This window comes from Bolinopsis microptera, chromosome 11, assembly GCF_026151205.1.
Source record: "Bolinopsis microptera isolate Bmic1 chromosome 11, MBARI_Bmic_1.0, whole genome shotgun sequence".
Classification (NCBI taxonomy): domain Eukaryota; kingdom Metazoa; phylum Ctenophora; class Tentaculata; order Lobata; family Bolinopsidae; genus Bolinopsis; species Bolinopsis microptera.
This window is the reverse complement of record NC_087082.1, coordinates 129,176-190,123: the sequence shown is the minus strand read 5'-3', so window position 1 is coordinate 190,123 and position 60,948 is coordinate 129,176. Positions and strand designations below refer to the sequence as shown.

The window sequence follows — 60,948 nt, the reverse complement described above, 5'->3', positions numbered from 1 at the left end:
TCAGTAGCTCACTGATTTATCAGTAGCTCACTGATTTATCAGTAGCTCACTGATTTATCAGTAGCTCACTGATTTATCAGTAGCTCACTGATTTATCAGTAGCTCACTGATTTATCAGTAGCTCACTGATTTATCAGTAGCCCACTGATTTATCAGTAGCTCACTGATTTATCAGTAGCCCACTGATTTATCAGTGGCTCACTGATTTATCAGTAGCTCACTGATTTATCAGTAGCCCACTGATTTATCAGTAGCTCACTGATTTATCAGTAGCTCACTGATTTATCAGTAGCTCACTGATTTATCAGTAGCTCACTGATTTATCAGTAGCCCACTGATTTATCAGTAGCTCACTGATTTATCAGTAGCCCACTGATTTATCAGTGGCTCACTGATTTATCAGTAGCTCACTGATTTATCAGTAGCCCACTGATTTATCAGTAGCTCACTGATTTATCAGTAGCCCACTGATTTATCAGTAGCTCACTGATTTATCAGTAGCTCACTGATTTATCAGTAGCTCACTGATTTATCAGTAGCTCACTGATTTATCAGTAGCTCACTGATTTATCAGTAGCTCACTGATTTATCAGTAGCTCACTGATTTATCAGTAGCTCACTGATTTATCAGTAGCTCACTGATTTATCAGTAGCTCACTGATTTATCTTATTAACGATCCATTGTTTGGTGACTATCCTGCCGAGCTTGTCCGGTATAACTTTAGATAACACAATCACATCAGCTAACTCCTTATTAGTGACCGCCTCCCCGCCGTACGCCACCACATACCGAGATAACACCTCTTTAGCCGCTATTTTAGAGGAAACAAATATTTTGTCTCCTTTGAAGATATTTGGTAGCGGACCAAACTTGGATGAGGAACATTTTGAATGCGAAGAATTTTCATGTAATGAAGAAATGTTAGCATTGCTTCCTGGCTTTAACTTCTTCTTGGGTGACTCCTCTTTGAAGGATGTAGCAACGAGAGCCCCTCTTTTCTGAGTTACTCTAGTTTCTTTGGGTGACTCCAATAATTTGGGAACTGAAAGTTTTCCCTCTTTTATCATAAGCTGCTGGATGGCCATATCAGCCTTGTCCTGACTGGTGCGCATGAGCTGCTGGAGGCGGGGCAGGTTGGTGGCCGTGCTCCAGTCCTTGTCATCCCGGATCTTGGTTATGCGGGGGAACCTGATGCTTATCCCTGCCGCTGTGTGAACCGTGCTTTGACTGAACTCGGCTCCTGAGACAAATATAATGGAGTCAGAGATTTAGAGATTCTGAAGTTTATCTAAAAAACTACCAATAATCTATTAAATCAGCTTTAATAGAATATTACCAGTAATTATCAAGAATAATAGAATATTACCAGTAATCTATTAAATCAGCTTGTTGATAGAATATTACCAGTAATCTATTAAATCAGCTTGTTAATAGAATATTACCAGTAATCTATTAAATCAGCTTGTTAATAGAATATTACCAGTAATCTCCCAGACATCAGAGTGTTTGGGGTCCGTAACTAAAAAGTCGGGCACAATTCCTTTGTTGACATGTAGCCAGGTGGGTATAGCACTGTAGTCCCCTTTTATCTTTCTACCAGTGCGTTTCATCTTGTTGCTGTATTTCTCTAACGTGGCGTCGTCATGACTACAAAAAAAGTGTTAGAACTTTAAAGAGGACACATTTTCCCTACCTTTGCTAAACTCTTGTAGGGAACAAAAAATATATAGTAGGTAACGTTTAGTGAACATGGCGAGGAAGCTACATCGTAACTGGGCTCTTGGTGTTCATGTTGTCAAAATACATATTACGTACCGTAGATAATAATATTTCGATTTGCTATTTCTAAATGAAACAAGATTTGCGCATGATCCCCCCCCCCCCGCTCGTTACGCCATAGGCTGATAGACGGGCTCTAGATTTCCATCCACTGCCTTTTCAAGTTCCAGATATCCGATGTATTAAATATTAAAGTCACTATTGCTAACAAGCTATCACAATTTATCACAGCTTAATTTACAGTACAGTACAATATACGTCCAATCTGGCTAGGACCCGTTAGTTGACTTGGTCATTTGATTTAATGTAATATTATGTGAGTAGACCCCACCAGAAGACACTGCAACTTGCAGATTGACCAGCTTGAATCAAAAAAAGTGTTCGAAAAAAACGGCGTTATTTTGCTGAAATTTGGGCTCAGCGTCGGACTGTTTTCAAAAGCTCATGATAAATTGTATTAAAATGATGCAATCATGGAAACTTCTGGCTGCGTTGATATATAATATATATATTATATATGTATTTTTGTATTTTAAAATAATCGAAATAAAGTTACAAAAACAAGGGGAAAATTTTTAAAAACCATAAAATCCCAAAAAAAGCCAACCCAACTGACCCGTTGCCTACAACCCAACTGACCCGTTGCCTACTTTACAGACAGTTTTCCAGGAGTTAGAAGCAGGCGAGAAGCAGCCCATGAGGAATATAGAGCACATGCCGCCCTTGTTACCAGTACCTAGATATCCTCCTAGCACCACCAAGTCTGCACTGTCAGCCATAGCTCCGCCTGGACACAGTTATCACATTGAGTCACAGGTCATCTGGTCCTGGTCACAGGTCACAGGTCACAGGTCATCTGGTTACTTATATACTGGACACAGTTATCACATTGAGTCACAGGTCATCTGGTCCTGGTCACTACTCACAGTTATCACATTGAGTCACAGGTCATCTGGTCCTGGTCATCTGGTCCTGGTCATCTAGTCACTCATATACAGGGTCAGTAATCATTGGTCACAGGTCACTACTCACTTATATATACAGGGTCAGTAATCATTGGTCACAGGTCACTACTCACTTATATATACAGGGTCAGTAATCATTGGTCACAGGTCACTACTCACTTATATACAGGGTCAGTCATCATTGGTAACAGGTCACTACTCACTTATATACAGGGTCAGTAATCAGGTCACTACTCACTTATATACAGGGTCAGTAATCATCTGGTCCTGGTCATCTAGTCACTCATATACAGGGTCAGTAATCATTGGTCACAGGTCACTACTCACTTATATATACAGGGTCAGTAATCATTGGTCACAGGTCACTACTCACTTATATACAGGGTCAGTCATTTTTTTTTTTGTTGGGGACCGGCCCGAAGTACCAGCCAATGTTTACTCAAAAAATAATATATATAATAAGTGTTATCAATTCAAACTCAAAACTCATACAAGATTAGATCTCATTAAAACGATTAAAATGTATATAATAGAGCTTGTCGAACAAAACATAGCTGAGCACATTTAAAGTTGCCTTTAGTTGAAATTATCATATTAATATGCTTTTAGAGTTGTTAGAGTGGAAACAGGCGCATAGCTACTGCTAGCTAGCTATTCCAAAATTTAAAAAAAAAAAAAAAAAAAAAAAAAAAAAAAAAAAAAAAATTTAACGACTGTTATCAGTCGCATAGCGTCATGCCGTTTTTGCTGGCGAATTGATGGCAGTGTAACTGAGATGGTATGCAGTGAAATTGATTCTGTGATGGCGTGCTTATGGGACAGAGTTATTATTAGCATTACGGTTGATGTTGCGCTCTGATTTCCTTAGTCCCGTAATATTGTATAACATAAAGTTAGGCCATTCGTCTGCAATGCCCTCGTTTTGTTGATCAATGAGCATGTTTTTTATGCACCTTTTGTAGATGTTAAGGTTGAATAGACTTGGCAAGGAAGTTGCTGCGACACTATATCTGTTTATTGCTAATAGTGGACCTTTGTAGAATACTGAATTATTGTAAGGGTGTTTACCGTATTCATCTGACCATAAAGTTGTAAGACTCGAATCCGGATCGGCGACGTTAAATATTGGTGCACTGTTAGGTATTGTTTTCTTTATAGAGGGAGGCACTAGACTTGGGAAGTTTTTTAGCTTATGTATAAAAACTAATGCGTTCTTCACGATGATACTTTGAACTGTCAATATTTTGTGTACATAGAAACCAGACTTGGTACTTGCTGGTGGTGTACCATCTTTGTACCAGTAATTAACAAAACCTGGTAGTATTGCTCTAAGACCCATTTTCTGTTTAACAAATAGTGTTTCTATATGGGATTTGGCAGCAAAACCCCAGACGAGGGAGCAGTAATTAAGGTGAGACTGCACAAAGCTGTGATATATTTGTAAACGTGCTTCCAGAGGCAAATATTTTTTAAGTTTGTACATGACTCCAATGTATCTGGCCATTTTCATTTTCATGGCAGAAATATGTTGCGACCAGTTCAGTTTGTTATCTATTATAACACCTAAGAAACGGGCTTCTGTTTTTCTTTCGATTGTGACACCAGAAATTACTACATCGCGATAAATGAGGTTTCTTTGTCGAGAAAAGATCATATAATTCGTTTTTTTAAGATTTAGAGCTAATCCGTTGCTATCTACCCATTTAACTAAGACATCGCTAAGAATTTTGAGCTTATCATAAACCTCGTTTATATTTTCTCCTGTTAAGAAAATGTTTGCATCATCTGCGTACATGATGAAATTAGCTATTTCTGATATTTGAGGAAGATCGTTTATGTAGATTATAAAAAGGAGAGGTCCCAAAATTGAACCTTGGGGTACACCGTAAATAATTGGATTGGCTGGGGATTCAGAGGATCCAATTGATACAAACTGGTTTCTGTTCATAAGATATGATTTAAACCAGTTTAAAGCTAGACCTCTTATGCCATAGTGCTCGAGCTTATTCAGGAGTATGGAGTGATCCACAAGGTCAAAGGCTTTGCTAAAGTCAATCAAAAGGAGCAAAGTAACTTGCTTTTTAGACATTGAATTGAGGATTCTGTCTTTAGCATTAAGAAGTGCATGTTCACAAGACCTACCTGGGCGGAAGCCGTATTGATTTTCACAAAGAATATTGTAGGTATCCAAGAAATTTATGACTCTATTGTGCATAAGCTTTTCGTAGACTTTTGAGAAAGTGGCAAGTAGAGATATCGGTCTGTAATTTTTGATGTCAGTTTTAGATCCACCTTTATGTACAGGAACTACTTTTGCCGTTTTCAAGGCTTGAGGAAAGACCCCTTGTTCGAACGAGCTGTTAACAACGTGGGCCAATACAGTGGTAAAATTATGACAGCTGTTGGCAATTTTGAGTGGTTGGATTTTGGTGTCAAGAGTAGCTTTATTCTTAAATAGGTTAATAACGTCTTGAACTTCGGTAGTTGTGACTGGTTTTATGTAGATACTATTTGGAGAAGGGTTACGTAGTGTCCCCTGGGCCCCACCAGGATCGAAAGTGGTCCTACTACTAATTTCAGATTTAATTTTTGGAGCGATGTTTGAGAAGTGATCATTAAATTTTTCTGCTACTGCTGCCGGAGTGCTGACTTGTCCGTTTTCGTCCGACAGTTTTATCGATGTAGGTTTGGCTGGTTTCCTATTCAGAAGTCCGTTAATCATCTGCCACTGCTTCTTAGAATTATCTTTGTGTTGTTCAAAGAATTTTTTGTAGTGTATGTTTTTGGCTTTGTCAACGTGTTTGGTGCAAAACTTTTTCAAACGGTCATATTTTCATTGGTAACAGGTCACTACTCACTTATATACAGGGTCAGTAATCATTGGTAACAGGTCACTACTCACTTATATACAGGGTAATTAATCATTGGTCACAGGTCACTACTCATTGGTCACAGGTCACTACTCACTCATTGGTCACAGGTCACTACTCACTTATATATACAGGATCAGTAATCATTGGTCACAGGTCACTACTCACTTATATACAGGGTCAGTAATCATTGGTCACAGGTCACTACTCACTTATATACAGGGTCAGTAATCATCTGGTCCTGGTCACTACTCACTCATATACAGGGTCAGTAATCATTGGTCACAGGTCACTACTCACTTATATACAGGGTCAGTAATCATTGGTCACAGGTCACTACTCACTTATATACAGGGTCAGTAATTATTGGTCACAGGTCACTACTCACTTATATACAGGGTCAGTAATCATTGGTCACAGGTCACTACTCACTTATATATACAGGGTCAGTAATCATTGGTCACAGGTCACTACTCACTTATATACAGGGTCAGTAATCATTGGTCACAGGTCACTACTCAATTATATATACAGGGTCAGTAATCATTGGTCACAGGTCACTACTCACTTATATACAGGGTCAGTAATCATTGGTCACAGGTCACTACTCACTTATATACAGGGTCAGTAATCATTGGTCACAGGTCACTACTCACTTATATACAGGGTCAGTAATCATTGGTCACAGGTCACTACTCAATTATATATACAGGGTCAGTAATCATTGGTCACAGGTCACTACTCACTTATATACAGGGTCAGTAATTATTGGTCACAGGTCACTACTTACTTATATATACAGGATCAGTAATCATTGGTCACAGGTCACTACTCACTTATATACAGGGTCAGTAATTATTGGTCACAGGTCACTACTTACTTATATATACAGGATCAGTAATCATTGGTCACAGGTCACTACTCACTTATATACAGGGTCAGTAATCATTGGTCACAGGTCACTACTCACTTATATACAGGGTCAGTAATTATTGGTCACAGGTCACTACTTACTTATATATACAGGATCAGTAATCATTGGTCACAGGTCACTACTCACTTATAAACAGGATCTGTAATCATTGGTCACAGGTCACTACTTACTTATATACAGGGTCAGTAATCATTGGTCACAGGTCACTACTTACTTAACATTATTTGAAATTTTGATCAAAATATCATATCAAATTTATGTTGAATGAATGAACAATACTCATTACCCTAGATGATTATAAAGCTGAACCTTGTAGGTAGTCCTTCTTGACTTTGAGCCAGTGCCGCGCCCCAGGCTTGTAAGTGGTGTTAATACCTTTCAGAACCAGACCTTCCAGTCCCTCTCTTAACACGTGTGATATCATCCCTGCCAGCTCACTTGCCGTCTTTATCAACTGCATCTCACTGAGCATCACTCTATTGGGTATCTCTGTGATACTCTCCCTCAGAATTTCTCTTCTTTTCTTTATAGGCTCGTTCACTAAACTCTTCCCGTTAAGCAGTAAGATATCGAATACAAACAAGCACACGCTCGCTGCTTTAAACGCACTTTTCTTGTGAATACCAAGCGTTCCAAACGGCAGTGGTTTTCCTGTTATTGTATCGTTTCAGATGAATTTTGAGGGAAATTAAATGTTCATTATGTGTATTATAATATATAATTTAAAACTCTGGAGTCTGGATTTATGACACAATTACGGAGTTCCAAATATATGGTGAGTAGTATAATAGTGTGACATACTCCAAAGTAAGTGGAGCTTACTTTGAACAAAAATCCAAGCTCATATTCTATAAGTAAACATAATACTACTATATTTTACACAATACTACTATATTTTACTAACTAGTAGTGTACTTTATTATATTATGTGTATTTTACTAACTAGTAGTGTACTCTATTATATTATGTGTATTTTACTTACCAGTAATATTATCAACTAGTAGCACCTCACAATCCAGAATGATATCCTGACCTGTAGGGAAGGCTTTAGGAACAGACTCTGTCAGATCTGCTACCTGCGGGGTTAACTTGTTAATAAACTAATTAATAAGTTATTCATTATTTAATAAGTTATGAACTTATTCATTATTTAATAAATTATGAACTAATTCATAATTCAATAAATTTTGAACTATTTTTATTTATTGGGGGACTGGTTTATTAATATTAACCAGCCAATGTTTATTCGAATACAGTATCTTTATTATATAATAATTATCTATATTATAATTCAAAAGATTATGTCTGTCTGTCTGTACGACCACCCTCGTGCAAATTTGATGAGAAATATGAAGTTGCACAGTAATTATGGTAACGGTGGTGAACGTGCACGTGCAAAGATTTGTGAGCCGGTGGAAGCTAGAAAGTGCAGCATTCAGAGGTTGCTAAAAAGAGCCACAATTATCACGTGCTAGTACAGTGGCAGCTGGGAAGAGCCGGCACGGAGGCAGCTAGAAGCAGGCACGGAGGCAGCTAGAAGCAGGCACGGAGGCAGCTAGAAGCCGGCACGGAGGCAGCTAGAAGCAGGCACGGAGGCAGCTAGGAGCAGGCACGGAGGCAGCTAGAAGCAGGCACGGAGGCAGCTAGAAGCAGGCATGGAGGCAGCTAGAAGCAGGCACGGAGGCAGCTAGGAGCAGGCACGGAGGCAGCTAGAAGCCGGCACGGAGGCAGCTAGAAGCAGGCACGGAGGCAGCTAGAAGCAGGCACGGAGGCAGCTAGGAGAAGGCACGGAGGCAGCTAGAAGCAGGCACGGAGGCAGCTAGAAGCAGGCACGAAGGCAGCTAGAAGCAGGCACGGAGGCAGCTAGAAGCAGGCACGGAGGCAGCTAGAAGCAGGCACGGAGGCAGCTAGAAGCAGGCACGGAGGCAGCTAGAAGCAGGCACGGAGGCAGCTAGAAGCAGGCACGGAGGCAGCTAGAAGCAGGCACGGAGGCCTGCTTACCTTGTGAAGTTGTACCTTGTGAGCCATGACGGGTTTAAGACTGCGTGAGTAGAACTGGAACTGGGACCCTTGTTTGTGAAGCTGTACCTTGTGAGCCATGACGGGTTTAAGACTGCGTGAGTAGAACTGGAACTGGGACCCTTGTTTGTGAAGCTGTACCTTGTGAGCCATGACGGGTTTAAGACTGCGTGAGTAGAACTGGAGCTGGGACCCTTGTTTGTGAAGCTGTACCTTGTGAGCCATGACGGGTTTAAGACTGCGTGAGTAGAACTGGAACTGGGACCCTTGTTTGTGAAGCTGTACCTTGTGAGCCATGACGGGTTTAAGACTGCGTGAGTAGAACTGGAGCTGAGACCCTTGTTTGTGAAGCTGTACCTTGTGAGCCATGACGGGTTTAAGACTGCGTGAGTAGAACTGGAACTGGGACCCTTGTTTGTGAAGCTGTACCTTGTGAGCCATGACGGGTTGAAGACTGCGTGAGTAGAACTGGAACTGGGACCCTTGTTTGTGAAGCTGTACCTTGTGAGCCATGACGGGTTTAAGACTGCGTGAGTAGAACTGGAACTGGGACCCTTGTTTGTGAAGCTGTACCTTGTGAGCCATGACGGGTTTAAGACTGCGTGAGTAGAACTGGAACTGGGACCCTTGTTTGTGAAGCTGTACCTTGTGAGCCATGACGGGTTTAAGACTGCGTGAGTAGAACTGGAGCTGAGACCCTTGTTTGTGAAGCTGTACCTTGTGAGCCATGACGGGTTTAAGACTGCGTGAGTAGAACTGGAACTGGGACCCTTGTTTGTGAAGCTGTACCTTGTGAGCCATGACGGGTTTAAGACTGCGTGAGTAGAACTGGAACTGGGACCCTTGTTTGTGAAGCTGTACCTTGTGAGCCATGACGGGTTTAAGACTGCGTGAGTAGAACTGGAACTGGGACCCTTGTTTGTGAAGCTGTACCTTGTGAGCCATGACGGGTTTAAGACTGCGTGAGTAGAACTGGAACTGGGAGCCTTGTTTGTGAAGCTGTACCTTGTGAGCCATGACGGGTTTAAGACTGCGTGAGTAGAACTGGAACTGGGACCCTTGTTTGTGAAGCTGTACCTTGTGAGCCATGACGGGTTTAAGACTGCGTGAGTAGAACTGGAACTGGGACCCTTGTTTGTGAAGCTGTACCTTGTGAGCCATGACGGGTTTAAGACTGCGTGAGTAGAACTGGAACTGGGACCCTTGTTTGTGAAGCTGTACCTTGTGAGCCATGACGGGTTTAAGACTGCGTGAGTAGAACTGGAACTGGGACCCTTGTTTGTGAAGCTGTACCTTGTGAGCCATGACGGGTTTAAGACTGCGTGAGTAGAACTGGAACTGGGACCCTTGTTTGTGAAGCTGTACCTTGTGAGCCATGACGGGTTTAAGACTGCGTGAGTAGAACTGGAACTGGGACCCTTGTTTGTGAAGCTGTACCTTGTGAGCCATGACGGGTTTAAGACTGCGTGAGTAGAACTGGAACTGGGACCCTTGTTTGTGAAGCTGTACCTTGTGAGCCATGACGGGTTTAAGACTGCGTGAGTAGAACTGGAACTGGGACCCTTGTTTGTGAAGCTGTACCTTGTGAGCCATGACGGGTTTAAGACTGCGTGAGTAGAACTGGAACTGGGACCCTTGTTTGTGAAGCTGTACCTTGTGAGCCATGACGGGTTTAAGACTGCGTGAGTAGAACTGGAACTGGGACCCTTGTTTGTGAAGCTGTACCTTGTGAGCCATGACGGGTTTAAGACTGCGTGAGTAGAACTGGAACTGGGACCCTTGTTTGTGAAGCTGTACCCGCTCTCCGTCGTACTTTATCTCACTGTACATTCCCTGGGGGTTGCTCATTAATTGGTCAGTTAAATTAACCAATCAACATACAAAATTACATAAAATTTAATGTTATCTGCACTTTAAAATGTTGTCAAAGCATGTATATGATTCATGGGCCATGGCACTTGAATTTGGGAAAATTTTTGGGGTTGCTTTGATTTCTTTTTGGAAATATTATCATAGTGAATATTATATTTTGCAATTGTGCAATAATCGTTTAACAATAGTTAAACGATTATTATTATTACCTCAGGACATTTGCCAAGAGCTTGAGCGATTGATCTGCAAGCTTCAGCCAGCATGGGTCTGATCGGGGTCATTAGTTGTAATCCAACCCCACTGGTGTCTCCTGATTTCACCGAGCTCCCTGGATTTTGTTTGCAATTTAAACTCTAACAAGATACTCTTCATGTAGTTAGTTACGTAGGAATATAGACTTGTAGTTAGCTACGAAGGAATATAGACTTGTAGTTAGCTACGTAGGAATATAGACTTGTAGTTAGCTACGTAGGAATATAGACTTGTAGTTAGCTACGTAGGAATATAGACTTGTAGTTAGCTACGTAGGAATATAGACTTGTAGTTAGCTACGTAGGAATATAGACTTGTAGTTAGCTACGTAGGAATATAGACTTGTAGTTAGCTACGTAGGAATATAGACTTGTAGTTAGCTACGTAGGAATATAGACTTGTAGTTAGCTACGTAGGAATATAGACTTGTAGTTAGCTACGAAGGAATATAGACTTGTAGTTAGCTACGTAGGAATATAGACTTGTAGTTAGCTACGTAGGAATATAGACTTGTAGTTAGCTACGTAGGAATATAGACTTGTAGTTAGCTACGTAGGAATATAGACTTGTAGTTAGCTACGTAGGAATATAGACTTGTAGTTAGCTACGTAGGAATATAGACTTGTAGTTAGCTACGTAGGAATATAGACTTGTAGTTAGCTACGTAGGAATATAGACTTGTAGTTAGCTACGTAGGAATATAGACTTGTAGTTAGCTACGTAGGAATATAGACTTGTAGTTAGCTACGTAGGAATATAGACTTGTAGTTAGCTACGTAGGAATATAGACTTGTAGTTAGCTACGTAGGAATATAGACTTGTAGTTAGCTACGAAGGAATATAGACTTGTAGTTAGCTACGTAGGAATACAGACTTGTAGTTAGCTACGTAGGAATATAGACTTGTAGTTAGCTACGTAGGAATATAGACTTGTACACACAGCGCACCATCGGAGTGTTAATTCGGTTTACAAACCTTTATATAATATCCGTTTAACTAACCTCAAGCTCAAATAATATATAATAATAGCAAATATAATATTAAGAATGATAATAAAACCTGCTGAGCCGTATCTGTTAACCACGTCTCTGAGATCATGTGACATCTGGAAAGCTTTGTACGCTACAGGGTGTAAACCCTCTAGTATATGCTTTTCCCGGGCGTTTATTCGCAGATCTTTCTTTATTAGATACAGCAAGTACTTTAGATCTTGCGGAGTGAGGTGTTTCAGAATACTCTTGAAGTGTAGACGTTGTTCTTCCTCCTTTGTAATTGTAGCTAACTTCTCTAGAAACACATCCACCTGGGTATACGGAGTATACAGAGTAGCTATAATACTATATATATACTATTACTAGGGTATACGGAGTATACTACACATTGAGGTTTAATCAGACTGCACCTGTCTCATAGTAACACAGCTAGATTGAGGTTTAATCAGACTGCACCTGGCCTGTCTCATAGTAACACAGCTAGATTGAGGTTTAATCAGACTGCACCTGTCTCATAGTAACACAGCTAGATTGAGGTTTAATCAGACTGCACCTGTCTCATAGTAACACAGCTAGATTGAGGTTTAATCAGACTGCACCTGTCTCATAGTAACACAGCTAGATTGAGGTTTAATCAGACTGCACCTGTCTCATAGTAACACAGCTAGATTGAGGTTTAATCAGACTGCACCTGTCTCATAGTAACACAGCTAGATTGAGGTTTAATCAGACTGCACCTGTCTCATAGTAACACAGCTAGATTGAGGTTTAATCAGACTGCTCCTGATGTGGAAGACTCGTCCCGTTTCTGCAACGTCTCCTTTCTCAAGATGCTCTGACATGTCGTCCAGTGAGGAGGAGAATACAGAGGAAAGGACTTTTATCAACTGAGATGAGGCGGGGAAAGTAATGATCTACTGTGCGAAAATGGGTCGTCCAGTATGTTCGCAAAGAACAATACAAGCAATTTTTAAATGTACGTTTTCTGCAAAGTTACCATACTCAGATTGAGGGGTCGGGGGATATGATTATGAGTGTATATATTATATAGAGCGACCCCCTACAAATGAACGACTATCAGTTTCACCTGCTTGTCTTTGACATTGAAAACTCGTTTATCAACTGACGGTATCATCTGTTTCAACATCAGATATGTTTCGTCAGGGGAGCTTGGATTCTGCTTGAAGTATGATCGCACTATCTCACTCTTAGCAAGATAACTTGGCTCTGCTCTTAACTTCTCACAAAGTTTCTGTACAACCTGAAACCAATGATTTAAATCAAATATAAAAATTAATTGGATTAATTGAGCTTTACAACTTGAATCAGGTATTCTTGTCAGAATACGCCCAAGCATCATTGTCAAAACTATCGGTGTAGGAAAGTGGTACGCTGGATAGTGGATAGGACTGCTGGATTGCTTACCCGAGGAACTGACTGAAAAGAGCTTACCCGAGGAATTAAACAGGAATTAAACATGAAATGACCAAGGAGAACACTGAGTGGTGAACACTGAACTTGAGAATGATATGTGCTAGAGTGGTGAACACTGAACTTGAGAATGACATCTGCTAGAGTGGTGAACACTGAACTTGAGAATGACATGTGCTAGAGTGGTGAACACTGAACTTGAGAATGGCATGTGCTAGAGTGGTGAACACTGAACTTGAGAATGGCATGTGCTAGAGTGGTGAACACTGAACTTGAGAATGACATGTGCTAGAGTGGTGAACACTGAACTTGAGAATGACATTTGCTAGAGTGGTGAACACTGAACTTGAGAATGACATGTGCTAGAGTGGTGAACACTGAACTTGAGAATGACATGTGCTAGAGTGGTGAACACTGAACTTGAAAATGACATGTGCTAGAGTGGTGAACACTGAACTTGAGAATGACATGTGCTAGAGTGGTGAACACTGAACTTGAGAATGACATGTGCTAGAGTGGTGAACACTGAACTTGAGAATTACATTTGCTAGAGTGGTGAACACTGAACTTGAGAATGACATGTGCTAGAGTGGTGAACACTGAACTTGAGAATGATATGTGCTAGAGTGGTGAACACTGAACTTGAGAATGAAATGTGCTAGAGAGCTAGAGTGGTGAACACTGAACTTGAGAATGACATGTGCTAGAGTGGTGAACACTGAACTTGAGAATGACATGTGCTAGAGTGGTGAACACTGAACTTGAGAATTACATTTGCTAGAGTGGTGAACACTGAACTTGAGAATGACATGTGCTAGAGTGGTGAACACTGAACTTGAGAATGACATGTGCTAGAGTGGTGAACACTGAACTTGAGAATGACATGTGCTAGAGTGGTGAACACTGAACTTGAAAATGACATGTGCTAGAGTGGTGAACACTGAACTTGAGAATGACATGTGCTAGAGTGGTGAACAGGGAACTTGAGAATGACATGTGCTAGAGTGGTGAACACTGAACTTGAGAATGACATGTGCTAGAGTGGTGAACACTGAACTTGAGAATGACATGTGCTAGAGTGGTGAACAGGGAACTTGAGAATGACATGTGCTAGAGTGGTGAACACTGAACTTGAGAATGATATGTGCTAGAGTGGTGAACACTGAACTTGAGAATGACATGTGCTAGAGTGGTGAACACTGAACTTGAGAATGACATGTGCTAGAGTGGTGAACACTGAACTTGAGAATGACATGTGCTAGAGTGGTGAACAGGGAACTTGAGAATGACATGTGCTAGAGTGGTGAACACTGAACTTGAGAATGACATGTGCTAGAGTGGTGAACACTGAACTTGAGAATTACATTTGCTAGAGTGGTGAACACTGAACTTGAGAATGACATGTGCTAGAGTGGTGAACACTGAACTTGAGAATGACATGTGCTAGAGTGGTGAACACTGAACTTGAGAATTACATTTGCTAGAGTGGTGAACACTGAACTTGAGAATGACATGTGCTAGAGTGGTGAACACTGAACTTGAGAATGACATGTGCTAGAGTGGTGAACACTGAACTTGAGAATGACATGTGCTAGAGTGGTGAACACTGAACTTGAAAATGACATGTGCTAGAGTGGTGAACACTGAACTTGAGAATGATATGTGCTAGAGTGGTGAACACTGAACTTGAGAATGAAATGTGCTAGAGTGGTGAACACTGAACTTGAGAATGACATGTGCTAGAGTGGTGAACACTGAACTTGAGAATGACATGTGCTAGAGTGGTGAACACTGAACTTGAGAATTACATTTGCTAGAGTGGTGAACACTGAACTTGAGAATGACATGTGCTAGAGTGGTGAACACTGAACTTGAGAATGACATGTGCTAGAGTGGTGAACACTGAACTTGAGAATGACATGTGCTAGAGTGGTGAACACTGAACTTGAGAATGACATGTGCTAGAGTGGTGAACACTGAACTTGAGAATGATATGTGCTAGAGTGGTGAACACTGAACTTGAGAATGACATGTGCTAGAGTGGTGAACACTGAACTTGAGAATGATATGTGCTAGAGTGGTGAACACTGAACTTGAGAATTACATGTGCTAGAGTGGTGAACACTGAACTTGAGAATGACATGTGCTAGAGTGGTGAACACTGAACTTGAGAATGACATGTGCTAGAGTGGTGAACACTGAACTTGAGAATTACATTTGCTAGAGTGGTGAACACTGAACTTGAGAATGACATGTGCTAGAGTGGTGAACACTGAACTTGAGAATGACATGTGCTAGAGTGGTGAACACTGAACTTGAGAATGACATGTGCTAGAGTGGTGAACACTGAACTTGAAAATGACATGTGCTAGAGTGGTGAACACTGAACTTGAGAATGACATCTGCTAGAGTGGTGAACACTGAACTTGAAAATGACATGTGCTAGAGTGGTGAACACTGAACTTGAGAATGACATGTGCTAGAGTGGTGAACACTGAACTTGAGAATGATATGTGCTAGAGTGGTGAACACTGAACTTGAGAATGATATGTGCTAGAGTGGTGAACACTGAACTTGAGAATTACATGTGCTAGAGTGGTGAACACTGAACTTGAGAATGACATGTGCTAGAGTGGTGAACACTGAACTTGAGAATGACATGTGCTAGAGTGGTGAACACTGAACTTGAGAATTACATTTGCTAGAGTGGTGAACACTGAACTTGAGAATGACATGTGCTAGAGTGGTGAACACTGAACTTGAGAATGACATGTGCTAGAGTGGTGAACACTGAACTTGAGAATGACATGTGCTAGAGTGGTGAACACTGAACTTGAAAATGACATGTGCTAGAGTGGTGAACACTGAACTTGAGAATGACATCTGCTAGAGTGGTGAACACTGAACTTGAAAATGACATGTGCTAGAGTGGTGAACACTGAACTTGAGAATGACATGTGCTAGAGTGGTGAACACTGAACTTGAGAATGACATGTGCTAGAGTGGTGAACACTGAACTTGAGAATTACATTTGCTAGAGTGGTGAACACTGAACTTGAGAATGACATGTGCTAGAGTGGTGAACACTGAACTTGAAAATGACATGTGCTAGAGTGGTGAACACTGAACTTGAGAATGACATGTGCTAGAGTGGTGAACACTGAACTTGAGAATTACATTTGCTAGAGTGGTGAACACTGAACTTGAGAATGACATGTGCTAGAGTGGTGAACACTGAACTTGAGAATGACATGTGCTAGAGTGGTGAACACTGAACTTGAAAATGACATGTGCTAGAGTGGTGAACACTGAACTTGAGAATGACATGTGCTAGAGTGGTGAACACTGAACTTGAGAATTACATTTGCTAGAGTGGTGAACACTGAACTTGAGAATGACATGTGCTAGAGTGGTGAACACTGAACTTGAGAATGGCATGTGCTAGAGTGGTGAACACTGAACTTGAGAATGACATGTGCTAGAGTGGTGAACACTGAACTTGAGAATGACATGTGCTAGAGTGGTGAACACTGAACTTGAGAATGACATGTGCTAGAGTGGTGAACACTGAACTTGAGAATTACATTTGCTAGAGTGGTGAACACTGAACTTGAGAATGACATGTGCTAGAGTGGTGAACACTGAACTTGAGAATGACATGTGCTAGAGTGGTGAACACTGAACTTGAGAATGACATGTGCTAGAGTGGTGAACACTGAACTTGAGAATGACATGTGCTAGAGTGGTGAACACTGAACTTGAGAATGACATGTGCTAGAGTGGTGAACACTGAACTTGAGAATTACATTTGCTAGAGTGGTGAACACTGAACTTGAGAATGACATGTGCTAGAGTGGTGAACACTGAACTTGAGAATTACATTTGCTAGAGTGGTGAACACTGAACTTGAGAATGACATGTGCTAGAGTGGTGAACACTGAACTTGAGAATGAAATGTGCTAGAGTGGTGAACACTGAACTTGAGAATGACATGTGCTAGAGTGGTGAACACTGAACTTGAGAATGACATGTGCTAGAGTGGTGAACACTGAACTTGAGAATTACATTTGCTAGAGTGGTGAACACTGAACTTGAGAATGACATGTGCTAGAGTGGTGAACACTGAACTTGAGAATGATATGTGCTAGAGTGGTGAACACTGAACTTGAGAATTACATTTGCTAGAGTGGTGAACACTGAACTTGAGAATGACATGTGCTAGAGTGGTGAACACTGAACTTGAAAATGACATGTGCTAAAGTGGTGAACACTGAACTTGAGAATGACATCTGCTAGAGTGGTGAACACTGAACTTGAAAATGACATTTGCTAGAGTGGTGAACACTGAACTTGAGAATGACATGTGCTAGAGTGGTGAACACTGAACTTGAGAATGACATGTGCTAGAGTGGTGAACACTGAACTTGAGAATGACATGTGCTAGAGTGGTGAACACTGAACTTGAGAATGACATGTGCTAGAGTGGTGAACACTGAACTTGAAAATGACATGTGCTAGAGTGGTGAACACTGAACTTGAGAATGAAATGTGCTAGAGTGGTGAACACTGAACTTGAGAATGACATGTGCTAGAGTGGTGAACACTGAACTTGAGAATGACATGTGCTAGAGTGGTGAACACTGAACTTGAGAATTACATTTGCTAGAGTGGTGAACACTGAACTTGAGAATTACATGTGCTAGAGTGGTGAACACTGAACTTGAGAATGACATGTGCTAGAGTGGTGAACACTGAACTTGAGAATGACATGTGCTAGAGTGGTGAACACTGAACTTGAGAATGACATGTGCTAGAGTGGTGAACACTGAACTTGAGAATTACATTTGCTAGAGTGGTGAACACTGAACTTGAGAATGACATGTGCTAGAGTGGTGAACACTGAACTTGAGAATGATATGTGCTAGAGTGGTGAACACTGAACTTGAGAATTACATTTGCTAGAGTGGTGAACACTGAACTTGAGAATGACATGTGCTAGAGTGGTGAACACTGAACTTGAAAATGACATGTGCTAAAGTGGTGAACACTGAACTTGAGAATGACATCTGCTAGAGTGGTGAACACTGAACTTGAAAATGACATTTGCTAGAGTGGTGAACACTGAACTTGAGAATGACATGTGCTAGAGTGGTGAACACTGAACTTGAGAATGACATGTGCTAGAGTGGTGAACACTGAACTTGAGAATGACATGTGCTAGAGTGGTGAACACTGAACTTGAGAATTACATTTGCTAGAGTGGTGAACACTGAACTTGAGAATGACATGTGCTAGAGTGGTGAACACTGAACTTGAGAATGATATGTGCTAGAGTGGTGAACACTGAACTTGAGAATTACATTTGCTAGAGTGGTGAACACTGAACTTGAGAATGACATGTGCTAGAGTGGTGAACACTGAACTTGAAAATGACATGTGCTAAAGTGGTGAACACTGAACTTGAGAATGACATCTGCTAGAGTGGTGAACACTGAACTTGAAAATGACATTTGCTAGAGTGGTGAACACTGAACTTGAGAATGACATGTGCTAGAGTGGTGAACACTGAACTTGAGAATGACATGTGCTAGAGTGGTGAACACTGAACTTGAGAATGACATGTGCTAGAGTGGTGAACACTGAACTTGAAAATGACATGTGCTAGAGTGGTGAACACTGAACTTGAGAATGAAATGTGCTAGAGTGGTGAACACTGAACTTGAGAATGACATGTGCTAGAGTGGTGAACACTGAACTTGAGAATGACATGTGCTAGAGTGGTGAACACTGAACTTGAGAATTACATTTGCTAGAGTGGTGAACACTGAACTTGAGAATGACATGTGCTAGAGTGGTGAACACTGAACTTGAGAATGACATGTGCTAGAGTGGTGAACACTGAACTTGAGAATGACATGTGCTAGAGTGGTGAACACTGAACTTGAAAATGACATGTGCTAGAGTGGTGAACACTGAACTTGAGAATGACATGTGCTAGAGTGGTGAACACTGAACTTGAGAATGACATTTGCTAGATTTGATGTAACAATAAGATTTCACTGACCAGGAAGAGTCTGTCAGTTGCTCCGTTCACATGTGAGTTATTTTCTTTAGACGCTGGTGTAGACTTTGTCAGTTTACTTTGAACAATAGCTACAGGTACTGCAGCAGCTTTAGCTTTAGAGGGTGCTTTAGACTCTTTCCTTGTGGCAAGGTAGTTCTTGATGAGGTGTTCGATAACCTGCAATATGAAACATTCTAAATATCAGATTCGAGTAAAATTAAGTTTTAATGCAAGATCTACACCCCCCCTCCCCCGTGCTGGGTTTTATGCTAGGTAACAGCAAGTTTTGTGCTGGGTAACATCTTAAATTCAAACCACTTCTTACATCTTGATCTTTTGACTTTAGTAGATCGAAATGTTCAATGTCGTCCGAGGATTCTATCTTTTTTGTGGTTGCCTGATAAATTGTTAAATTAAAACTTCATTTAACTCAAGAAAACAACAAATTTTTTTCAAGAAAACAACAAATTTTTATTTAAATCAATTATAGCAACAATTTGAAAAACTTTAAAGCTCTTCTATTACCATGGAATATACTACGGGTATGGTGACTTGGGCTATTGAGTTGTTAAGTAGATTAAGATTAGTAAACCTGCACTTGCATTGTATATTTTATAAAAACTAGAAATTAGGCTTCACGGTAAAATGGAGAAGCAGGCTGATCTTGGAGAGAGCAGACCGTAAAGTTTACGCACCCACCAGGGCTACCTACCTACCCCAGTTGTTCTTTTTGGTTTATCAGCTTGTATTGTTATATTTATGGACCCCAAGTCACCACACTAAGAAGGAGTATGTAAAAAAAAAAATAATAATAATAATAATAAATTAAGTTAATATCATCATATCTGTTTAAAACAGTAAAAGTCAAGTTGAGGATTGACTTTCCTAGTTAATTTAAAGGTTCAAACGTTTGGGAATATAATAATGTTGGTATTTGTATCTGCTGCAGCAATAATATCGAAATATCATTTGTCTAGAAAATTTTCGCCACTTCAATAGATATTGGGTCGGCAATTTGGTGAGTGAGTGATGAAATGGTTTGGTCTGTGATTGAGTGAGGGGCGATGTGAAAGTTGTGGTAAGTCCAGGTTTAAATGACATTCACTAACTGATGGGGAAAGGTTAATATAATAAAATCGATGTACAAAATAAAATTAGATGAAGACCATTTACACAATATGTATTTTGAAAGCTCCCACCAAATATAAAATGAATATTTTAGCCATAATTTCACAGTGCTGGCAAGCGAAACCAGGGTTTATTTATAACATTACATCAATATTAATTAACATGTTATATTCCTCGAATGAGTGATCATAGCAAGCCATGGCCATATCAGAAAGAATTTTCTCAATCTGCATAATTTGGGAAAAAAGGTAAATTGGTGTTGAGAGAAAAAATTTGACAGTTCCCTACTAGAAACATAATATTGTGACAAAGTCAAAGATGTCTTTTTCCGTTCAGAAATTATGAAAAAAAATTAAAATTAAAAGGTCCCCAGTTAATGAGCTATTTTTTGGCAGGGGGCGGGATTTCATAAGTACACTACTGTACCTAGTTTTATTCCCTGAAGTTAACCATAGTATAAGTACTATACTGTACCTGGTTTTATTGAAGTAAACCATAGTATAAGTACTATACTGTACCTGGTTTTATTGAAGTAAACCATAGTATAAGTACTGATTTGATTTGAAACTTTTACAAAATAGCAAATATACAAATGTACAGCAATTCGAACAAACATATAAAATGGGCCGAAATGTATAAATGCTAAAAAGCGTGGGTCAGTGAAACAAGTACAGAGGACAACTTTCAGAACAGAAGTTTTTTGGCCGCCCAAAGTCTCAATAACATCACCTCCACCTAGTAATAAAATTATGAAACGTGAAAAGTGTGAAACAATCAAATAATATTGTATTTATATAATATAATTGTCTCTCAAATACAGATAACGTCCGTAAACTCTTAAAATACTCCTACAAGTACATATTATATTGATCGGTGTCCGAGAAACATGAATTACGTCATCATGGTGCCTTCTTAACACGGCTACAGACCTTCCCGTTACGGATGTAGTGGAGATGAGTCTGTTCAGCCCTCTTCTTCTTCAGGTCAGTTACCACGTTCTTCCTTGCTGCACGCTCTTCACTGGATCTATCAGGACAGATCCATACATCTTTGTGTGCATCAGCCATCCTCAGTCTCCCTGTTTTCATCAGAATTTGATGAACTGCTGTTGAGCTTGGGACGGTGATCTTGACTGGTCGGATAGCCGTGATACCTGGCCTCTTCCAGCCGACTCTAGTCGCTTCAAAATGAGGTTTCTCCCCGATCTCCTCCAATACTGCGGCTACCAGAGCTGGAAGCTGTTCTCCCTCTTCTTCTTTCAGTCCAAACACTATCAGATTCTTGCTCCTGTCCTCCTCTGCAGCCACACTCTTCATAACATTCTTCAGAATTTTACTGTTGCAGACCGCGCCATTTGTGCTGTTCTTTTGTACAGCGGCACTGTAGCTCTTAATCCCTGTCTCCACCGTTGTTTGTACTGTCTCTTCAACTGACGTCTTAAACAACTGTAGTTGTTCGTCCTTCTGCACTAGCAACTGGTCCTGCAACCTGACCATCTTTTCCTTGTCTGCTAGTGCTTCCGTCTTGAGGCACTCAACGATTTCCATCATAGCGCTCATCTGACTACTCTGCCGTCGTACGAGGTCTGCTGCTTGCATAACCCATTCTGCCATATACCTTTTATAGATAGACGGAGACATGAGAATTTCTTGGTCCATATCTCCACGAATTTCGAAGTTTTCTAATTTCAGTAGACTTGCCATCGAAGTGAACCATCTATCAGCACAGCCCTCTACATCTTCCTTTTCTTCATAGTTGAAATCCTTGAGTTTCTTCTGAGATCGGGTCAAATGTAGATCATCCTCCGTGGTGTACATTGTATAGTAATGTACAAGTATACACACGCAAAGGCTTACTACGCGGTAGCAGCAAACTGAACTTATCGCAAAGTTACAAAAGATAAGAGAGCTTGATAATTGCAACGTAAGCTACACACACTACACACACTCTGTACACTATACTGTACCTAGTTTTATTGAAGTAAACCATAGTATAAGTACTATACTGGACCTTGTTTTATTCCCCGATCGATACTTTTTTCGAAATTTCGTGAATTTCGTGGTTGACGTATTCAGCTTAAAAGCTATTTTTGTTACATTGAATTACTAGAAAAAACCACTTGTTTGTGAGTATGACCAATAGATTTCAATAATTTTAGAAATCAACATTTTCATGGTCACCTTTTTGAAGTAGTAGACCAGAGTCCACTAAGTAAAATTCAAGTCTATATTTAATTATAAACACATACCTACCCTGGCCCTGGCAAAAGTTTCAAAAACACATTTCGGGTGGTGCCAGTCAGTCATCAAGCCACCATCATCACTAAACGGATTGGTTTTTAATTTCGCAATCCTTACTTCAGCCTTTTCTATTTTTATCTGAAAATAAATTATTCGATTGGAATTATAATTAGAATTAAATTTACACAGCAATACAATAAGACTTCAATCTGCTGCAGGACATTCACATCAGTTAAAAACTGTTAATAGAGTACCCTTCTAAGGACATCAAAACATTGTTTTATCTTTGCATAAGTAATATTTTTTGGTGTTCAGTAATGAACACCAAATGTTCATTACTGTACTATGTTCAGTCATCACATAGTACATTTCCAAAGGTAAAACACATCCTTACACTTTTTAATGCTTTTTTAGGCTATTTTACACTACACATTTTTACATTTTTGCCTTTTTTTATGTATGGTGTAAAAAAGTGTAGGTGATTTATGTATGGTGTAAAAAAGTGAAAGTAACCAGTTACTTTCATGCCCGTAGTTTAATGTTAATAATATAAAAATATAGTCGTGATAATTCGGTCAGAAATACACAGGGGACCCTGCTACTTAACAAAAACTCTGAAACACCTTATAGTTATCACAGAGCTGGAGTGTAGAAATAGTCAAAGCTATCGTTTATTTCATATGATGAGACACATCAAACATAAAATATGAGAATTACATTATATATTATATCTATACTAATAATCCCAATAAATTTGTAGGTGTGAGTGTACAGTTTAATCAAGAAAACGGTAAGAGATATGGGACTGGTTTTTTCGGTATAGTTTCGACAAAACTCTAACAAAGCCAATAAGCACATTTTTTTAAATGTGAATGAAAAAGTTGTATTTTCCCCAAGTAAGGAGAATAAATAGGTTAAACTGGAATTGCCCCATCCCAGGGGCCACATCACCCCTAATAAACCATTAAATAGCATGGGAGACAATGCACAGCCTCGAATTGTAGTGTAATGACTTCGAATAAACCTATTTTGCCTCTAAAAAAGGACTCAGAAAACTCGATGATTTACCTCATTTTACCTCATATTTTACCTCATTTTACCTCATCCCAATTTTGCCTTTTTTTAATAACTGTATATAATTCTGACTAAAATGTCAAAGTGGGTGTTTATGTAATTTTTGTAACATTTTAATGGTTACCTTCATGCCCACAGTTTCAAGTTATTACTCACTGTACCATATCCATTAACTTGAAATGAAATGAAATAAAGCATTTTTATCCCGCTTATATCAACAATCCAAATAAAAAATAAAGATTGCCCATGTCAAAGCGGCTGGCCTCGCGATATAATCCAAAACTAGATACTCAATAATGAATATGCTAGTAACAAATACAAAAACCAAAAGTACTTAAATTTGACATTTTGAAAAAAAAATTTATCACACACGGTATTAAAAACTTATGGACGTATATCACTCATTATTATGTATCACTCTCTAACATCTTGTCCTCACTACAAATATTACCACTTCTGATATAATAGTGTTTTTTTGTGTCTTCTTTGGCTATCTGTTTCATTTCCAAGACCAACCGCTGATGGATAGCTTGATCTTCAGGTGATCGATCTGGAGATATGAAAACAGTTTTGTGATCTTCACAGTCTCAATTTTTTGGCATTTACTAATATCTGATGAACGGTACTAGAATTACCTAGCGAAACTTTGACTGGTCTCCTCTTGTCGGCTGATTTCCACCCAACCCGGATAGCTGCGAAACGTGGTTTTTCTTCAATCTGCTGAAAAATCACGTCAACTTTATCGCACAGTTTCTCTTCATCAGTCTCCTTCAAACCAAAGATGAGCACATTCCTACTGCGATCCTCTTCCGATCCAGCATTCTGTACAACCTTTTTCAAACTCTCTTCTGTAAGCACAGGTGCAGTTTTAGACACAGATCGACTGTATGACTTTATCTCAACTTGGACAGTGTCTTGAACGGCGGTCTTGACGGTGGAGTGCACGGATTCCAACTGGTTCGATTTGATTTCCAGAAGTTCAGCCTGCAGCTTAATAACAGTACTTTGCGATCGGATAAGACCGCTCTTCAACTCCTCCATATCTTTCTTGATATCCAGAAACATATTGACATGATAATCGGTAGTCTGATACGCATTATACAAATGTTTGACTAAAACTGCCTTCACTGGCTTTTTGAACGTTTCAACTGAAAACTCTGATTTATTGTCACAGTTCGTAGCTTCCGCGAGTTCAGTAACCCAATCGTTATAGGCCTGAGGCTCTTCGGTCATGCAGGTAGAGTAACCTGACAATCTTCGAAGAGTATCCCATTCATCATCATCCATCGTGTACTTGTACTTGTATAAAGTAAAAACACAGTACCCGCACAATGGCAGTTATAATGTAGCGATAAAATAGAGATAAGAGAGCTAGATTATCAACACATAACAACAACTGCAACACGCTTATTACTTATTACATACATAAGTCCTTAAAAGGGCACTATATTAACAGTTCTTAAGCTGATTTGAATGTCCTGCTCAGCAGATTAAAGCTTCTTTGGGACACCCTGTAAGGTAACAATTTTATCAAAAGGCTCTGCATGTCAATTGTCAATTGACGACGGACAGGCTATAAAAGTATGGTACATACCTTGCATTTCTTGCAAGCACTTCTGTTGGTTTTGGCATAATCACAACGAAACAAGTAATCTCTTTCGGTCATTTCCCTGAGGTATTTAATTAGGGGTCGTTCACATATTATTACGTAATCAATATTTTAGCAATTTTTACCCCCCCCCCCCCCCTCCCCCCTGTAATCAACCGTAATCAAGACTCAAACCCACCCTCCTGACAGCAATATTACGTAATCATGGCCTGAACTTTGACTTTTTTCCCTGGAAATCATTTTTCTTTACGTTTCATGCTACCCTGATCACGATGAGCCGAAACCATTGTTATGATATCCGGCCAAGCACCTTTCAAACTACCTACTATCAGGGGCGTGCACAGGATTTTTGAAATGGGTAAGCGAGGAGTTGGCGCGATGCGCTGGCTCTGAGGCTACTGCCGCGAGCAAAGCAAGCAGGGGCCTGGTGGCGCAGCCCCCGGAAAATTTTTAACGGAATTATATGCTAAACTAATAGGATATCAATACAGAAAGTTCAAAGCAATTGATAACACACTTGGGCATTAGAAATATTTTAATTTTCAAAACATTGGACAAATTAAGATTAAAGATGGCAAATTTTAAGTTATTTCGGATATCTCTGGTTCACAGTGTGAACAGATTCCAGATTTATATATTTTTAAACTGATATTTAATAAATGATTAAAAGAACCAATTTTAAAGTTGCCATTAGATCCAAAAATACACCCATTATGCTCACCTAAAAACAACTCTAAATCAGTAGGCTGTCGCTCTATTAATGCACCACACCGCTACCTCCACCGCACTAATAGTTATACAATAAATTCTACAATCCTAATTTTGTATCGTGATGGAGACCGGTGTTCATACAAAACATTTACTAGGTTGCCGTTTGGTGTGAGCAATAGCGAACAGCACGCACACTCCTTTGCCCCGTCAACCTATATCTAATCTATTTAAAGAGTGACAACCATACTGCACATTGAATTAGGATTCTGTTAAATATCAAATTGATTTATTGTAAACTTGTTTAATCTGTAATAAATGGCATAAAATTGAAATTTTTGTTTAACTGAAATTTTTGTTTAACTAATCTCCAGTCTGAAGAGTGGCAGTATGGTGGAGTGTATGCTATTTGGAACTGGATCGTGATGTCCCATGATTCTGATATAATTTTAAATGATGATTGAGGTTTCAATTTCTGAACTTTATCAGCCCAGATACCAATGCAAGTGGCTATCTATATCATCAGTCATCTAACATTGTACATTAGAATTAGAATTAGAATTAGAATCAAATTTACACAGCAATACAATAAGAATAAAAAATAATTTAAGAAGCTTCAATCTGCTGTGCAGGACATTCAAGTCAGTCGAAAACTGTTAGCAGAACACCCTTCTAGGGACATAAGGATAATATAGTATGTAAAACATAATGAGTAATAAATAAATTTAAAAAAACTTTATCGATAACTTTTGTGGTCATATTTGGAATTCGATCTTTGCATAACATAATATACATATTTAAGTACCATTTTCGGGCTTTAGTATTGACGATATATTTTCAAGCATATGTTATCTTTAAGCTCAGTATTCATGATATTTTCTGGGATGACTAGTTCAAACACTGCTGAGTATAAGTTTAATCTTAAAAGCGGTGTTATTAAATTTCAATTTATTATTATTATCATTATAAGATATGATTTAACAGTGAACTGTAGGCATGAAGGTAACAATTAATGTTGAAAATTACATAGATGCCCACTTTGGAATTACGTTAGTAATATTATTTACAGTTATACACAGAGAAGTATAGAACAATACTAGAATGGCAATGATAACAAATGGGAACGAATAAAGGAGATGTTTAAAATTCTATACTTCTGAAAATAGGTCATATAACGCAGGTGGCCTTTCCACCCGACAAAAACTCCAGCACCTTAAAATTTGTTTCAGTTGTCACATAGCTAGAGTGAAGAAATAGTCAAAACTATTGTTTATTTCATAGGATGAGACTCCTTGAATTACATCTGACATAAATTTAGATTTCATACATTGTGAGAATTTTACACTACATTCTATAGTCCTTATGTTCTCTGGAATTGTATTCCAACATTTTGCACCTAAATATGTAAAGGTTTTGTGTGTTCTGGATTTGTGAATATAAAGGTTGCACCTCTCAGCATCACGTGATCCTCCGGATACATAAGAAAATTTATCGGTGAATGATGATGGTGCAGCCTCATTAAGAATTTTATACATATACATTGATAGATGGAGTTGTCTTCTTAAGTGTAAGGGTAACCACTTCATATTTCGATATACATTTACTGATGGTTCCTGCCAATGAACATCCAGAGCAATTTTTGCTACTTTCTTGTATAATATATCAAGAGAATTAAGTTTGGTTTTGGCAGCCCTACACCATATTATATCCAGGTAGTCAAATTGGGGGAGCATAAGAGCATTTACAAACATTTTTCTATATTTCAGTGGAAGAAGACTTTTCGACCTGTATAATGCCCCTATTCTTTTAGCAATTTTTGATTTCACATAATCTATATGGTCTTGAAAGTTCAATAAATTGTCTATCATGAGACCTAAATATTTTGAGATTTAGTTTCTTCTATAAAAAGGCATTCTTTTTCCAAATCCAGAGGGATTGACAACGTGTCCAGATTAGGATATCTATCAAATACAATGAATGAAGATTTTGCAGCATTTAGTCTCAGCTTGTTGATTCTAAGCCATTCATACACAATTTTCATATCCTTAATTATATTCTCATATATGCCTCTGGAAATGTTATCAAAATATAGTGCACTGTCATCTGCAAATAAGTAAACAGTAGATTGTGTGCAATTTCTACTGAGATCATTTATGAATAAACTAAATAGAATTGGCCCTAATATGCTACCCTCTGGCACACATGAAGATACTAGATCATAGTAGATACTTTTAGCTCCTCTTTCCCATATTAATCTGCCTCTCTCTAATCTCTTGACTCTTTTGAACTTGAACTGTTTCTTAATATGTTGCCATTTCTGACTGTATTCTGGAAATATTAGCATTCATGTTAGCATGTTATGTTTAATGTTTAATCCATTTTCAGCCTTCTCAATTTCAATTGAATGCTGGTAACGTAATTAGAATTAGAATTGATCATTAATTGTGAATGATTATAGATAGTATGTAGGATTCCCACCCAACCATGAAGGAGTGGCTACCTAGAATTGGGGCAGCCTTTCCATGGAAAATGTATGCGCATAGCATAGTTTAATTAGTTCAAATTAGTACATTTGTTTAAAAAATAATACTTGTGTTTGATGTTGTTTGATTTTTTTTGTGAAAATTTTTATAAAATTATTTTGTTGCTGTAAAAAGCAATTTTCAACAAAAATTATAGGTCAACATTTCAAAAAGGGGGCGGCGACCGCCTGCATCACCGCCCCCTGGACACGCCCTTGCCTACTAAAGTCGGATATCCGATCAATTTCTAAATTTTATCACTATCAGAGTGAAATTGAGTGGAATTTGAATTAAAATAATTTTCAATGCACAATGAAACAATAAAATATGTAATCAACGATAAAACCCCCCTGCTGTAATCAACCGTAAGCATTTTGAAACCCCCTCCCCCTCGGCTGATTACGTAATATGTGGACAACCCCTTATCGATGACACAAGATTTGAGAATAATAGATTTGTCATCTCAGATCAGTAAAACAATATGATCAATTTTATGCCAATTGCAAAAATGGATAGAAAAAAAAAGAAAATCAACGGACACTACATTTTCATGAGCTTAGAAAAGAGCCCCTTAAATTTTTATTATTACAATTTATTTATTAGTTTTATGTTGCTTTGTTCCTTTGGTGCATGCCAAAGGCCATGTCGTCCACGTGGACATTCAAATCAGTCAAAAACTGTTAATAGAGTGCCCTTCTAAGGACTAAGAATCAAAACATATAGTATAAATTATAGATAATAAGTTAATGAATATAAAGTATGGTATAATGGTATGATATATCAATATTAAGTATTAACTTTGGCACAAAACGCGCACAGATTCCTGATGTGCGTCAAGCCGTGCACAGATTACACTTTTGAATGACTTCGCCGCTTCGACCCGCCGCGCTAACTATCATTTTTACTTCGCATAAGATTGTTGCTTTGTTAATTCGTAAAGCTGAGCAACTATATGGAAGGGTTGACATCGTCAATAAAATTACATGTACATTAATAGGCTCGGTTCTTCAGCAAACAGGTTCCCAGGCTGAGTAATCTCTAAAAATAGCATCCACGCGTGTTTGAGGCTTAACTATGCACTTCACCTAACCATGTGCATGCACCAACCCCCCATCGATTGTTGCCAAAATTTCCCGCGCTTTGCAGTTTCTATAGGGGTAATTAGGTATAAACTACAGTACAAATGTACTTACCACTTACACTTACATTCACAAGCATGCAAGCTCACCTTTTTACCGCCGTGAGGCGGGCGCGCGCTACTGCAAGCACAAGGGCTCTGGATAGAGCAAACTATGCACTGTCTGGTAAATAATGACAAAATATTTTCATTAATAAAACAAGATTAAATATTTTGCAGTATCTTTTCGTGTTTTAACTGTCTTTCATCAGGAAGTGACAATGGTTATCCGTTATATAGATCGTCTGGAAGTCTACGCTCTTAATCGGAAACAGCTTGACCAGAAAATACATTTTTTGCTGGATTGATCATTTGCGGAAATACTATGGTTAATCTGAACTCAGCCTTGCCAGGTTAGTTTCTTTAAACAATCGTTTATTGATAATCACTTTTAATTCTTGGAGTGTTTGATGACTATTTATAAAATTTGTCACAAGTTGGTGAAGTTTTGTCGTAGACAATTTTGGTAAGTATTCACTTTTTTTGACATTTATCAGTAATCAATTAAGGCGGAGCTGTAACTTCGTATTAATGTTATTTTAATGTCTGCACTTACTACGTTGTCTGTTATCAATTTAACAACCTTCTCAATCAAATATTGAATATACTCGTGATCACGTCCGTGAAACTCACCTATTGTAGCCGTTCATTTTACGTTTTCACTATTATACTATATTGTATATTTATCGAATAGTTTCGAATAGTCATTCAGAGCCACCTAGAGGACGTTAAAAAAGTCACGTGACAGTTGACACAGGGGGGCTGAAACCAGGTTTTCGATCAAATGCTGCCATTTGTAGTCAAACGTCGCCAACAGTTGCTCTCGTCCAATGAAATCGCTGCATTTTGCAAGTCAGTATGCATAATTGAATTACATATATTCATATGCGGAGCTTGGCTTACATAATGCAGCGATTTCATTGGACGAGAGCAACTTTAGGCGACGTTTGACTACACATGGCAGCGTTTGATCGAAAACCTGGTTTCAGCTCCCCCTGTGTTGAGTGTAGAGTGATTAATAATCATCCTCACGCGCGCACTTACTTCCAATGATCATCGGCACTTTTTTTAGTGCGATGGAGGTCGTATTTCACTCAGCCCAAATAGAAATTCGGCGAAAGACGGACTGATCAGCGACGCTCAAAAAGTAAAGCAAAGTGGTTGCGAGAAGCATTATTGGATGCGCGGCGTGGCCCAGTAGTGCATAGTAGGTAGTGCGCCATTGACAGTGAGCCGCGCGTGCCGACTGTAGGATGGTTTTTAGCGCTAATTTCGGCCAGCACAATTTTCTTCAAACAAATAGATATTGAGTATTCTTCCCGACATCCAATTGCAACAAAAATTAGTAAGCTCACTCATAGACTTATAAGGAAAGTGCTCGAAAAATTTAAAGCATATCCAACCATCAAACATTGCATTATGTTCAGAATAAAACAAATATTCAGAATAAAACAAATATTATATTCAAATCTCTTTATTCAACAATATTAAATCATTATAGAACCTAATTTGTGGCTTGATCGTTATGTTAGGGCTATTCTGTTAGCTGATGCTGACAGGCACTGCATGGGGCAGAGACTTAGGACCATTACGCTGGAGGCTTACAATGACCCTTTTTGAACCCCATGGCAGTGCTAGTTTTATTATGGTACAAATTGTAAATCGAAGTTATGAAAACGATCAAGTCACTCCTGTTTTACACTATCAACAGCTACTTAAAACAACCTAGATTGTACAACTCACTTTGAAGATTAAACTGTTAAGTGATGAGTGATTGGGCTCATTAAACATTTTAGTAGCGGAGACATGCGGATCAGCTTCTTGAGGTTCTAATAGTTCATTCAGACAAGAAGTTTTATTTTTTCAAATTTAGTCGTTCAAGCTGCCTGAGTTCAGAAAGTTTGCCAAAGGGGCCCAGGTATTCTTGTCACCTTTACCCTGAGACGAGAGAATGACTTTTTTTACCTTTGATTTGAATACACCATGAGTGATTTCAAGGTCGTTCAGTGCCAACATCTGACGGAATGAATTCCAAAGGCAACTAGATTTGTAAACGAAACTGTTTGAGGGCATGGTTGTTATAAGAAGAGTTTCTTTGCCGGGTCTTTTAGACAAACAGAAAAGTTCAAATAGTGCAATTGGTGTTCGATATTTAAAGACTTTAAAAAGTTCATTGCAGCAGTGATACGCGTATAAATTATGCAATGTCATGAGTGATTGACGGGCAAAAATTGGCTTGGTGTGCTCTCTCTCAAAGAATTTGCTAGTAAGTTTCTGTTCACTGATAGGTCTAGTCCTAGCACATGTCATAAATTTATCAAGGTATGCTTTTTTGTCACCAAACATGATACGAACACACTTTTTCTGGGCTACAAATAGTGGTTGAAGTTTATTATTACTTGCACCTCCCCAAACGGTAATGCCATAAGATAGGTGACTTTCAAAAAGTGTGTGGTACAGGTCCTTATGGATAGATGATGGAATTTTATCCTTAATCATGTATAGCCTCCCAGAACAGGACGAGAGTTTTCTAACTAGTTTGTCTCTATAGGGATTGAAAGTTAGGCCTTCGTCGACAATTACTCCCAGGAATTTCGTTTCCTGCACCTTTGAGAGAGGTAGGCCGTTGAGGTAAAGTCTATTTTCAATTAATAAAGATTGATCATCAAGTTTTCTTTTAGCTGTATTGAATTCTATGTAGCAACTTTTCTTGGCGTTAACATGTAATTTATTAGCCAATGTGTACTCGTGGACTGATCGTAGGACCCTATTTGCATTATTGTAGGCCTCTGCTCTAGTTTTGGCAACTACAAATATGTTTGTATCATCAGCAAATAGGACATAGCTAGTGTTATCGAGTTGAGAGTTTGTTAAGTCATTTATGTATATTAAAAACAGGAGAGGCCCAAGGCAGCTCCCCTGTGGAACGCCATAGAGAACAGGAAGTCTGTCTGATACTTCGCCCAGGACGGACACACACTGCTCTCTGTCCGACAAGTAACTTTCCAGTAACTTAAGTGGCACTCCTCTAATCCCATATATTTCAAGTTTCTCAAGCAAAATTGTGTGGTCTATTGTGTCAAAGGCCTTGCTTAGATCAATAAAAATTCCTAGAACATGAAGACCTTGCTTTAGGGCCTTTTGGATGTGAAAAACTGAGTAGTTAAGTGCATGTGATGTTGAGTGACTCTTTCGGAATCCGAATTGACTGTCGTGAAGGATTCCTTGACTAACCAAGAAGCTGTAAAGACGTTTGTATATTATCTTTTCAAAAATTTTACCAAAAATTGGAAGTGTGGAAACAGGCCTGTAGTTCTCAATCAGTTCTTCGTTATCTTTTTTGTATATTGGGGTTATTTTGCCAAGCTTCAGAACTGACGGAAATATCCCTTGAGATATTAGGCGATTAAATTGAACAACAAGAGTTGGGCTAAGAATACCCGATAGTTTTTTGATTACTCTTATGGGAAAGTCGCTAGCTTTCCCACTCTTCAAGTTGGCTATAATCTCAGAAATTTCATCTTCACTACAGTCATGGAAGTAAATTGAATCGAGAGTTTTTGGTGGCATGAATTCGAGGAAAGAGGGAAGAGGTTCTAAAAGAAGGCCATTATGAGTATTTTCATTCATTTTTGAGGCAATAGAGGCAAAGTACTCATTAAATTTGTTGGCTATCACCCGTCTTTCAACAACACGGACTCCATCTACCATAAATTGGGGTTTGATGGTTTTTTTCCTTTTCCCTCTTATCTCATTTATTACTTCCCACATCTTTTTAGAACTATCAGAATTTTCAAGAATTTTGTTACAGTTATAGGTATCTTTTTGGTTTTTTATTATCTTTTTAAGACAGCGTCTGTAATCACGAAAAATTTTGTGGAGTTTCAGATCTCCAACTGGCTTGAAGTCAGGGAGCTTTTTTGAGTTCACCCAGTTATCATACAGCTGACCTTTCTTTTCAATTGCTTCAATTATGCTGTCGGATATCCAGGGATTACTTATAGGATTTCGTTTGGTGAGTTTGGGTTTGTCGAGTTTACAACATGAGTCAATAGCTGAGCTAAAAATTTCAAAAAATTCGTCAAATTCAATTGGATTTTCATTGTTTGTTAGTATGCATTTCTTAGATAGCAAGTGTTTTGTTAGTAGTTCAACATTTCGGTTTGAGAAATCATAGCTTTGCAATTGCTTAGGCTTAGGGGAAGTTTTCCTAGAAGTTAAATGACTGATGTCAAAGAAAGCAAAGATTGGTTTATGATGGGAAGAAGTGTCTTCAATAACTCCAGAGAGGGTTACCAAGTCAATCTCATCAGTAAAAATGTTGTCAATGCAGGAGCTTTGGCCTACATTTACTGAGTGAGTGGGACGAGATATAAGAGGAAAGTAACCATAAGAGAGCATAGTGTTCTCGAAATTCTGAACCTGTTTTTTATTACTCTGATTTTTAAGCAAATCGTAGTTGAAATCTCCAAGAGTTATAGTTTTTGCATTTTTTGGAAATTTGGACATTAATTGTGTGTATTCTTCATCAAATTTGACTGAGTCTCCGTTTGGAGATCTGTACAACACCCCAACATTGAGTTTGCTATCTCCATGGTTGATAGTTACATATAGGGTTTCTAAATTTGGTGTGATTGTGCAAAGTTGGTCATTAATTGTTGCATTTAGGGAATCATGAATATACAAGCACACGCCTGAGCCTTTAGCTTTGCCTTGGAGTTTATCTCCGTAAAAGTGTGAATATCCATCAAGTGCATAAACATCACAGTTCTCAGCATCTGTATTTGTTTCCGCTAAAGCTAGAATAGAAAATTTCGTTTTTTGAGTGGCAAGTTCCGAGAGGAATAAGTCGAAATTCGATTTATTACCATCAATGTTGTAAAATAAAGTTTTTAAGCCAGAGTTTTCAGGGGTGTGCTGGTGTAAGGATTTCAATCTATAATAGCTGCATTTGTCCAAGATAGAGGAGGCAGTCTGAAGACTTCCAATAGCCTCAGACCAATTTTCGGAGTAAAATTTGTCATTCTCGCTATCCTTGAAGAGATCCTCATTTGTGGTACAAAGGTCCTTAAACGGGTTGTAAATTAAGTTTTCTCTTTTTGAGCAAACTTTACAGAGAAGTATGGAATCAGTCAGCTTGAATTCAGATGTTTTGAAACAAATTTTGTGGATAATATTTTGGCAACTTTGGCACTCAAGAAATCTTTGGCCAATATTAATGTTTTTGCTACAGCATCCGCATTTCTCCTTAGTTGAGTTAATCTTAAACATTTATATCAGACTGCATCTGGCGGTCCTCCTCTTAGTGTGTTGCTGTACAATCTACTACCTACTAACTTGTTATGATCCTTGGATGTAAAAATACAGTTCTTAATTAACTTGACTAGTGCACCAACGCCCTTGCCATTAATATGAAGAATATCATTCACATCAGACTTAGCTAGACTGTTCTTAAGCAGGTTGGTGCTTTTATCTAGAAATGTCAAAAAGCTATCAACAATTAGAACTTTAAGATTAGATTGACTGAGATCGTTGTACAAATACTGGTTAAAAACATTAACTTTTCGATTGATCTTATGCGACCTTGTTGGCAGCACAGGACAGATTATCAGTTTACAACGTGGGTTGTATTTCCTAATCTGAGCGATTTTGTTCTTATACTTGGTATACAACTCTCTCTCATCCGTTCCATCTACTTTTAAATTGTTGGTTCCTTCCATGATGACAACGTTTCTGTAACCTACACAAGACAAGGGATCGATCTCCTCAACCGTAGCTGCCCAGAGGCGAACTCCAGGGGTGGCTTGTCCCATCTTTCCACGACCTGTACCAAAGTTGATTTGTCCAAAGTTTGAATCTCCAACAAGCACTGTGGAGTTAAAATTTGACCAGTGGATTGAGCGAAAGGTTAGACTATATCGCATTCCTACTTCATCAGACGTTTCAGGCTTGATTGAGTGTTTAAAAAACTCCTGGCTTGCTTTTGTCATATGGTACATGCTTCTACCCTGACATTTTATCTCCGTAATCTTATCTGTAGAAGTTTCACGAAAGCTAAGTGTTCGACATGAGCCTAAGGAAACTGTGAATATCGATGACACCCGATTAATGTCTCCCTCGTTGTCTGAATGTTCAGGAAGTGCTTCATTCCCATCTGCATACCTGTTAACCAGGCAGGAGTTTAGGTCATAGTGGAACTGTTTCTGGGGGTGTGTGGAGGAGAATTCAGTGTTAAGACGTTTCATGATGTTGCCAATCAGGGTGGGCATGGGCTTTGGTTCCGATTTTGCACCCATGTAGTGGTAATGTTGGCCATACTGGATTGTGGCATGCTTACCTTCTTTAGTGAAACTCTCAGCTTTGAGAAAGTCTGTGAGCTCCATCTCTTCATCAGGAGTTAAGAAATCTTCCTTTATCCCTTCTATGCATTTAAAATTATGAGTAAGGGGGGTATCCTTTACTTCAATCCTTGGAACTGATGGAGGTGCTCTTGGATGATGCTGCTGTCCATACGTGGAGGGCATATCAGAGGGTGGTGGGGGTGGTGCCTGAGGGATCTGCATGGACTTTACCTGATCTGACAGGGAGCTGAGTTGTTTCTGGATACTATCAATCAGATTGTTGGATGGTTGGGTGATTTCTGCAAATCTTGCCTTAAGCATGCCGTCAAGAGATTCAATAACTGATGCTGACACCTGATTTGCTTCTGATAAAGACTCCAGTTTTAATGCAAGTTTGGCAGACTTATGTGTTTTTGGGCAGGGATGAGGGCATGTGTAGCACCAAGGGCATTCCCAACTCTTAAGTATTTCATCAATGGCTTTCTGGCCAGCTAGTTCACTGCCCTTAAGGTTTGCACAAGCAGAATGCCAGACTTGGTTACAGCGCGAACATGTCAAGAGCCAAGACTTCCCGCCTGAAGTTGCCTTGCAGGGGCATTTGCTCTTCTTGGGCTTGGGTTTCGGTGATGCACTGTTGCTGTCTGAGGCTGAGGTCTCTGCTTCAGTATCTGAGAAGGGGGTTGCTAGTGGTGATATTCCTGGTGATACTCCCGTGCGGTTGAGAAGGGATACTTGCAGAAGGCTTCGGTTCTCTGAACTTGTCGGTGTGGTAGCTAATGTTGAGTTAACATTCTTCTGGTCACCTTCACTCCTGGATCTACTCCGTGTGGTGCTACCCTGGGATTTGCCGTACATTGGACTCCGGATTTCAGGCGTCTTGAACTTCGGGCTATTCAGGCTGAGCTTCTTCTTGTTGTTTTCTGTTTGCTTATTAACCATTATCAGTAGAGGCGGGGGCAGCCGGTGGACCGTTCAGGGTGGTGTCCCGTCAGACAGGCCTCAGGACCTGGGAGAGAGAAGAGTAGTATAGAGTATAATAATGAGCAACGTGAATAAGAATGTGCGATATTATAGATATATAGAAATAATTATAATAAGAATCCATAGACTGACACACTGACATACCAACGTAGACAGGAATGATATGAAAGTGAGATGATATGATTGATGATGTGAGGGATGGTATGGAGGATGTTGTGGAAAGTGAGGGCTGGCAAGCACAAATAGCAAAGCCGAAAGAGTGTTAATTATTCAATATCAAATCTGGGTATGTTACAGCTAAAAGCAGCGTAATTTGCCCCATTTTGATCACTATATCAACTCCAATATCCACCAAATTTTTCGGACAGTTGTGAAAGCTCTATTGGAAGGTTGTCGCCAATTTCCAGAATGATCTCATTCAAGGAACTGAAGATATGTCCGAATAATACGACAAAAATGGTCAAATTTGGACAAATTTGGTCAAATTACGCGACTTTTACAGCTACTTTTGCTCCAAAAGCCGCGCACCATCAAATATGGCACCTAGGCGAAACTCACTGATCTTTCCAAAAAGGTATAACAAATTTGGTATTTGGAAAATTCTCACAGTCTGTAGAAAACAGTGGTACAAAAATTTTTAAAGTCCGAGCAAGTTTATTTTTATCTAGGCGGTGCACGATAAAATAAACTTGCTCGGATTTTCAAAATTTTTGTACCATCGTTTTCTAGAGACTGTGAGAATTTTCACAGTAACAAATTTATCATACCTTTTTGGAATGATCAGTGAATTTCGCCTAGGTGCCATATTTGATGGTGCGCGGCTTTTGGAGCCAAATTAGGTGTAAAAGTCGCGTAATTTGACGAAATTCGTTGATTTTTGTCGTATTATTCTGTCATATCTTCGGTTCCTAAACATAAATCATGCTGAAAATTTGTCAGAACCTTCCAATCATACTTAACTACTGAACCTAATTTAGTTGGGAGAGATTGACCTTGATTAAGAGGTCTAAAAATGACAAAATAGGTATAAATTCGTTGATAACTCAAATTCTGAGCATCAAAATTGCTCAAACTAAATTAGGTTCAGTAAAGCATAAGTGTTTACGTAAGCTGACCAAATTTCAACAAAATTGTTATATGGGAAGTATAATAACTTTTCGATTGTTTCCAAAATAATGTGCTGGCCGAAATAAGAGCAAAAAAACCATTCAATGGTCAGCGCGCGCGCCTTATTGTCGATGGCGCACTGCACCCCCTATGCATAGCGCTACAAGTTCTTGGAGGATTTCGCCGCTTCGACGCGCCGCGCGAACTAGCATTCTTGCTTCGCATCGAAAGCAAAAGTCAACCCATCGTCGACCCATCTCAATGAGTTGACATCATCAACCAATACAAGTTCCGGCAAGTTCTCAATTTTCTGGAAATGGGCATACACGATAATAAAATGTCAGCCCAAAAATCGTATCGGTCAAGTATTAATATTTTATACAAAACCAATTTTATGTGAAAAGTAAAGCCAAACTGCATATTATTCACTAAAATTTGTACCTCAATATTTGTTGAAATGTGATTAGTTAAGGCAAAAAACCACAAAAAACATTAAAAATTGCTAATATCTCGGTTTCATTTTTCGCAAGAGCGAATTTGCTCGATTTGTAATTACTTAAATCCATTCCTTAATATTGTCGCATCAAATTTTCAGAGTCAATAAAGAATCGTATTTTGACTTTTAGTCTATGTAATAAGCGCCATGAGTTGGCACTGAACTTTTTGTCTCTGATTTCGATAAATTATAACTGTAAATAATATTACTAACGAAATTCCAAAGTGGGCATCTATGTAATTTTCAACATTAATTGTTACCTTCATGCCCACAGTTCACTATTAAATCATATCTTATTTTATTAGTACTCATTAATTTATTACTTATTATTTTTTACATGCTATATCCTTATGTCCCTAGAAGGGTGTTCTGCTTTAAACAGTTTTCGACTGACTTGAATGTCCTGCACAGCAGATTGAAGCTTCTTAAAATATTTTTTATTCTTATTGTATAACGTACAATATTTCGTGTCAAACAGTATATATATACAATAAAGTAATTCAAGTGTTGCAATTGGCAGAGCACAATACAGAGGTAACGGAAATTGTCCACTGCTACCAATATTATATAATATTAAATATCAACAATCAGATATATACACATCTACTCCATCATAGGGGCAGGGATGAGGTTATAAGAGACTTCTGATAGTGGTGTCTCATATTTGCTGTCCATTTTTTCCCTCTGTACCCTCGAAGAGCTATGAGTGTGGTTCTTAACATAGCGAATCTTATTCTTGTCCTTACATGTCTTACCACATCGCAATACCTCTCTTTTCTTTTTCTGGCGATGAGGTCTGCCACTCTATTTAGAAACCGCTGACATTCTTCTTATTGTATTGCTGTGTAAATTTGATTATAATTCTAATTCTAATTCTAATTCTAATTCTAATTCTAATGTATAGTGATTTTGTATAAGTAGATGATGCACTACTGGGGATAGATGATGCACTACTAAGGGTGGAAGATCTTGGTGTTAAATTTGGTATATCTGTGAGCAAAGAATCTACATGTGATTTAAGTTTAATGGAAATAAGTTCTTCAGTAAGCTAACTTTAAAGTTGCTCAATGTTGCAATCAAGGTCTTCTCATCGCCACTGCTGGAAGTCGTATCAGTGGTGGTACTAGCCACACTCTTAGTGCTAGCCATACTCTTGGTGTTATCTATGCTTGTATTGCAAGTTGAGTCTGCAGTTTTAACAGTAGTTTTTGCAAGGAGAGCTTTCTCACAGTTAGGACATGTACATGTCCAACCAAAGTCACCATATCTTTCGGAATATGTATTACCGTATTTGTGAATTACTGGCAAAATATTCCTCAGGAAAGTCGGTGCACAAATAGACATAAGACGTGGGCATAAGTGTGCCAGTCTTATCCTTACAACATGCGTGGAAAAATTTTTTGTTTTACTTACTTTTGCAGCGACAACACATCCCTTTGTCATTAAATTTGGGGACTGATTTTGGATTAATGGCACTTTTCTTTAGAGTGGCTTAAGAATCTTTAGAAAAATCTTTAGAAAAAAAACCTACATTTTAATATAATTTAATATGGTTGCCCCCCCCCCCCCCCCCTCTTAATTCTAATTATAATTCTTACTCATAAGGCTTTCAAGTTCCTTTAAATATCAAATTGAATCGTTTTACCCTAATATTTATTGCAATAAACGACATAAAATTGAAGTTTGACTGAAATTTTGTTTTCGACTGAAATTATGTTTGACTGACTGGACAAAAATTCATGATAGGCATTATATTCTAGTGAATTCTAATTCTTGTGAATAATTATTAATTTGTTTCTTAATCGTGTATCTGCCACCTTCCAACAATCCCGCTCACATTGGGACGTCCACAAAGTTTCTCGATGTAATCCAACTCATATGACCCTAAATAACACTATTTACCTGGGTACACTTATTCACTAGTGGGGCATTTCCTGGAATCGTGCCCTTTTTTACCGCCCATATCGCGACCCCCACTATAAATTATCTCAGCTTCTGATTGATATACAGACCTTCGCTATAAACCTTAATGTGCCTAAGATGCATGTTTATATTAGTGCTATGAACATACTTAAGGCCTTAGAGGCTCAGTTTTTGAGAAATCGCCTAAAATCCGATTTCACTATATTAATATTATAATTTAGCACTGCTAAATAATAATAATATAGTGAAATAAATGTTTTTATACTTATTATAGTTGGTAAACAAGTAACAATGTACAATTATGACCTTTCTGGATAATTTAGGCCATGTGAAAAGTCTTTGTATGGTTAAAAGGGGTAAAAACTAAAATTTTGGCTGATTTTGCTTGAATTTTTTCAAAATGACCCGTTTCCATAGATGCGGGCACCATGGGGGTCTCCAGATAGATTTTTGATGGCTGAAATCATCCACCCTACCTGTTATATCAATAATAATTCACAATCATGGGTAACAATTAGGTATAAAAGGTGAAAATGAATTAAATAAAGCAAATTTTAGTCAAAAATGACCTTCCCGCTAACCGAAAACAAGGCGGGAAATATTTATTTTGGGCTTTTTTTTACCCTAAACCGAAAAACCGGAGGTCCCTTTACCTAAAAAACAGGGCCGTTTAAAAATTCATGACATGACCCAAAAATATGGCCATCCGTGCCCACCCCTATTAGCAGTCTAGTGAGTATCAATTATCATACTTATTTCAAGATACAGGGTGCGTAAAAAAAACTATTCGATTCTTGAATTTCGGGAGGAAAAACTATAAGGAGTTGGCACGAATCCTTTTGAATAGTATCAGTTATATGCCTTGAGATAGCTGATACAAAAAATCAAGTGAATTGACGAATTTGGTCATGTATTTCTTAAGGGGTTCAAAATTTAAATTCTTTTAAAAAATAGTACAATTCTTGCATGTTTCTTTGTGCGGTTCTGGGACTGTAGCTCAGCAAAAAATTTGTATTTTTCTCTATCTTTCCGTACAGATATAGCTTGGACACTCCATGATGATATGGAATTTGAATTTTATATAAATTTACACTATGTGGTTGGGGCATTTTGCATAGTAAATATGGTTACTACCTTACAAGACATTTTTGTGGCGGACCAATTTGCGACGACCGAAATTTTGGCGGTCCGGAAATATGGCGAAATTGAACAAAAACCGTCACATTTCGGACGTCACAGAAAATAAGGGTATTTTTCATTATTTTGTTTTCTGACACCAAGGAAATTCAAAATTTTCTAAAAATCGGTAAAATCATGTTGAAACAAAATGAAACTTATAAATCGATTTCTTCATCTTCCTCTAAGGGGTCCGGCTCGACTCTTTCAGTTTCACTTATTGAGTTTGGTATTAAATTGTTTATCTTGACTTAGTCTCTTATAAGACGTTTATGTTAGCACATAAATGTAATTTATTGTAAATTTAAAACGTATTACTTGACATAAAATTCATCATGGAATATTGTGTTTATTTGTCCCACCATCATATCACTAACTTTTTAAGAACAAAATGAATCGATGAAGCCACAATTATTGGAATAAGCTAAAAATAATGCGACGGATTCTATTACGACGACCGAAATTTTGGCGGTCCGAAAATATGGCGAAATTTCGGGAAAACCGTCGCATTTCGTACGTTATGAAAAAGTCTTGTAAGGTACTCCTATATATCATATTATTTGATTGGTATTCGATTTCTGATTATTTCCCTAGGAATATGATTATTATATCTCAATTTGGCTTTAGGTAGGGTGCCCCGCTAAAAGAACTGGATTCTTCCAGGAAGCATCCCGTGCACAGAGCTTGGTCTACATATATAATATTAAATTATTAACCATTCATTCTGTATGTGCACGAAAATTTATTTCAATCAAAGTGCTAAAAAAGGTTTGAGACATGGAACTTTAAAAAACCTTTTATTTGAACAGATTGCCATTAAATCATATGTATTCATGAAGTGAGTGTATAATCAGATCTAGTCAGTCAGTGGTGTTTTCCTCTCTTCTGGTGAATTACCAACAAAAATTTTCGCTCTATTTTGACACAAGAAAGGAGTAAATCGATGAAATCATTGCAATGATGTTGATCTATTTTCTCTCACTTCCAACGTTAATAACAAGCATAAAAGGCCTAAATCAAAATTCTTTACATGCTAGATCAGACTTAAATTCTTTTTCTATAACCATGCTAAATCGCGAGTTTTTAACTCCATTTGTTAGTTTTTAACTCTATTTAATTTTAGGCCGTTGCCGGGGAGATTTAAGATATTTTTAACTTTTTAATTTTAAATTATTCAAATAATAATTATTTATTATAAGAATCAAGCGTTACTTTTCACCCATGCAAAATTGCATTGAAATTATTTTAATATAAAACTAATGATAAAAATGGTATTGCAATAAAAGTATAGATATGAACAATCGAAATCCCGATATACTGCAGTGTTTTACTGCAGCTAAAAAGTACCATTCTTAGGAAATTTTAAAGATGCTCCTCTGCTTGGTTATCTCCACTCTTTTGCCGTCAGTTAGCAGCATATTCTTCCCAGAACTTTTATCATCAAGTGGACGACCATTTTGTTCAAAGGGCCTCAGGGCCCACGGGTGGCTCCTATATTATTATGAGGTTTTCAAATTATTGTTGTATAATCCCCTTGTATTAGAAGAATATTTTGTGTCTACCAGTTTTTATTTAGATTAGCTTAATGAATTGGTTTCTCTAATCTTCCTGTCCAGTAAGATTCACTTGTAACGAACCCACATTATAAATTTATAAGGCACACCCCTTATAATACTACGACAACTTCTTTGAGCTGAGCATCTTGATACATTTTCCCTTGACCTTTAATCGAAAAATGCATTTACAAAGTTCAAATTGATCAGTTCATTACCCATTTTTGCAACATATACCATTTCCAAACAGGTTTCTGCATGATATGAATCAGCAAACTTCAGCTCGTTTCTCATCTTTTCCTAATGTAATCATATTTCAGACAGGTGTGTTCCTTACTCCAGTCGAGAATTCAATAAGGATTGATGTATCAACTTCAGGAACTCGAATTGTTCTTAAATTCTGTGAAGCTAAAGCATCATTAGATTTACCGAGAGGTAACTTCCAAGTTCTATCATCCCAGTAATTTACGAATGAAATCTTTACTACACACGAATGCTTTTTAATACATGATAATATGTTTCATAAACAAGCGTTATCAAATATTTCATTTGTGGTCTGCTTCTATTTGATTTATGGTCTGCTTCAGTTACCACAGTTACCACCTAGTTACCACCTAGTTACCACCTAGTTACCACCTAGTTACCACCTAGTTACCACCTAGTTACCACCTACTTCAGGTGACTACTGTGTTCTCAAAGGGAGGTCAGCATGTCCCCGTTACTTTGACACTGTCAATATAACACAACAGGAACCAGATAGTAAGTTTCACAATTATTGTTTATTTAAGTTTCACAAATATTTATTATTTCCATTATACTTTAATATACTGGAGTGTAGTTTTCCATTATATTAAATATACAGTTATTTTTATTAAATGTTATTTCATTTAAAAAATTCCGTGTTGCCCAGGTTTTCTTAAGTCATCTAATTTTGGAGACATGGAGTTGTGTTGCTCCACGCGTATCAGTGATCCTATTGTTTTCCCCCTTCAACCTCCCTTTGCTTTGGTCAAGTAAGTAACTTTATATCTTTATCGCCAAGATTTGTATCTCTTACAGTGCCTTAAGTGGTCCCTAATGGTACACACTAGGACTGGATGTGCCCTCAGTGTATGCCTTTAATCTGACTAAAATTTAACATTTTCAGGAAGGGCGAAGAGTGTGAGACCATTGCTAACACGTCAGTGACTGAGGTGTCTTTGAAACTTAACTTAGCTCGTCCCTCCAGTATCATTGACTTCTGTTATTATGGTGAGAGTTTTGCCATTAATAATAATTGACAACTTATGTTATCGTTCATCTATTCTAAAAGTTCTATATCGAGTTATGCTAATCACAACGAAAGAGTTATAAGGACACGTTCATTTGAGTTTGAGGATATTGGTAAACAAAAATGATAGCGTTTTCGACGATAGTGGCTTAATTTTGACATCTATTAACCTAGCACGTTCAGAAGTTCTGAACATTAGCCACGTAACCCATACTCCCATATGCACTGCTCAGAAAGAAAATCTATTGTTGTTAGGCACTATAATGGTTCAAATGTCACATTTTGTGTGACTTAGTTAACTGCAGTTGTCTAATTATCATTCCTTGGTCTAAAATATAGTAGATTAGGTCAATCTAACAATTATGATACAACATTGGTTAAAGGGCACGGATCGAACGGTTACAAGGCAATATTTGGGTAACTTTGTCACACTCAGAATACCGAACCTCTGTTCTACTGTGAGGTGTCCTCAAAACCCTTTTTACTCATTATTTGATGGTTGATCTACCAATCATAGCCCTAAAATATGTTGTTTCGAATAGTTAGCTAATACAGGAACTTGGTTATTGGGAAATGAGGTTAATTCTGTCACAATATATGGAATTTTAAATTTTGGGCGAATTATTTATATCTGTTTTTGGTTTGAAAGGCGGGAAAACTTAACATGATGACAATGTAGTTGATGCAAGTTAAGATCAGTTGATGTTTACATTGTCACAAAAAATGATACGAAATCGTAAATAGGTTAAAAACAATGATTATAGAATGAAATAGTCTCTTATAATAACTCTTATAATAACTGATGTGACAAAGTAAACATGTCTTGCCCCTATTTTAAAGATCTATATATTCTATGACTCTATTAGAATTCAACATTCTTTCAGAAAAAAATCGGTAGAATATTGTCCAGAACATCAGAGCTCAAGTTTAACAATTTTAGGTTAAATTTGTCAAAGTCACCAAAAATGTGACAAAATTAACTTTTCCTGCCCCATAAATTTCAAGATAGTGTGTAAAAATTAGCATAGGCTGCCTTATTACCTATATAAATCAATCCAAACTACGAAAAAGATCTGTTAATCTTATGACGATTACCTAACTCTAATAATAACTGATGAGTGATGTGACAAAGTAAACATGTCTTGCCCCTATTTTGAAGAGCTATACCTCTATTAGAATACTATGTAACTTTATCATCAATGAACTAGTTATTTAGCCAGCAAGGAGCTAACAGAGTTATAATAATTTGTTTGTGACGAAATTACCCTATTTTTGACCATGTTGCGGTAGTTTAATTGTGACACTGTTAACATATTACCACCCGATAATGATTTATGTGACTGGTGCGTGGTACTAGCAGTGTTGTTTGATCCATAGTACGTAATATAAGGGGTTTAAGCTGGTATATCATTATTTGTTCAATTTCACACATGTTCAGATATCATCAAGATTATGTGACAAAGTAAACTTGTTTGTGCCTTCTGTGTTTTAATTCCTTACGACTATATGATATAATAACAATTCCTAGCACTTCCAGGCCATCAAATAAACCTACACTACTCAGCATTGCTTATCAGGGTGCCCTAAACATTCTTCACATGTTTTCTTAAATGTGTGACAGAGTAAACCTGAGTGCACCATCTAACGAAAAAACTCGTCAAATATGTAGGTAATGGTCAGATGTACCCATCCAATCAACTGGACACTCAAAAATTTGGTCAAAAACGGCAGCAAGGGGTCCATATTTACTCCGTCACATGTTTATAGTGTGACAATGTAACCATTTCCGTGCCGGCCGTATTTAAGCGATATCTTATCAGCTGATTAAGATATCGTTAAGTGACAAAGTTAGCCTAGAGGATGAGACGATTATCCTAACCATCAAGGGTTTGTGTAATTTCATAGTGTGACAAAGTCAACTACACTGTGCGTTTTAATAGGGTCACTTATATTTACCAATATCCTCAAACTCAAATGAACGTGTCCATAAATATTTATGATGAGGTGGGACCCTGGCCCTATTTCCATGACATGCTTTATTTGTATCCCTCTCGAAACCACTTTCCGATAATTCTCTGTATCTTAGATGAGAGTCCCTGTTCAGTTAATAACGGAGAATGCGATCAAGTATGTTACCATGACAACGTAGCTGTTACATGTGACTGTTACTCTGGATATTCTCTCATCAACAATACAGCTTGTCAGATAAATTACAATTACGGTATTTTCCCTTGACATTACAATGTTATCTGTGCTCTTCATAATATAATTAACTACCTTCATTGTTCCTTGTTCATAATGTTCAGACTTAAGAGTGGTACTGAATTATCAACTTCCTTGCACTTGAACTGGTCTGGAGTTCGAAGATTCACTCCAGTGAAAAAAGCATAAAAACATAGAAACTCTTTTGGAATTGTTGCATGGCACTGTTGCTGAATTCTGTGTAAATTTCAAGAATCTTTTAATAATTTATCTCATCAAGGTTGCCACCTAAGGTGTTGATGGTGACAATATCTTTAAAGTTGATATTGGCTTTATCTGTTTCTGTGTACTGTAATACACAATTAACACACTAGTTATTGTCGATTGTGTTAATTGTGTATTACTCAGAGGAGATAAAGCCAATATCAACTTTACTTCAACATGATAGACCCTCTGATAAGGGCAAAGCGACATATATGCGCTACTAATTCAATTAATATCTTTAAAGCTTAAAAATGCTTGTTAGACTAAGTCATTTCAATAGTTACTTTTCAAAATATCGCACGTAAAATAATGTAAAATAATGTTTGTTGCAGGATCAAGTGATGGAGACTATAAAACATATAATCTGAGGAACAACTCCTCCTCCTCTCCACTCTTCACTACGTCTAGGGACTGTGAGTCACGTCTTATTGTTAATGTGTTGCCTTTATCTGTATTATCTTGGGGTTTTGGTCCAATAACCAACTAGACAGTGGTCGTGTCGTACCACACCTCTGTGTGCTGCACATTCTCTGTGGGCACTGTGCAGTGACGTAACAAAGGGCCCCGCTGTGCGGGGGCGGGGCCATCTTAGGGCGGCGCCAAATCATCGTTTGAATGTGTGACAATTTGAAAATCTTAACTGAGGTACTAGCAAAACTGTGCGTTTTGCTCTAGAAACACCATTTTTTAGAGATTTTACCAGCGACCAGCGTATCCTCTAAAATCACCTAATTTCGCCAACAGGCAACGTTACGCCACTGGCACTGCGGGCCCACTGTGCATTAGGCCCTACGCCACTGGCACTGCGGGCCCACTGCGCATTAGACCCTACAACCTGGCACTGCGGGCCCACTGTGCATTATACCCTACAACCTGGCACTGCAGGCCCACTGCGCATTAGACCCTACAACCTGGCACTGCGGGCCCACTGCGCATTAGAACCTACAACCTGGCACTGCGGGCCCACTGTGCATTAGGCCCTACTCCACTGGCACTGCGGGCCCACTGCGCATTAGACCCTACAACCTGGCACTGCGGGCCCACTGTGCATTAGGCCCTACTCCACTGGCACTGCGGGCCCACTGCGCATTAGACCCTACAACCTGGCACTGCGGGCCCACTGCGCATTAGACCCTACAACCTGGCACTGCGGGCCCACTGCGCATTAGACCCTACAACCTGGCACTGCGGGCCCACTGCGCATTAGACCCTACAACCTGGCACTGCGGGCCCACTGCGCATTAGACCCTACAACCTGGCACTGCGGGCCCACTGCGCATTAGACCCTAAAACCTGGCACTGCGGGCCCACTGCGCATTAGACCCTACAACCTGGCACTGCGGGCCCACTGTGCATTAGACCCTACAACCTGGCACTGCGGGCCCACTGCGCTCTCTCTTTGTTCTGGTCAACGGTTTCTGGCCTCTTACTTAATGAGGGAGGCCTTCTCGCCGTGCCCACAGAATGCAACTCCTGCTAGCTGCATTCCAGGACTCCCAAAGTATATACGAAATCATAGAATAATAAATATCAATGCAACAGACCTCTGGAGTCTTGAAGCTGTCACTACCTGTCTCGAAGCAAACCCACTTCCGTTGTAGTACTTCTGCGGGCAGACGAGGGACTTCCGAGCAAGGTCAAAGCCTGGGAGATATGTCTCTATGCGGAGATGGGCCTAGATTGAGTTCCTAGTATGGGATTTAGCGAAAGTTCCTGGTGAAGAATCCTAGGAGGTTACCCAAAAGGGTTATCCCTATCCAGTCTTGTCGACTGTTCCACAAATTTGAAGATATGGTTGTAGTTTACTGTTGTAAAGGTATCCTCATTATGAACGTCATGATATGGATGCACTTGCAGAGGGAGTGCTGGGATGTTCTGCTTCTCCTGAAAAGTGTTCATAATCTTGCGTCTCGAATTTGACGTTGTATGCCACGTTCTGAAACTAAACTAGTGGGCTGTTACCTATCCTGAAAGCGACCATGTTAGCCATCTGATGTGAGTTCCAGAAAAATTAAAGTTCCTGTATTTATATTCGTGGAGGAACATCACAAGTGGAATGTTCCTTTGTCACTGAGAGTGGCCTAATAGGGAGGAAGGTTTCTGGTCCTATGGGGATTTTGTTGGATTGATCGTTCCTAGCAAATTCGTCCGCTAGTTCTTTACCGTATACTCAGTCATGTCCTGGAACGGAGTTCTACTCGATGAGAAAACCTAGTGAGTTGAGTTGGTCTGAAATGTTCAGAACGAACCTGTAGTTAAAAATGGTGCTGTTAAGCGCTTTAAAAGCAGCCTGGGAATGTCCTGAATTGAAACCATGTAACGTCGAGCTAAAAAATGAATCAAAAGTTCGAGTAAATCGTTATGGACACGTTCATTGAAGTTTGAGGATATTGGTAAATATTAGTGACCCTACTGAATGGCACGATGATGTAAAATGTGTCACACTATGAAACTATATAAACCCTCTAACCCTAAGATAATCGTTTCATCCTCTAGATAAACTTTGTCGCATAACGATATCTTTATCAGACGATAAGATATCGCTTAAATGCGGCCGGCAGTGAGTTGTAAACGTTGTCACACTATAAAAACGTGACGGAGTTTATATGGACCCCTTGTTACCGTGTTTGACCAAATTTTCGAATTTCCAATTCATAGAATAGCTGTATATGACTATTATCTACATATTTAGCGACTTTTTGCCTTAAATGGTAGCACCATGTAAACTCCGTCACACATTTAAGAAATTTATATGAGGGATGTTTATGACATCCTGACAAGAAATGCCGAATAGTCTAGCATTATTTTGTGAGCTGAATGTGTTTGGAATTGTTCACATATTTCATTGTTATAGGCAAATACAAATACAGAAGGCAGAAATAGGTAAATTTAGTCACATAAATTTGTATGATATCTCAACATGTGTGAAATTGAGTAAATATTAGTATACCAACTTAAACACCCTATATTTCGTACTATGGATCAATTAACTATATTTCAACCATACGCCGGTCATATAAATTATTATATGGCAGTGATATGTTAACATTGGATAAATTTCAACACCTGAACAGGGTAAAAATTTGTAAATTTCGTCACAAAAAAAATATTATAACTTTATTTGCTCCGTGTTGGCAAAATAACTAATTTATCGACATAGTGATGGTGATAAAGTAACATTATATACTAATTGAGGTATGATTCTTCAAAAAAGGGGCAAGAAATGTAAATTTCGTCACATCAGCCATTGCATTAGTTAGATAGATTTTCTTTCATATCAACTGCCCTTATTATAGTTGGAATGGATTTATACAGGAAATATAGAAACCCATGCCCATTTTTCATCACATTGAAATTATACTGTTGGGGCAGGAAAAGTAAATTTCGTCACATTTCGGTAAATTAGTGATATCAAACTCAGCATTGTTAAACTTGAGTTCTGATTTGCTGAAAAATAACCTACCAATAATTCCTGGAAGAATATTGAATTCTAATCGGGGTATGGTTCTTCAAAATAGGGTCAAGAAATGTGAATTTCGTCACATACGTCATTGTAAAATTTAGTTACATTTTCTTTCACATCAACAGTCCTAATTACAGTTTGAAATGATTAATTCAGAGATAAAGGAAATATAGAAACCCATGCCCATTTTTCATTACATTGAAATTATACTTTTGGGGCAGGAAAATTGAATTTCGTCACATTTCGGTAACTTAGTATAATTAAACTCAGAATTGTCAAACTTGAGTTCTGATGATCTGCTGAATAATAACCTACTAATAATTCCTGGAAGAATATTGAATTCTAATCGAGACATGTTTCTTCAAAATAGGGTCAAGAAATGTAAATTTCGTCACATCAGCTATTGCATTAGTTAGATCGATTTTCTTTCATATCAACTGCCCTTATTATTATTGTGACAATTTTTACATCAACTGCCCTTAAATGAATCAGCTCTATCCGTGCATCGTCCTTATATACAGTTTTCCCGCCTTCCAAACCAAAATCAGATATAAATGATTTCGGCAATTCATCCAAAATTTTAAATTCCATATAATGTGACAGAATTTACATCATTTCCCAATAAGTGCATGTATTTGCTAACTTTTCAAAACAACATATTTTAGGGCTATGATTGGTAGAAGAACCATCAAATAATGAGTTGAAAGGGTTTTTAGGACACCTCACAGTAGAAAAGAGGTATCGTATTCTGAGTGTGACAAAGTTTACAAAATATTGCCTTAAAACCGTTCGATCCCTGCCCTTTAGCCAAATGTTGTATCATAATTGTTAGAATGACCTAATCTACTATATTTTAAACCAAAAAATGCTAATTGGGCAGCTATGGTTAACACAGTCACAAAAATGTGACATTTTTTACATTATAGTGCCTAAAAACAATAAATTGTATTTCTGAGCCGTGTATATGGAAGTATGGGTCACGTGGCTAATGTCCAGAACTTCTGAACACGCTATTTTTTTTGGTTTACCAATATCCTTAAACTTCAACATGAACGTGTCCATTTACGATTTCGTATAATTTTGTGACGATGTTTAGTGTTTACATCAACTGCCCTATACTTCAATCAACTGTATCCGTGTATCGTCCTCATATATAGAGTTTTCCCGCCTTCCAACCCAAAATCAGATATAAATGATTTCGGAAATTCACCCAGAATTTCAAACTCCATATGATGTGACAGAATTTACATCATTTCCCAATAGCTAAGTGCATGTATTTGTTAACTTTTCAAAACAACATATTTTAGGGCTATGATAGGCAGAAGAACTATCAAATAATGAGTTAAAAGGGTTTTGAGGACACCTCACAGTAGAAAAGAGGTCTCGTATTCTGAGTGTGACAAAGTTTACGAAATGTTGCCTTAAAGCCGTTCGATCACTGCCCTTTAGGCCTACATTGTATCATAATTGTTAGATTGACCTAATCTACTATCTTGTAGACCAAAAAATGCTAATTGGGCAGCTATGGTAAAAATGTGACATTTTTTACATAATAGTGCCTGAAAACAATACATTTTATTTTTGAGCAGTGCATATGGGAGTATGGGTCACGTGGCTAATGTTCAGAACTTATGAACACGCTAGATTAATATATGTTAAAATCAAACCACTATCGTCAAAATCGCTGTTTTAGAAATTTACCAATTTCCTCAAACTTCAATGAACGTGTCCTTAAACGTTGTAAGTCCTAGTTGCATCCCCTAAGCAATGCAATGATGTTTATTCCTGGTCCGGTTAGCTTTACGTCACAGACTAAAGAGGTCCACTATGCTTAAGTGAGCTATGCTGCCCACCAGGGTACTGTAGATGTAAGGGTTCCCGTGAATGGGGCAGGCTGTGATAAAGCATCTCTGCAGGATATCCGAGATGAACTGTGTTCGAGTGTTGAGAACTTCCGCTGAAGAAACTGAATAGAACCAGTAAGGATGTCAGTCAAACTCTGCTGCTACTAGAAGAATGTAGAGCGTCCAGTCACACTTCAATAAAGAGTGTGGTAAAGCTAACCCGGTCCCCTAAAAAGTGGTTATCTGAAAGAGAATTTTCCTGGTGCTTGTTAGCTGTTAGTGTTGACTTTCAATCAATCAAGGAAGGTTGAAAAAGAGAGAGCCGGCCTAAACAGTGACACTAAAGTGGAGAACTAGTGTTAATTATTGAAGACGATCTTCTGCTGTACGTTGAATTCCTGTTGCGTTTTTAGCTTGATCCAGGGGGTTGGCGCCGCTTGCGAGGAGAAAACGTGCGCGTTAAACTAATCAGCTGAATTAACTCCTAGAACTTTAGTTGAGACGTCTACCACGCGCCTTCCGGTAAGTGATCTGGGTTTTGGTACAGTAAAGCCCGAAACAATTCCTTTGTTCCAATCCTCGACGTGGGGACTTATATTGTCTTGATTGTTCCCTGGATCCGATGCGTGTACTGTCTTGTGCCTGCTAAACCTGTTGTTCGGAGGTGATGTCCCTGGGACTTAAAAGTTGTTAGTGTTACTTTCCTGGTTTCTATGGTGATTGAGTTGGCAAGACCCAGCCTTTATACTCTCTTAAGAGAGTACACCACCCGTTAGTGCCAACCGGGCCACACCACGTGGAGGTTCGGAGTGGATAATCGTGACCCTACAACCTATTTACTGGCACTGGGGCCCACTGCGCATTAGGCCCTACAACCTATTTGAGCATGACAATGTCATATTGCAAGACATATTACCATTCATTGGCCAAAATCCAAAATAATATAATACTTTCAACACTACTATATAACAAATAATTTGAGTGCTATGTAACATGGCAGTAACGTTAAAAAGGACTTTGAGGGGGTCTGTAGTCCCCCGCACAGACAGCATAGTATGTTTGTGTTTCACTGATTTGTAAACTGAAGACGTAAATACAGTCTCTCTTTCAGATGTTGTGATGACTATACCATTATAATATAGTCTCTCTTTCAGATGTTGTGATGACTATACCATTATAATATAGTCTCTCTTTCAGCTGTTGTGATGACTACACCATTATAATATAGTCTCTCTTTCAGATGTTGTGATGACTACACCATTATAATATAATAGTCTCTCTTTCAGATTAGATGATGACTACACAGATGTTGTGATGACTACACCATTATAATATAGTCTCTCTTTCAGATGTTGTGATGACTACACCATTATAATATAGTCTCTCTTTCAGATGTTGTGATGACTACACCATTATAATATAGTCTCTCTTTCAGATGTTGTGATGACTACACCATTATAATATAGTCTCTCTTTCAGCTGTTGTGATGACTACACCATTATAATATAGTTTCTTTTTCAGATGTTGTGATGACAATAACGTTTACTATAATCTTAGTGCTGGGATGCATTATAGTAGTCATACTCATCAGACTAAACAGACTCGTATGGTAAGTTTCAGTTTACTTTCTCAACTTTCTGATTAGTTATAGTGTCTAAACTTCAAATCGTCATTTGAAATTAGCGAGACGTGCATTTAAATTGTGCTTACAGACTAATATATATACCATCATTACTGACTTGTTGATTTTACCTCATTTCAACCGTCAGGTAACAGACTACTAAATTGTAGTTGACAAGTTTGCGTATCGTAAGAGTAACACAACCTCCCGTTACTGTTAATGAGTCGACCATTACCGTGATTTGACACGACTTTCTTCGTAATTGTCGTGTACACTGTGTGCATTGTGTACTGTACACGGTGTGCATTGTGTACTGTACACGGTGTGCATTGTGTACTGTACACGGTGTGCATTGTGTACTGTACACTGTGTGCATTGTGTACTGTACACTGTGTGCATTGTGTACTGTACACGGTGTGCATTGTGTACTGTACACGGTGTGCATTGTGTACTGTACACGGTGTGCATTGTGTACTGTACACGGTGTGCATTGTGTACTGTATACGGTGTGCATTGTGTACTGTACACGGTGTGCATTGTGTACTGTACACGGTGTGCATTGTGTACTGTACACGGTGTGCATTGTGTACTGTACACGGCGTGCATTGTGTATTGTACACGGTGTGCATTGTGTGATGTATACGGTGTACGTTGTGTACTGTACATAGTTTAAATGGTGTACTGTATAGTACACAATGTAATTGTCGTTAGTTGGATTTTGAATGACTCGTTAATGATCTTTAACTACCATTTGAGAATTTACTAACTCGGCACTAAGGAATGTGTGGGTAAGCTCATCGCACCGAAGCCCAGCTGATTTGTAAGTCTTTAGTGTGGGTGTGTGACGATGCAGACTACCTCTATCTCTGAGATCACGGCTGTGTTAAAATGTTGGCCGTGTGTGGAGTTACCATGAAGTAACACCTAGCTCCGTTGGTATTACTCCGCTTTTTGTGTTCATTTCTTTTGGGTTGGAGAGCTGTAGAGTGTGTTAATCACCGATACAAATGCTAAAATAGCTTCATCTTTCTCAAAAAAAAGAACTTTGAAGACTTCGAAAAAAAGATATTGTTCTATTCTTGCAAACAAAATTGCTCAGTTGTTTAGAAATTAGAAGTGTTCATAACCAAATTACGATCATTAAGATCATCCATCAATAATTTAAGGAGACTTTTACCACGACAACTTACCCTTTAGTTCCATGGTTACACGACTTTTTAATTTGATGGTTAATTGTTATTTTCCAGACTCTTTCCGCCTCCTTTGCTATTTTGTGGCCAATAAACGAACTATTAACTAAAACTACTACACTAAAATATCACTAAATAATACCCGAACTAAACGTCTTTACTTCCTAAAATATAATACTAATTAAATCTATGTTAATACACTTCCTTCTTCTTCTAGGTTACTCTCTTCTATTGTCGTGATGCTTACACTCCTACTACAGCAGGGTGCCACTCCTTCTAGTTGTTCCTATTTCTTCTCTCCAATACACTTACACTACAATAATAAAAAACACCTGAAATATGATTCATAAGAAAGTAAGAAATACATGTAAAATCAGGATTGGAGTATTATTTATGAGTCGCATTGTTGTAATGTATTCCGTGTAAAATTATCTTTATCCCGGTTGTTGCGACAAGTGAAAATGCTCTTATTAGGGAAAGGAGTTTACTCGACGTTTTTAATGTAACTACATCGTATTCATGATCTAAAACCAAGTGTTACAAATTCAAAACGTAAAAAACCATATTAGGCTCCCACGTTTCGCACTTCTCATTGGTCAGTTCCATTCCCGCCATTTTCACTCCACACTAGATACATACCTACACACTTCACGTCATGCACCTGTTCACCGTTGTAGCACTCCATGCCTCTGTATCATGTGTAGTATATTTAGTAGTAGTTTTAGGAATGTACAGTATTTACTATAAATAAATGTTAAAACATAAGATTCTCCAAAGTTGTTTAACATTAAACAGGGTATGCCTGAGTAATGTTGTATTCAAAGCTTTACACTCTATTCCCTTTAGTTTACCAATGCAAGAAGTAGCTTTTTGTACAGCTTTCTTGGAATTCTCGTTACAAGGAAGATATCTCCCATTATGATTTAAATGCAATAAGCTGAAAAAAGATGAAGACTAAAACGAGAAAACGGAGATCGTGAAACTTTGAACCGAAATAGCGGCCCTCATAGATCATATTATATTGAGAGAATGTTTGAGGCAGATGATTGTCGGCTGCAAATACCAATCCTATGGTAAAGCTGTGTTATATGGCTGCCAATGTATATTACATACGTGTAGAGTGTAGAGTGTGTTACTATTATTATAAATAATAACTCTGTCTCATAAGCACGCCATCACAGAATCAATTTCACTGCATACCATCTCAGTTACACTGCCATCAATTCGCCAGCAAAAACGGCATGACTGATAACAGTCGTTCAATTTTAAAATTTTGGAATAACTAGCTAGCCGTAGCTATGCGCCTGTTTCCACTCTAACAACTCTAAAAGCGCATTAATATGATAATTTCAACTAAAGGCAACTTTATATGTGCTCAGCTATGTTTTGTTCGACAAGCTCCATTTTAATCTTTTTAATAAGATCTAATCTCGTGTGAGTTTTGAGTTTGAATTGATAACACTTATTATATATATTATTTTTTGAGTAAACATTGGCTGGTACTTCGGGCCGGTCCCCAACAAAAAGATTCGTCCGGGTATTTGAGTGAGAATAGCCTCTGTATCATGTGTAGTATATTTATTATTTAGTAGTAGTTTTAGGAATGTACAGTATTTACTATAAATAAATGTTAAAACATAAGATTCTCCCAAGTTGTTTAACATTAAACAGGGTATGCCTGAGTAATGTTGTATTCAAAGCTTTACACTCTATTCCCTTTAGTTTAACAATGCAAGAAGTAGCTTTTTGTACAGCTTTCTTGGAATTCTCGTTACAAGGAAGATATCTCCCATTATGATTTAAATGCAATAAGCTGAAAAAAGATGAAGACTAAAACGAGAAAACGCAGATCGTGAAACTTTGAACCGAAATACTGAAATAGCGGCCCTCATAGATCATATTATATTGAGAGAATGTTTGAGGCAGATGATTGTCGGCTGCAAATACCAATCCTATGTTAAAGCTGTGTTATATGGCTGCCAATGTATATTACATACGTGTAGAGTGTAGACAGTGTTGTTTGTGTTTGTTTATAGAACCCGTCCCCAATCTCGTATGTGTAGACAGTGTTACTATTATTATAGATTCGTCCGGGTATTTGAGTGAGAATAGCCAGGATTTGAGATAGACAGATAGAGTTAGACCTGGTATTTGAGTGAGAATAGCCAGGATTTGAGTTAGACCTGGTGGCGATATCCCGGGTATTTGAGTGAGAATAGCCAGGATTTGAGATAGACAGATAGAGTTAGACCTGGTGGCAATATCCCGGGTATTTGAGTGAGAATAGCCAGGATTTGAGATAGACAGATAGAGTTAGACCTGGTGGCAATATCCCGGGTATTTGAGTGAGAATAGCCAGGATTTGAGATAGACAGATAGAGTTAGACCTGGTATTTGAGTGAGAATAGCCAGGATTTGAGATAGACAGATAGAGTTAGGCCGGGTATTTGAGTGAGAATAGCCAGGATTTGAGATAGACAGATAGAGTTAGACCTGTTATTTGAGTGAGAATAGCCAGGATTTGAGATAGACAGACAGAGTTAAACCTGTTATTTGAGTGAGAATAGCCAGGATTTGAGATAGACAGATAGAGTTAGACCTGGTGGCAATATCCCGGGTATTTGAGTGAGAATAGCCAGGATTTGAGATAGACAGATAGAGTTAGACCTGGTATTTGAGTGAGAATAGCCAGGATTTGAGATAGACAGATAGAGTTAGACCTGGTGGCGATATCCCGGGTATTTGAGTGAGAATAGCCAGGATTTGAGATAGACAGATAGAGTTAGACCTGGTGGCAATATCCCGGGTATTTGAGTGAGAATAGCCAGGATTTGAGATAGACAGATAGAGTTAGACCTGGTATTTGAGTTAGAATAGCCAGGATTTGAGATAGACAGATAGAGTTAGACCTGGTGGCGATATCCCGGGTATTTGAGTGAGAATAGCCAGGATTTGAGATAGACAGATAGAGTTAGACCTGGTGGCAATATCCTGGGTATTTGAGTGAGAATAGCCAGGATTTGAGATAGACAGATAGAGTTAGACAGTTAGACCTGGTGGCGATATCCCGGGTATTTGAGTGAGAATAGCCAGGATTTGAGATAGACAGATAGAGTTAGACCTGGTGGCAATATCCCGGGTATTTGAGTGAGAATAGCCAGGATTTGAGATAGACAGATAGAGTTAGACCTGGTGGCAATATCCCGGGTATTTGAGTGAGAATAGCCAGGATTTGAGATAGACAGATAGAGTTAGACCTGGTGGCAATATCCCTGGTATTTGAGTGAGAATAGCCAGGATTTGAGATAGACAGATAGAGTTAGACAGTTAGACCTGGTGGCGATATCCCGGGTATTTGAGTGAGAATAGCCAGGATTTGAGTTAGACCTGGTGGCAATATCCCCGCATTAGATAGACCATGTTTTATTTGACTGGTCACTCTACTCCTCAGTTAGGGAAAAATTAAACTTCCATCCCAAAAATGTCGATGACCTAGCCGGTTTGCTCTCCAATAAAACTCTAGACCCTACTAAATTTATTGCCACAGCAAGTGAGCAAGAGCAATATATTCAATTCTCTCTATGAACGAAAATTATACAGCCTACTATGTCTATAAGAGCCCAGATTCCCACTCAAATACTGGCCAGTGCATAATGCTATAGGACCTCAAAATAAAATTGAACCCTACAAATTCGATTTTTTTTAAAACTTAATTGGTAGAGGGGAGTGATATCTTTCAGATGCTAGAGTTAGAATTAACCCAAATATCAGGGACACGAATGACTACTCCAGGATTTAAGAAACTAAACTTTCAACACTGAAAACATTCAGATTCTCGCCAAATATATTTCGATTGTAGTCATCTCCAGTGACATTGAACCTAAAAAATGTTAAAAGGTTAGTGAAACTCAAGCCGTTACAAAATTAAGAATCCGAAAAAGGTACAAAGATCATATTAAGGTTTATGGAATATAGGTAATCCAAAGGGATTGACAGTATTAAGGCCAAAAGGTCTAAGAGAATTAAGCAAATGTATGTAGTTATTTTCTTTTACTTCAAGTGTACTGGGACTGCGATTCTCTAAAATAAAAGTTCTAAAAGTTTCATTAAAATCTGTATGTACTCCTAAACCGTGATCAATCAAGTGAACTCCTAGGCTATTATACTCATCACTAGTAATATCAAATGCTCTACCATCAATAATTTCATAAAATTTGGACCTGTGTCCGTCCATCCTTTTATGCAAGCTATTAATAGTACTACCCACATAGTTTTTCTTACAAATCGAACACTGTACAAGATAGATGATGTTATAGGTCTTGCAACAACCAGGGGCTGATTTGATCTTTTTGCCATTTGATGTGATGGAGTCCTTACTCATGATCATTTTACAACACTTGCAGTTTCTTCTGTGACAGGGTTCAGTTTTACCATGTTTAGCACCTAGAAGGCAAGCTGTTTAGATGTAACGAGGCGAGATCTAAGCGTAGATCCCGTTTTCTTCACAAACTGAAACAGTTTATTTTTTCCTTTCGGTGCTGTGGTGGAGTTTGTGGCTTGCTGACTCTCACTTTCACTAAAACTACGAGTTCGTCTCAAGTGACCTTCGTATTTCTGGAGAATATGTGATTGGGGTGACTACTGCTGAAATGTAGGTAGGACCTGGAGTCTGTTTCTTTTACGTATAGATCAGTTTGAAGCTCTCCTTGATGGTCGAAAGTAAACTGTACATCTAGAAAACTGACATATTCAGCTGTATTTTCTGCTTGGAATTCATCTATTTCAAGGCCATCGGGAGCGATGTTTTCGTTGAACTTCTTTATCCATGCTGAAAACTGTCTGGTAGTACCAGCTAGCTTTTAATCCGATAGAAAAATATTGTTCCTAGCCAAAATTATCGCCGGTAAAAGGTCAGCGCTTGTGTCTAATTGTATTGCATGAGCGATTTTCGATCGCTTGCCCTGAAAATCGAGTCTAAAAATCTATCTTCTCCTACAGTTTTTGAGCAATCACCCTATAACTTTCAGGATATGTTCTAAGGATTATTTAGAAGAGATTGTCCAGGCAACATGTTGAGATAGGCTTTTAAACATTTTTCATTCGATTATTAAAATCTTGGACCTGGTTTTTTGACGATTTTTCGAGGTCCAAGATTTTAAAAATCGAATAAAAAATGTTTAAAGGCCTATCTTAAAATTTCTCTTCTAAATGATCCTTAGAACATATCCTGAAAGTTTGAGGGTGATTGCTCAAAAAATGTAGGAGAAGATAGATTTTTAGACTCGATTTTCAGGGCACGCGATCGAAAATCACTCACGCAATACAATTAGACACAAGAGCTGACCTTTTACCGGCGATAATTTCGGCTAGGAACAATATTTTTCTATCGGATTAAAAGCATCTGATATATATCACTCCCCTCTACTTTCCATGAAGACCCCCCCCCCCCTGCCTCCTTAAAAGGGAAAAGGTTTCAAAAGGTACAAAGTACAAACACACAGTGTGACTGTACTTCCTTCTTCCTAACACTTTCAAGAAACCGAGAGAGTGCCACGTCATACATGTTGGTAACATTTACATAATCGCTCATGTGGTCTTTTGCCACGAGTCTGCTTCAGGTGAGAGTCGGGTGTTTAATTGCTTGATGTACATTGATTGCCAGATCATTCGGTCTACATAATCCTTACATATTTTGAGGACTTCAAATTTGAACGGTTCATCAGGAATTTCTTTTATGTCAGGGTGTGAAATAAGGTAGTGTTTTTCCATCGCCGTCTTGTTGTTTTTATCTCTTACTGATTTTAAGTGTTCCCAGCATCTATTTCGTTTAAACCTGCCTGTTTCACCACAGTAGTCCACATTACATGTCAGTTTGTACGC

At 38.4% G+C, this 60,948-nt stretch overlaps 2 protein-coding genes across 2 annotated transcripts; both read right to left on the bottom strand.

Annotated features, from left to right (window-relative positions):
* Window positions 1-617: 617 nt before the first annotated feature.
* LOC134823325 (DNA ligase 3-like) lies at window positions 618-25,287 on the bottom strand. Its single transcript, XM_063834750.1, has 14 exons — window positions 25,216-25,287; window positions 22,560-22,685; window positions 19,505-19,576; window positions 19,180-19,356; window positions 12,772-12,945; window positions 12,422-12,571; window positions 11,752-11,995; window positions 10,650-10,768; window positions 10,294-10,401; window positions 7,532-7,625; window positions 6,859-7,200; window positions 2,420-2,567; window positions 1,482-1,648; window positions 618-1,241 (listed from the first exon to the last, which is right to left on the bottom strand). Exons 1-14 carry the CDS (start codon window positions 25,285-25,287, stop codon window positions 655-657), a joined length of 2,580 nt encoding a protein of 859 aa, XP_063690820.1. The 3' UTR covers window positions 618-654.
* An 8,734-nt stretch (window positions 25,288-34,021) lies between these two features.
* LOC134823106 (uncharacterized) lies at window positions 34,022-36,917 on the bottom strand. Its single transcript, XM_063834451.1, has one exon. It carries the CDS (start codon window positions 36,915-36,917, stop codon window positions 34,914-34,916), a length of 2,004 nt encoding a protein of 667 aa, XP_063690521.1. The 3' UTR covers window positions 34,022-34,913.
* Window positions 36,918-60,948: the final 24,031 nt, after the last annotated feature.

Excerpts from the sequence above, each read along its gene's own strand:
- LOC134823325 (XM_063834750.1), bottom strand. The coding sequence starts at position 25,287 with ATGACCGAAAGAGATTACTTGTTTCGTTGTGATTATGCCAAAACCAAC. Across the intron at positions 19,577-22,559 it reads AAACTTTTGCCAGGGCCAGG|GCAACCACAAAAAAGATAGA; the intron begins GTAGGTATGTGT and ends ACAATTTATCAG. Across the intron at positions 1,649-2,419 it reads GTCTGTAAAGTAGGCAACGG|TCATGACGACGCCACGTTAG; the intron begins GTCAGTTGGGTT and ends CTTTTTTTGTAG.
- LOC134823106 (XM_063834451.1), bottom strand. The coding sequence starts at position 36,917 with ATGGTTAATAAGCAAACAGAAAACAACAAGAAGAAGCTCAGCCTGAAT.